Source organism: Sorghum bicolor, chromosome 10 (genome assembly GCF_000003195.3).
Source record: "Sorghum bicolor cultivar BTx623 chromosome 10, Sorghum_bicolor_NCBIv3, whole genome shotgun sequence".
NCBI lineage: Eukaryota > Viridiplantae > Streptophyta > Magnoliopsida > Poales > Poaceae > Sorghum > Sorghum bicolor.
Window position 1 is genome coordinate 8668043 of NC_012879.2, and position 71086 is coordinate 8739128.

The 71086-nt window shown below is 45.5% G+C and overlaps 6 protein-coding genes and 1 pseudogene across 7 annotated transcripts in view; 3 read left to right on the forward strand and 4 right to left on the reverse strand.

Moving 5' to 3' along the window:
* LOC8057890 (probable transcription factor GLK1) lies at positions 16799 to 19413 on the forward strand. Its single transcript, XM_002436720.2, has 6 exons — positions 16799 to 17658; positions 17813 to 17953; positions 18161 to 18529; positions 18628 to 18687; positions 18795 to 18902; positions 19000 to 19413. Exons 1-6 carry the CDS (start codon positions 17086 to 17088, stop codon positions 19147 to 19149), a joined length of 1401 nt encoding a protein of 466 aa, XP_002436765.1. The 5' UTR covers positions 16799 to 17085; the 3' UTR covers positions 19150 to 19413.
* LOC8057891 (protein ALTERED XYLOGLUCAN 4-like) lies at positions 27664 to 29714 on the forward strand. Of its 2 annotated transcripts, none has more exons than XM_021449062.1 (2): positions 27664 to 28314; positions 28450 to 29714. In XM_021449062.1, exons 1-2 carry the CDS (start codon positions 27927 to 27929, stop codon positions 29520 to 29522), a joined length of 1461 nt encoding a protein of 486 aa, XP_021304737.1. In that variant the 5' UTR covers positions 27664 to 27926; the 3' UTR covers positions 29523 to 29714. The 2 variants fall into 2 exon arrangements, with proteins under 2 accessions (XP_021304737.1, XP_002436766.1); XM_002436721.2 differs by having other exon boundaries at positions 27674 to 28314; positions 28441 to 29714.
* On the reverse strand, positions 29580 to 31016 carry LOC8057892 (protein ALTERED XYLOGLUCAN 4). Its single transcript, XM_002438076.2, has 2 exons — positions 30837 to 31016; positions 29580 to 30713 (listed from the first exon to the last, which is right to left on the reverse strand). Exon 2 carries the CDS (start codon positions 30625 to 30627, stop codon positions 29611 to 29613), a length of 1017 nt encoding a protein of 338 aa, XP_002438121.2. The 5' UTR covers positions 30628 to 30713; positions 30837 to 31016; the 3' UTR covers positions 29580 to 29610.
* Positions 39984 to 41023, reverse strand: LOC110431076 (annotated as a pseudogene).
* On the reverse strand, positions 48209 to 49970 carry LOC8065542 (protein ALTERED XYLOGLUCAN 4). The gene is made up of 2 exons (XM_002438078.2): positions 49649 to 49970; positions 48209 to 49559 (listed from the first exon to the last, which is right to left on the reverse strand). Exons 1-2 carry the CDS (start codon positions 49873 to 49875, stop codon positions 48422 to 48424), a joined length of 1365 nt encoding a protein of 454 aa, XP_002438123.1. The 5' UTR covers positions 49876 to 49970; the 3' UTR covers positions 48209 to 48421.
* On the reverse strand, positions 58171 to 59612 carry LOC8057893 (protein ALTERED XYLOGLUCAN 4). The gene is made up of 2 exons (XM_002438080.1): positions 59377 to 59612; positions 58171 to 59293 (listed from the first exon to the last, which is right to left on the reverse strand). Exons 1-2 carry the CDS (start codon positions 59610 to 59612, stop codon positions 58171 to 58173), a joined length of 1359 nt encoding a protein of 452 aa, XP_002438125.1.
* LOC8065545 (protein ALTERED XYLOGLUCAN 4) overlaps positions 69373 to 71086 on the forward strand; it is a 1903-nt gene continuing 189 nt past the window's right edge. Inside the window, exons 1-2 of the mRNA XM_002436723.2 lie at positions 69373 to 69770; positions 70094 to 71086. The exon at positions 70094 to 71086 is cut by the window's right edge and continues 189 nt beyond it. Coding sequence (XP_002436768.2) covers positions 69383 to 69770; positions 70094 to 71086 — 1381 coding nt within the window. The 5' untranslated portion in view covers positions 69373 to 69382. The remainder of the gene's footprint in view (positions 69771 to 70093) is intronic.

A 71086-nucleotide genomic window follows, 5' to 3' on the forward strand; every position in this document is an offset into this window, starting at 1 on the left:
GTAAATGCTGGAATATGAGTAAAAACTTGTGTTTGATTGATTGATAGATTCTTCATTACAAGGCCCTAGGGTCTACATTTATACCTTGCTCAAAGAGCTACAATCAGACACGACTAGGACTCAAATTCCAAATTAAACGGAATCCATATACAAAACAAATTTAAATAACTAAGGAAAACATAAACCTATCCCTTTATAACCGATCGGGACACCACCACAGATCAATCGGCAATCTCCACGCTTTCCTTCAGAGTCATCGGCAGACCTCCTGTTATGGCCATCAGCAACCACTAATACCGATCATCGGCACGAACACGTCACCACCTCTGGACTTAGTCACATTCAACTATCTCTTCATCGGCAACCACCCTCATCGGCAACTTCCCTGGAGACTAGTTACCGTTACTCCATCTGCCGATCTATACTTTACCGATCCCCGGGTACGTGTCCAAAAACGTTGTCAACACATGCCCCCCAATTTCGGAGTATAAAATCATTAACGCTCTGAAATTCTCTGTAGTAATGATGCCTTTCTGCAATTAATTCTCCTAATTTGGTAACCGTTCGTCAAATCCTAACAACCTTGGCCTGATTCCCTTGCATATTCCTCGAATTCCTCAACCTCCCGAACCGAATCTCCCACTTTATACGCCCATCGGCAATATTACCGTTAGAGGGAACTGCCGATGGACCGACCAGGAGATCCTGTACAGTGAAATATCTCTGAAATCATGACCGCTTGCTGTCAAATCACCTGCGCAATCCCTTGATTACCGTGCGAACAGTTACCATATCCACCTGAGCACCCTCGGATTTCACGGATGCGGCGAAGAGATAAGTCATATTTGCCCCTATCCGTTTTATCCTATAAATACTTCCTTCTCCGGTACTCCTTCTCCATCTTGTCATTCTACAGCCCAAAATCCACTCTCACGGCGGCGACACCATCCGAGGTTTCCAAGAACCTCAACGAAGGCTTTCCTCACCAATCCCCCAAGTCTTCAACCCTCTTTCTTGCGAGAAAATGGCCATCAACTTCATCGTGCCTGAGGTCAGTTCACTACCCTTCTTTTCCGCACCTCTACTGTACTCCTGTTCATCCGCGATTTCTTTTACTGAATACTTCTTTTTCTTCTTGTTCTTTCTTTTATTCTCAAAACTTTTAGGATTTGGCCGATAAGATCATAATCCCTACCGATCAACCCCGTCTCCAATGCCTTGGTCCGTTAGGAAACCCAGATCCCACTGATATAATAAACGCAGAGACAAACAGAGTTCCCTTTAGAGCCGAAAACTTCTCCCTAGATCTATGAAAAGATGCCTTCCGTTCCTGGCCCAGTCCTACCAAGGGATGGAAGGATTGGTTCCTCAGAGTCAGCCACTCGAATGAGGTTCAATGGGGCGAGCGGAAATTGGACCAGTGCATTAGGTTGTCCCTTGCCGATATGGAGAGGAATGAGTCACTGCTGATCGCTGCTTCATACTTTTGGTCAGACACACTCAATGCTTTTGTGTTTAGCCATGGCCCTGCTTCTCCTACACTTGCCGATGTACTTATGCTCACTGGCTTAGATATATCCACTGTCGATAACAGCCACTTGTTCGACACCAAACCCAGTGCTAAGGTAGAAACTCGTGCTATCGGCGGTTGGTCCGGATACATTCAGAAGTACCGAAGAACAAGACCTGTCAATGCAAAGGAACAGACCACTTTTCTGAATATGTGGCTAGATAAATTTGTATTCTGTGGCCGATCGGCAGGACCAACTTCTGTTTACTTATTGGCAGCAGAAAGACTAGTCGATGGCGGCCGATTTCCTCTTGGCCGATACTTGCTCGGCTCGGTTTATCACCTCCTCCACCAAGTAGCCAGGAAACTTTTGCTCGGCCAACCCATTGGCAACTTAGGGGGTCCTTGGTGGTTTATCAACATGTGGCTTAATCTCCACATGCACAAGCGCCTCGAATTCGACCTCTTTGCATAGCGCTTCCCCAGGGACATAGCCGAGGATTATGAACTGGATGAGGAAGAATCGGCAACTCGTTCCCCTCTGAATTTTGGCGAAGCTGCCATAGTCTTGCCTGGCACTGGTGGTAACAAAGACTAGGTTAGCCGATTCTTTCAAACTCTGTATGAGGGTCTGACCAGAGAACAGCGGGCATGGATGCCTTATGAAGATCCAGACACCAGATTCCCCTTGACTTTCCACCCCTTCAATGATGCTCTCAACAAGGACCGTGACGTGATGATGGCAATTATCACCCCAAGAGCCATACCAGTGAACTTCTTTGGCAGCGGGAAAGCCTCTAATCTGACCTATGAATTTTATAACCCATCAGCACTAGCTCGCCAACTGGCTTTCGGCCAACTGCCGATTGCACTTTGCTACGCCGATGTGATAAAGCCAAGGGAGACCATCACCAGTAATCTGGAATGGATCAGGATAGCTCAACTTCCACCAAACGCCGATACAGATGTCGATCTATCGGCTTGGATCCCAGCTCTCTTCATTACTCAAGCATACAAACAGTGGTGGGAAGAGTGAAAAGAGCACCTGTTCTACAGATCGGCTCTCACATACCGTGGCATGATCAACCCCAAATACAAAGTCCCTGATAATACTGTAAGTACTTCAAACCGATGCTTCAATCCTTTAACTTTCATTTTCCATCGGTAGCTTACTTTCTGTGTTGTATACAGGTCGATGATACGCCACCATTAGTCAGAGGAGTGGCAGGCCGATTGAACTCCTTCCATCGGGCCCGATCTCTTTGATCGGCAACAACGCTCCAACCTTGGCTGCTATAATGCATTGGGGTGTGCGCCTTAAGAAAGTCACCACCAAACGAATGAAAACATCCCCATCGGTAGCTGCCACTGCTTTGGCACAAGCCTTCAAGGTAAAATCTCCAATTTTTTAACTTATACCGATTCTATTCTTATACTTACACATTTTTCAGGACACATCGGCTAGCATGGGAACTTCATCGGTAACTTTATTAGTTTAATTAGAACTTCATCAATACCCTGTTACACTTGTACTCACAAAACTTTCATTGTTGTATCAGCACACTGGCAAATCGGCAAAGACCAGAAGTACGACTGCCGATGCCCCCCAGTCCAGCCAACCAAAGAGAAAAGGTTCCAAGAGTACCAGATCACAAGCGAAGCGCCAGAGAACAGCAACGCCTCCCCCTCCTCCGAGGTCACCGATCCCGGTGGAATCATCCCCCTCTTCTCCAGAAGCTTAGACACAACAAGCACCATCTCCTCCTCAGCTACAAGAAGAACTCCAAACAGAAGAACTCTAGCCAGAAGAACCTCAGCCAGAAGAAACATCGGCTGATGTGCACGAGTAGACCACCGATCCAGCAAGCTTAATCATAGCATCGGTAGTCTCCTCGATTCAAACAAGTACTGCGCCTCCTCAAGGTAGCATACTCTCCATTTATTGCCGATGACCCTACTTTGCCACTTTATAATTATCTTTGTCAATCTTTCAGCTGACATAGTTCCATCGACAACTCTAGCCGATCAGCCTGTGGTTCCATCGGCCTCAACTAGTCAGAGGCGAGAGATAGCTCTGAAACAAGTAAATTACCTGACCTCCATTTTTATCATTACCAGTACTTGATCATAAAATAACTTATATTTATCTTCCTTTTTAGGAACAGGATTCTCCCGACAGCTTGTTCTCCTTCGCCATCGAAATCTCTGAGGATGAAGGCGAGGAAGCAAGTTCTTCTGGAGCGGTTGGAATCTCATCGGCAGAGATTAGAGCAAAGTTGGAAGATTTGTCGGCCCTCCTTCATCAAGACACGTCCCAATTGGTTGATGACTCCGATCCGGCCAAGGCCCTGTTCAAGACTCTCAGAGGCCAAATTCCTGCCGATGCCGAGGAGATCCTCTTCAAGGCCGCTCACTTGGAGAGTCGACAGCTTCAGTACCAAAAGGCTGTTCAGCGCCTTGCCGATAGAGCTACTCACGCCCAACTCTCAGAAGAGATGATGAAAGTAAAGCTCCTTGCCGATGAAAAGTATAAGAGCATCGGCATTCTGAAATCCTCAGGAGACGTGCTGAAGCAAAAGATCTCTGATCTATCGGCAAAGAGAGAAGCCCTGTTGGCAGAACTCAAACAAGTGGAAGAAGCTCTGTCCCAAGCTCAATAGGAAGAAAGCCAGCTGCCTGAAGCAATCAAGACCCTTGAACAGGAGCGAAACATCCAAGCTCGCAAGGCACTACAGATAAAGAAGAAACTGCAGCCAGTGGAGGGCTCTGCCGATGAAGACATGAAGGAGATAGAAGAAGCCGACCAGATTCGTCAGCGCGCCATATCAACGATCCAGGCTCTGCTGGACATATAAACTCTTCATCGTCGGCATATCTTGTCCTTTTCTTTTAAGAACTCCCGATTATTTTGGTCTAGCCGATAGGACTGTTATCGGCCCCGTTTAAAACATTGAGTCCGGCCCCAGATACACTTTGATCCAGCCGATAGGAATGTTATCGACACTTAAACTTTCATGCATCAATCCATATGCTAGGATAATATTTCTTTAAATATTTGCCATTCAATGCTCTGGGAAATTCAACTCCTTCGAGAGTTTCTAAAATATAAGCATTGCCAGGAGCAGACCAATTTATCCGATAAGGACCTTCCCAATTAGGAGACCACTTTCCAAATTTTGAACTTTTAGTCCCGATTGGTAAGATCAACTTCCATACCAAGTCTCCATCGGCAAACTCCTTAGCCTTTACCTTCTTATCATACCATCTGGCAACTCTCTTTTTATTTTCTTCTATACTCATCAAAGCTTTCAACCGATGCCCTGCTAAGTCATCCAACTCGTCCTTCACCAAAGTAGCATAGTCGTCGGCAGTCAGTTGATCTTCAAAAGATAATCGCCTAGATCCAGTTTTAATCTCCCATGGCAGCAAAGCATCATGTCCATACACCAACTGATAAGGCGAAACGTTGGTCGACCCATGACAAGCCATCCGATACGACCATAAAGCTTCATTCAACAATGTATGCCACCTCCTAGGATTTTCCTCAGTCTTTCGTTTGATAAGTTTAATAATTCCTTTGTTAGATGCCTCGGCCTGTCCATTAGCTTGAGCATAATAAGGAGAATAATTCAACACTTTAATCCCCATATCGATTGCAAATTCATCAAACTCTCCCGATGTAAACATAGTACCCTGATCGGTAGTAATCGTTTGAGGAATACCAAATCGGTAAATAATATGCTCTTTCACAAAATCAATCATATTGGCCGACGTGACTTTCTTCAAAGGAATAGCTTCAACCCACTTGGTGAAATAATCAGTAGCAACCAAGATGAATTTATGTCCTTTGCTAGATGGTGGATAAATCTGGCCGATCAAGTCAATAGCCCATCCCCGGAACGGCCAAGGTTTGATAATAGGATTCATGGCCGATGCGGGTGCTCTTTGAACATTGCCAAATCTCTGACATCCTTGACATCCTTTGAAATATTTAAAACAATCCTCAAGTATGGTTGGCCAATAATACCCATTTCTCCTAATCATCCATTTCATCTTAAAAGCCGACTGATGCGCTCCACACACTCCTTCATGGATTTCTCCCATCAAACTTTTAGCCTCATCATCACCTAAGCATTTGAGAAGAACTCCATCGATTGTCCGATAATACAACTCATCCTCGAGGAGCACATACTTGGTAGCTTGAAATCGAACACGTCTCTCAACCCTCTTAGATGAATCCTTTAAATAATCAATGATTTCTTTTCTCCAATCATCGGCACTAATTGCAGATATTGTATTTAATATGGGCTGATATTCCGAGGCATGCTGAGCCAACCGATTAGCCTCCTCATTACGCAATCGAGGAACATGCTCTAATCGGAAATCTTTGAATTCCTTTAACAGTCGCATACTCTTTTCATAATACGTTATTAAAAGCTCACTTCGGCATTCATAACTTCCAGCTAATTGATTTATAACCAGCATAGAATTCCCGAAGATTTCAACGGCATCAGCATGAACTTCTTTTAACAACTCCAACCCCTTGATTAAAGCTTGATACTCGGCTTGATTATTTGTTGACGTAGCAACAATCGACAAAGAGAACTCATACTTCCTTCCCTGAGGGGAAATTAACACTATGCCGATTCCTGCCCCCCGGTCACAAGTGGATCCATCAAAGAAGAGCGTCCAAGGTACAATTTCCAAAGTCTCCACTGCACCGCGATGTTGAGTCACAAAATTGGCCATAATCTGCCCTTTAACCGCCTTAGCCGATTCGTACCGCAGATCAAATTCCGACAGTGCCAAGATCCACTTACCGATTCTGCCACTCATAATCGGCATAGATAGCATATATCGGACCACGTCATCTTTGCATATAACAGTGCATTCAGCCGATAACAAATAGTGCCTCAACTTAATACATGAGAAATATAGGCATAAACATAACTTTTCAATGGCCGAATACCTGGTCTCAGCATCAATCAATCTTCTGCTTAAATAGTAAATTACACGCTCCTTCCCTTCAAATTCTTGAATTAAAGCCGAACCGGTGACCATCCCATCGGTAGACAAATATAATCTGAAAGACTTTCCTTGCTGAGGTGGAATCAAAACTAGAGGATTTATCAAGTAATTCTTGATTTCATCTAAAGCCAATTGTTGCTCTTTCCCCCATATGAACTCTTGATCGGCTTTCAATTTAAGCAAAGGACTGAAAGCACGAACTTTACCACACAAATTAGATATAAACCTCCTGATAAAATTTACCTTGCCGATCAAGGATTGGAGCTCAGTTTTGTTTGTAGGGGCAACAATTTTGTCGATAGCATCAATAGATCGTCTACTAATTTCAATTCCTCTCTGATGCACCATGAAACCAAGAAACTGCCCTGCCGATACACCAAATGCACACTTATTAGGATTCATCTTTAAACCATGTTTCCTTGTGCATTCCAACACCTTTCGTAAATCGGCAAGATGCTTTGTGAAATCTCCAGACTTAACCACCACATCATCAATATAAATTTCCACCAGCTTGCTGATGAACTCATGAAAGATAAAATTCATAGCCCTCTGATAAGTAGCACCAACATTTTTCAAACCAAAGGTCATGACTATCCATTCAAACAACCCAACATGACCAGGACACCTAAATGCAGTCTTTGGAATATCTTCTTCAGCCATGAATATCTGATTATATCCTGTATTGCCATCCATAAAGCTTATGATCGATGCCCAGCCGCAGCATCAACTAGTAGATCGGCAACTGGCATTGGGTAACCATCCATCGGCGTAGCTTTATTGAGATTCCTGAAATCAATGCAAACCCAAAGCTTCCCATTTTTCTTGTAAACTGGAACAACATTGGAAATCCACTCGGCATACCAACACTGCCGAATAAATTTAGCCTCGATAAGTTTGGTTATTTCGGCCTTAATATCAGGAAGAATATTAGGATTACATCGGCGAGCTGGCTGTTGATATGGCCGAAATCCAGACTTGATGGGTAACCGATGTTCAACAATCGATCGGTCTAAACCAAGCATCTCAGTATAATCCCAAGCAAAGCAATCTTTATATTCCTTTAACAAATCGGTTAACTCCTGCTTACACTCAGAATTTAACTTAGCACTAATAAAAGTAGGTCTAGGCTTATCACCACTACCTATAACTACCTCTACCAAATCATCGGCCGATGTGAACCCCTGGCCTAATTTTCCATCATCGGTGAACCTATCCATTAAAACTCCTCATCAGAACCTACTGCTTGGATCGGTGGAATTTCATAATCAGCGACTTTGAGGAAATCCTTTTCCCAAATTTCTCCCGAGATACACCTAGTCCTTTCATAAGTGTCCGCCTCTGCCGATGCAATGACATAAGAAGAATCTCCCGGGACAATCTCAATCTTGTCACCTACCCACTGAACCAAGCATTGGTGCATTGTAGACGGGATGCAACAATTGGCATGAATCCAGTCTCTCCCTAGCAGCAAATTATAAGCACCTTTTCCACTGATCACGAAGAAAGTTGTCGGCAAGGTTTTGCTGCCGATGGTCAACTCGACGCATATTGCCCCCTTAACTGGAGACACATTTCCTTCAAAGTCTTTTAGCATCATATCGGTCTTGGTCAAATCTTGATCTCCCTTCCTAAGCTTCCGATAGACTGCATACGGCATGATGTTAATAGCAGCCCCACCATCAATTAATATCTTGGTCATTGGCTGCCCATCAACCCTTCCTTTGACAAACAGAGCTTTAAGATGCTGTCTTTCATTGTCGGCAGGTTTTTCAAAGATAGCCGTCATTGGATCCATAGCCAGCTGAGCTATCTGGTCAGAAAAATCCAGCTCCTCATCATCACTAGATGGCACGAGGAACTCCATCGGCAACATAAATACCATGTTAACATCTGCCGATGGCCCTTTTCCCTTAGGATCCGGTTGCTGCTGATCTCTAGACTGGCCAGAATTCTCGCCTTTGTTTAGCTCTTCTCGTCTTTCGCGCTGCAACCTCCTTTTCTAAGTCCTAGTCAATCCCTCTGGACACCATGGAGGAAGTTGTGGCTGCTTGCCGATGGGCGACGTCTTTCCCTTGACTCCATCTGATAAGTATTAGCGTCCCTACAAAATATGAACTCATCGGGAACTCGTGCATTGGCCATTTCTTCAAGTTCTTCCTGGTTCCTGGGAAAATATTCAACACGATCACCAAGCCTATCGTGTACACTGAGTCTGCCCCCCAACCGATCATGAACTGACGCTCTCCCCCTAATCGGCCCATTAAATCGCCGATCATCATCTTGATAGCGCCGATCGGATCTGTCATATCGATCATAACCATTGCATTCAGGGCAATCTCTAACAGTGGGTAATTTAATGTTCTGCTCCCAGCAATAGATAAAGAACGGGCAGTTCCAATGATTCTTGTGCCGATTCCATTCCTGTCGGCGTCTTTCTTCTTCCTGACGATAATCCTCCTGCTGGCGCCGATACTGATCCTCACGTTGCCGCCAAGTCTCCCGATGCCTTCTATGAGTTATCACAATGCCAGATCGGGGAGGCCTTTCTGAGCTATTTTCTTCCTGGATCAAACCCTTTCCTTTGGCATCAACAGCAGTAATTGGATGCTGAGGATCTACCGGTGCACTCCTTTCAGCTGCTTCCGACGTCAAGACCTTGGTCTTTCCCTTAGCATCCAACATATTTGTTGGGAAAAGATGTTGATTGATTTTCATCGGCTTCTGAGCTTTGGAATTATCAAACTTGATTCTCCCAAATTCTATTGCCGATTGCAGCTGTTGCCTAAAAACCTTGCACTCATTGGTGCTGTGAGAGGTTGCATTGTGCCACTTGCAGTATTTCATCTTTAATTCTTCGGCCGATGGAATAACATGATTTGGCGACAATTTGATCTGCCTTTCCTGAAGTAGAAAGTCAAATATCCTATCGGCCTTAGTAATATCAAATGCAAACTTTTCTGGCTCCTTATGCCCAAAAGGGCAAGACATTGGCTTTTTGTTCTTCACCCACTCTGCTAAGCCGATGACTGGCTCCTCATCAGAATCTGAGCTTGCTGCTTCATCGACAAATGATATATTTTTGTTCCATGCTCTGTTGGGTTCAAAAGGCTTAATATCTTGGTCAGAAATCCTTTGCACCAGGTGACTCAGACTTTCGAACTCCTGAGAAGCGTACTTGTCTCTGATATGTGGCAACAGCCCCGGAAAAGCCAAATCGGCAAGCTGGCGATCATCCAGGACCAGGCTATAACTTTATTCTTGACTTCCTGTAACCTCTGCACAAAGCTTTTGACCGATTCATCATTGCGCTGCTTCAACCTGACTAAATCGGTAATTTTCTTCTCATGAACTCCAGAGAAGAAGTATTTGTGGAACTGCTTCTCTAGATCGGCCCAAGTGATCACCGAGTTGGGAGGTAACGAAATAAACCAGGTAAAAGCCGATCCAGACAAAGATGATGAAAATAGACGAACCCTCAATTCATCTCTGTTAGCAGCTTCCCCACATTGAATGATGAACCTGTTGACATGCTCCATAGTTGATGTATCATCCTGCCTAGAAAACTTAGTGAAATCTGGTACCTTGTACCGTTTTGGAAGTGGAATTAAATCATATGCAGGAGGATACGGTGTCCGATAAGAGTAAGTGTTGACTTTGGATTTTATCCCAAATTGGTCTCTCATTACTTCAGCTATCTTATCGGCCCAATAAGCATCGGCATCATACCGATGAGGCGGTTGTGGATCTGGCACCTGCTGATATGCTTCCACGTGTCGCTGAGGTGCACGATCTGCATGGAACATTGGGTTAACCATCTGACCACCAATCTGCTGACCAAGATTCATCGGCTGGTTAACCAACCCTTGATTCTGAAACCCAGGTTGGATTTGTCCTTGTTGAAACCCTACAGCCTGATGATTCTGCTGAGGCATCTGTGGAAAGACTAGCTGCCCTGTCCATCCACTATTAGCATTCATCGGCATAGGCCCTGCCGATGACTGGTAATTGGGCACCATCATTGAATTGACATACCCTGGTTGTGTCATAAACCTCTATTGCGTCGGCATTGAATCTGCCGATGCGTTAGGCATCTGGAACGTTGGAACTTGAGAATTCCCAGTGTGAGGTCTTGCAGTAGTAGTTGTAGTATACCGGGGACTCTGATTCATCGGTAGATTTGGAGGTGCCGATGCCATAGGAGCCTTGCCTGTCAAGTCAGCCACTTGAAATGTTCCAGGAGTCTTCAACATCATCTCAGGGGGCATCCCATAACCCCACCAATTAGGAGGAACCGATTCCGACATTGCTGATGCCAATAGATCTGTGGCAAGCTTGATTTGCTCATCTGACATTGATGGATTGGTTGTCATCCGCGTAGACTGCACATTAGTGAGCCCTAATGTGCTTGGAGAGGCAGTAGTTTCTGTGCCCGCAGCGGCCGTAGCAGCCGATGGAGCTGTAACCACTGGTGATCCTGGCTGATGATAGGCAGGGCCCACATAATTTGGTGGCAATTGTCCTTCCTTGAAAGTTCTAGCCTCGGTATTGAAAACCGTGTTGGACAACACACCAGCTTGATTAATCAAGGCACGGTTGATAGCATTGTCAACCATGTCTTGAAGTTTACCGGGATTGGCTTGAAAAGCAATCTGCCGAGGTGCCGGCAATGCTTTCTTCTGGATCACCTCGCCGCTCCTGTTGATGCTGAAGGATTTCAAACATTGCTGCTTATAGTCCTCCATAGCTTTTGCAATAGCTTGCTTCTGCACATCTCTGAGATTGGCTTCCGTCACAGGGATGACGTTCTCTAGATCGAACTCGGTATTGGCCATGTCGATCTTGATCTTGAATCTAGTCCCACTGGGCGTGCCAAAAGATGTGTTGATGCAAAAGCTGATCTGCAAACACAAAGGGCTAATACCCGATTCAAACGTTAAGGCGTGCCAGCCGATTTGACCTTACAATCGACAAAGGTGGTAACTCGACCACTTTGGTCCCGACAACAGCGATGCGCCCAGATGTCACGACCAAGAGGTGATCATGCGGAACTTGAGAACACGCCGAGCTTGAGTCGATGAATTCCTAAGAACTCGTAGTAAAAAAAGAAAATATGACGAAGTCGCTGAAAAAGTAAATGCTGGAATATGAGTAAAAACTTGTGTTTGATTGATTGATAGATTCTTCATTACAAGGCCCTAGGGTCTACATTTATACCCTGCTCAAAGAGCTACAATCAGACACGACTAGGACTCAAATTCCAAATTAAACGGAATCCGTATACAAAACAAATTTAAATAACTAAGGAAAACATAAACCTATCCCTTTGTAACCGATCGGGACACCACCACAGATCAATCGGCAATCTCCACGCTTTCCTTCATAGTCATCGGCAGACCTCCTGTTATGGCCATCGACAACCACTAATACTGATCATCGGCACAAACACGTCACCACCTCTGGACTTAGTCACATTCAACTATCTCTTCATCGGCAACCACCCTCATCGGCAACTTCCCTGCAGACTAGTTACCGTTACTCCATCTGCCGATCTATACTTTACCGATCCCCGGGTACGTGTCCAAAAACGGTGTCAACAGATAGGTACAACCCGCAAGAAAGGGCAGGATAAATGTGATATGTGCCTAGGTTATGCACACCATTTTGTTGATTTTGTGAGTTACATATGCTTTGTATGTGGGCTGAAAACTATGGTTTGTGTGATGAAAATTGTAGCTTGTGTGATGACAAACTGATACCCAACTAATTTTTTGTGTGATCACTCATGTTAAGCTCTTAATGCTATGTTAATTTGTCGGCCATGTGCTGTTTATAAATTATGACCATGTCCTGTACTTATTTGTCCCAGCATATGTTAATGTTGAACACGGAATTATATGTGCTATGTTTATGTGATTGAATTCCCAACTTGTGTTTCATGCATGTGTGATTTTTTTTCATGCCACATATAGTCCCAACTCATTGTTGGATGAGCGTTGCTCAACATCATGTAGTGGCACGTAACTATATATGTAAGGAAATGATCAAAAGTTCTGTGCAATGGCATCTAAGAAAATATTAAAATATTTTGTGCAATGTCATTTAAGGAAAGAAGCCAAAATTTGGGACTTGCGAGCGCCAAACTTGTCTTTTTTGTGTCAATGTCCCAACTAATTAGTGTTACTGTGTTATACATGGATTGAATGATAGAGGGAAATGAAAAAAATCATTAAGAGGCACAGAGAGAAAAGAACAATTTAGGTAGCATTGAGGGAATATAATTTGCAGTGCCATTGAGACAATTTACTCTTGTTATTTTCAGGAGTTTCCATTTGTTACTGTTTTATAATGAAACATGAACCAATTTCTATAGACTTTGCCTTGATGGCCTAAATGCATATATAATTAATTGTAGATAGTAAAGAAACATTTATATTTTATTCCATTGATATAAAAGAAAGAGCAAAACACTTAAATTGAGCTATATGTGTAGTTATCAAGCACACTCTATAAAATAATATCCCATGAGACTGAGCAACGTAAATTCTATAACGAAACATATCCTAATCCTATATTATAGAATTGATGCGATGAATATGTACAAAATATATAGACTCTATCACTACTGGAGACGGTTCGGCAAATACTTAAATACACTCGCCAAGCATGGGATAGGCCACACGACCAAAAAATTAAACGACAAAGGCTGCTTTGCTAAGTGTCTTTTGTCGGTTACTCAGCAGAGGCTTTGCCGAGTGCCAAATTAAGCCCTCGGTAAAGAAAAATGATTGTGATGGCAGTTTTCCGTTGATGTCGGCTTTACAGAGCAGTAAAGTTTCTTTTAAAAAAATTGTGCCGAGTGCCCTGATCTGGCTCTCAGCAAAGGTCTCAAAATCTTTGTTTCCAAAAACTCTTGGCCAAGTGCCCACTAGGCAGGCACTCCGCAAAGACTCAATTTTTTTCTTAGAAAAAATGCCGAGTGCCACTTGAGCAGGCTCTCTCGACAAAGATTTTTTTAAAAAATAAAAAACCTTTGCCAAGTGCCTTAGCCCTGGCACTCAGCAAAGCTAGCTGGCATTGTGCTCGGTCCCCATGTTTGCTGAGTGCCAGGGTCAAGACACTCGACAAAGCAGTCATATAGGTCACTTTGTTTCCAGCTTTGCTACGTGTCTTAGCGGTGGCACTCGACAAAGCCCCTATGGCAAGTGCAACACTCGGTAAAGCGACTCAAAATATTTTATTTTTGCATTCCATCATGATAAACAAAAAGATATCATATATATATATATATATATATATATATATATATATATATCACATCCATGCAAATATATATCACATACTTGTCACATCCATCATATACATTACATCCATCACAGTATATGTCATATATCACAATATGTCCATCATCCAAACAAGTCCATCACAATTCTCCAAATATCAAAAGTGCATCATCCAGAAATGCAAATACAAGTGCGTCTCACAATCATCATCTCTAAGCTGGCCACGTGGTGAAGGAAAAGCTTGCTCATTCATAGGCGCATGAGCTAGATTATTCGAACCCGCTGATTGAGACTGCACAAAGGAGAAGAGATTGCATATGTGAGACAATATTACTTGAATAGCTAATCTAGGACAATATGCAAAGTTCAAGCGAACACAATAAGCATTCATACTCATAGGAGTAACTGCATATGGCCGGGCTTGAGCTCGTGCTCCGTGCTCGGATCTAGGAGAGGGAACAGAGGATGAGTCGATGATGGCGTCACCAAGCCATAGCCACCCATGCTTCTTGCCTTATTCCACCCTCATGATGACCTCTGCATCAAGGTTCTTGGATCGTACTCTAACCCATGGACCAACCTTGCCACCGACATGTCCTCACGGATGAGGGTGTGGACGCTCGTGATGGTGTACACCTTGCGCAGGTCCTCTGTTTGTAGGAGCCATTGAAAGTTGCCTTGCCCTTGTGAGCCGTAGCCCATGCCCCATGCCATCAATGAGGAGCACTGCGAGAAAGACAACAAGATGATTAGAAATAAGGCAAAATTGAGCGATCGAATAGATATATGAATTTATGTACACATGCTTGTCGATATCTGGCGAGGCTGTGGGTGCCTTGATGGTGTGCTACACTCGGGAGCAAGATGATTAGAAATCATCAAACACCGCTCGCAAGCAGCGTTATGCATCTCAACCCACTCTGGGGCACACCACTTGTCCACAATCATCGCCCGACAATAGGGATATGCGTGGCACCACCAGGGAATCATCTGCACATCATCATGTATTTGACATATAAGATATCACATGTGGAGATGTCCTGGTTTCTAAGCATCATATGTGACAACTTCCACGGAACCTTCTCAAATTTGTATCACAGCTCCACATAATATCATGGTATCTCCACAAGTTTCATGATTTTTGGACTTTGTTTGCTTTTTATAGAATATAAAAATACTTCGCCTGCAAGTTTATTTGTGGTCATGTTTCGTGAACAAGATGTTTGAAATTTTAGGTATCAAAGGACACAATCTCAAACTACACTCGATAACATAAATATGGTTTTTTGAATTATTAAATTCTATTATTCAATGCACGTGCAGTTCAAATTTGTATTCTTTGAAAAAAATCAATCAAATGATATAAACTAACTAAATATAGCAAAAAGCCACAAAAATGTGCTAAATTTGAACATGGAGTATCTGGTACTGTAGGAGGGCTGCACAAAAAAATTGGAGGGGCCAAAAGTGAAAAAACATAATTTTGCCGAGTGTCAGGGCCTGACACTCGACAAAGACTGGTCTTTGCCAAGTGCTAACTGACACTCAGGAAAGAGTAAGGGAGTGTTTGGTTGGGGTTGTTAAAGTTTAACAAGTACAGTAGTATTTTTGTTTTATTTGACAATTATATCCAACCATAGACTAATTAGTCTTAAAAGATTCATCTCACAAATTATTCTCTAGCCATGTTTTTAGTTTCTTAAATAGTCTACATTTAGTACTTCATGCATGTGTCCAAACGTTCGATGTGATAGGCGGTAAACTTTACTGGCTCAAACCAAACAGACCCTAAGTTTGGCGAGTGCTAAACGGCTAGCGCACTCAGCAAAGAGTGACGACGGGTGATGGCCGTTACCTGGTGCCCCTCTTTGCCGAGAGCCGGACACTCGGCAAAGTGGTCCTTTGTTGAGTGTCAAACATTGCCAAGTACCAGACACTCGGCAAAGCCTTTTCTGCCGAGTGCGATAATCGGCAAAATAGCTCTTTGCCGAATGTCTAGTAGTTAGCTCTCAACAAAGACTTTGGCACTCTGTAAAATAGCTCTTTACTGAATGCCTCCTTTTAGGGCCAAATGTTCTCCATAGACACACACATTATGCATTTTCCTATATGTCAACATCACGCTGACAAATATTTCAAATATATCATGGGGAAAATCTTAACGAATTCTATATGTGGATATCAGGACTGTTAATTAACGTCCAATGCTAATTAACAAATTCTATCCTCTATCAGATATAGCATATTTAGTTGACTGTATATATATGTAACTATCATCAGCATTATTAGTTTACAATTGATTGGAGAAGTTAGGGCTTTTTCTAGAAACAGTGCATTGTTGACCTTCTTCTATAGACCCACACGTGCACTTCATTCAAAATCAGTCTGGCTATTAGTGGATCAATAATAATACATTTATTCAATGGATTCATGCTTAATTAAGCTTTCAATATATTGTGCCTGATCGATCCAGATGTGCCATCCTTTTCCACTGCTAGCTCAACTTCCAAAAGTTAACAGTTTGTAGATAAGAAGTGCTGGATTTACAGGGTTTTCATTTGCTGCTGCCCTGGTCGGCTTGTCACCTCATATATCCAAAAGTTAACAATTTGAACGCGTTTCTAAACTTATTAATTAAAAATGTTCATGAGCAGGGACCGAGCATGCAGCAGCCAGAGCCAGCAGGCCGGAGCAGGACAGTCGTCTCCAGCCGATATACATGCAGCCGCTGTCATCTTTTGTTCTCTTCTTGTCGCCTCTCTCTCACGAGATCGAGTCCACCACCTCTCTCCCAGTGTTGCATTGCATCACACCCCAGCCGAAAAGAAAACAAACTGGCTCCAAAAAACACTCGTCCACACACAGGCATACGCTTGCTACGAGACCGCAATAATTCGCAGAAGCCACCAAGCTGCACTTGCGCTCGCGGACAAGGCCACCCATCAAAACGATTCAGAGAAATCTCTGCGAGCTTTGTGGTCGAGATGCCTTCTCCCTTCGCCGTTCGGTTCGCCCCCAAATACTCCCCAGAGAGGCCATCGCACACCAAATGGTCAGTACTAGTCCTTCCTAGCTAGCTCAACAGAAACAGCAGTGCAAAGACAGGTTACAACAACCTACCCTAACAGGCCATTCGTTCCTTTCCTTCCAGTGCACTGTATTCGTGAGCTAGCTACCTCTGAGCTCCAACTCCAAGTGTACCTAGTGTGGCTAGCTAGCTAGCTACTGGCTAGACACTTGAGAAGCTTGCAGTGTCGCCGGCCGGTGATGTGTGCCGATGTGGAGGAGTGCGGTGGAGCCGCCGCCGGCATCAAGGAGATGGAGGAGATCGCCGTCGGGCCTGTGTCGGACCTGGATTTCGACTTCACGGTCGACGACATAGACTTCGGCGACTTCTTCCTCAGGCTAGACGACGACGACCGAGATGCGCTGCCGGACCTCGAGGTCGACCCTGCCGAGATCTTCATCACCGATTTTGAGGCAATCGCCACCGGCGCCGGCCATGGCGGCGTCATGGACCAGGAGGTGCCCAGTGTCCTGCCCTTAGCAGATGCGGTGCACATAGGCGCCGTGGATGTGGATGTGGATCCATGCTGTCCCGGTGTCCTTGGTGGCGAGGAGGACAACGTCACAACGTGCGAAGATGTGGAAGAAGGGAAAGGAGAGTGCAACGACGACCATGCCGAAGGCGAGGAGGTAGTCGCCGGTAATGGTGACTCCGGTGAGGGCGGCTGTGGAACCGTTCTGGGCGAAAAGTCACCGTCTTCGACGACATCGCAGGAGGCTGAGAGCCGTCACAAGTCGTCCAACAAGCACTCCCATGGGAAGAAGAAAGCAAAGGTACACTACTACGCATGCATGTGTATTAGCTAGCAATTGCAAGCCCTAATATAAAGCAAACAAAGCGATAAGCTAGCTAGGTTCATAGGTCTCGTCTCGTCTCGTCTCGTGACACTATATATATATATGTATGTGCTGACATGTTTTTACACAGGTGGATTGGACGCCGGATCTTCACCGGAGATTCGTTCAAGCAGTAGAACAGTTGGGCATTGACAAGGCAGTGCCGTCCAGGATACTCGAGATCATGGGGATCGACTCCCTCACGCGCCATAACATTGCCAGTCATTTGCAGGTCCGTGCCGCCCGTGAAGCTTAGTAGCGTCACTGGATCCTCTCCATATCCATACACTATTACTGCATTGATCCAACGTTTTTTTTTACTCTGCCTGTGGAATTATTGTTACACCATGTTCTTGGCCTCGTAGGCTCGTATATATGTAGCTATCAATATTTCCTTTGTGTTATACTAATGATCGATTTGCTATTTAAATTGAAGCAGAAGTACCGTTCTCACAGGAAGCACATGCTTGCAAGGGAGGTGGAGGCCGCGACCTGGACGCACCGGCGACAGATGTACGCTGCCGGAGGAGCCCCCAATGGCGTGAAGAGGCCCGATTCCAACGCGTGGACCGTGCCGACCATCGGCTTCCCTCCGCCGCCGCCGCCGCCGCCGCCTCCTCCTCCTCCTTCTCCTCATCCGATGCAGCACTTCGGAAGGCCGCTGCATGTCTGGGGCCATCCGACGCCAACGGTGGAGTCACCCCGGGTGCCAATGTGGCCTCGGCATCTCGTCCCCCGCACCCCGCCGCCGCCGTGGGCTCCTCCGCCGCCATCTGACCCGGCGTTCTGGCACCATGCTTACATGAGGGTATGTACGCGTTACTTTCGGATGCATCTCATACGTTAGCTTCATAATAAGGGAGCTAGATTAGCTAGTGTTCTGACGGCCGGATTTCGTTTTATCAGGGGCCTGCACACATGCCGGGCCAGGTGACTCCCTGCGTGGCAGTGCCAATGCCAGCTGCGGTAATGGTTCATGTTCATCAACAATGCTCAAAAAATGGAAATTGGCATATCATAGTCAAAGATATTATTGTTCTCTAATAAGAGCTTTGTGATGTCCTGATTTTCAGCGTTTCCCTGCTCCACCCGTGAGGGGTGCTTTGCCATGTCCACCTCCAATGTACAGACCTCTCGTTCCTCCAACACTCGATACGCAGTTTCAGCTACAGACACAGCCAGTAAGCGTAGCTGTATTCACATGTTTCAGACAATACTCATATTTCTGCATGCGGCACTCTCAACTCGGCCCTTCCTTTTCTTTTTGTATTTTTTCAGTCAAGTGAGAGCATAGATGCAGCAATAGGTGATGTTTTAACGAAACCGTGGCTGCCACTGCCCCTGGGACTGAAGCCCCCTTCAGTAGACAGTGTCATGGGCGAGCTGCAGAGGCAAGGTGTGGCAAATGTGCCACCAGCTTGTGGATGATCCCCGGGGCTCCATAGCTAGCTGCTTGTCCCTGCAGTCCAACAAAAAGAATTTGTCGACATGCCTTTTCTGTTTCAAATTTTCATGAACCATTTATGGACCACTCTCTCTTAGTTAACTTGTTCAGGGTCAGAGAGCAAAACAGTACATCCTTTCAGGTTTGAGGGAAATCAACCTGAGTACATCCAAGTACAATGTGCCATGACGGAATAATGAAGTCTTGGCCTTGGCCCGAATAATCAGTAGCTGCCATCTCAGATTTCAGGCTTCTTGGTCAACAATATATGTGAAATGCTACAGGTTAAATTAAATAACACTAGACGAGAGAGCTCTAGACCCGGTTCCTAATAATAACTAGCTTTAGAATCGGTTTATAAATAAGGGTGGTACTTACACTACTATAAAAACAATTTTTAGAGACATCCTTTTTTTTAGATACGATTGCTATTTTTGCCATACCTACTAAAAATAGAGAAAAGGATCCCAACTTACTAACCGTCTCTAAAAACATATTTGCAAAGACATCCAACCACCTATAAAAATATGACGCTATTTCTAAAGCTATAGGCCCAACACTTTATTAGTGTTAGTGTCGACCACCATCCTCTCACTCTTTCCTTTATCAGTTTTGTGTCACCAACTAGTAAATTTAGCATCGCTCATGGAGTTCATTGAGCAAGAGCTCGGTCAGCATGGGCTCTCGGCTAGATGCGATCGTTGCTGATGTGTCCATTACATCGTTGTTGTGCCAAAGAATAATACATGTGATAGATTGAGATTCCTACATAACTTGGTTCACCACCATCTTAGAGTGCCCACGGACATAGGCCCTCAGGTACCAAGCAAAATGGTCATGTAGAGCCCATGAACTAGGGCTTCATACTCGGTGATATTGTTGTGTGGCCTTGAAGTGCAACTAGGGCACGTACCACAATCAGTCCCCTTTTGGGAGCTGAGGATTACACTAGCACTTGTGTTGTCTAACATCAACAACCCATCGAAGTACATCGTCCTATACTTGAACCGACATTGGTGGGGTCTGTGTCTCAGTCTACTCGGCCAAACAGTTGCCTAAACATGAGACTTTATGCTGGCATGGGGGACATAATTGTCCTTGTTGGTGAATGGTGATAAACTCGCTGACAGGCATAGGCGGACCCAGGGCCCGGCGACCCTGGGCACCTGCCCGGGCTGGCACGATGTACTTAGGTGTATATGCATGTTATACTAAGCTTATACGAGTATTAGCTAGACAATAAATTACGTAGGTTTATACGGAAAAGCACCAAGATGCAGCAAATCATCCCGTAGGAGGCAGCCCGACTCATAAATTGGCAGTCATTGCACTGAGTGGTTGTGCTATCTTTTCTCTTTGTAGAAATATATTTATACAAACATATTATCACTTATCAATGGCCATATTTCGTCCGGGCTCTAGAAAGTCTCTAGGTCCGCCACTGCTGACAGGGAAGAGCTTCACCACTGAGTTGGAGTGTTGGTCGTGGTAGTGGAGTAGCTTCTGCACCTACGGGTGGTCTTGGAGTTGAACAACACCTCACTGACAAAGTAAAATTTCCTATATATACGGCCTCGGAGAAGAATGTCACAACCTCAAAGATGGGCGGCGCGGCCAAGGCGTGTGCGAGGAGCCGAGCAGGGCTGGCGTGTCTAGGACTCATCGTGTGGGCCTCCTGAGTCATTGCTCGCCGCGAGCTGAAGGCGCAACTCGTCACGGCTATAGAACGCCGAGCGAAGCTCGTCCTGCCAGTCGTGCCCAAGCCATGGGCCTATGCTCGACACGGCCGCCTGCATAAGTGCCTATTCACGTGCTGCTCAGGTCACGGTCATTGCCTCATTGGTGAAGGGCGGTGCGTGTGTGGTGAACGGATAAGGCTCTAGAGCATTCGTTGTTGATCAACGAGATAGGGCTCCATTTTTCTCCTTGTTTTTCAAATTAATTGACAAAGCATGTGGGCCCACTGAGCACCCAAACTCAAACTCAAATCCAAACCCTACCATAGCCAAAAAATCGGTTGGGCTTTCAAATTTCATTTTCTATTCCATAACCCTCCTCTCCATATACCATACTCCAGGGGCAAAGCAGACTTTTCTCTTGGGACTTAATACTGTTAGTCTAAACTGTCATAAATGTCGAATAGGAAAGAAAAACTCGAGTAGGAGACATATAGGAAAGAATTTCAGTTTCGATGTCAAATAGGAGAGCAACATTATTTTTGGTGTCAAATAGGAAATTTTCTCATAAGTATATTAGTAGTCGCACCTTGAGGACATGGCCTAGCTCATCATGCTCAATGATGCAGTAGGTGAGACATTGGGGGAAATTCGAGTGACACTCGTGGAAGGGAAGAAGCCGTGACGGTGAAGAAGCTGTAGCGGGGAAGAAACTATGCTAAAGCTATGCGTTCTACACCACACTGGAGTGGCGTGCAATGGGGAAGAAAGATGTAGCATGCGGCACGAAGAGAAGGGAGGCGATATTTTCTAGGCCATTCGGTAGGTTTTGTGTTGTGGTTTGTGCTGGGCTTGGGTTACTCGAACCCGTACGATGGATGAATTTCCATCTGACGACCGAGCATTGGCGTTACTGTTACTACAATTAAATATCTATTACTATAAAAGAATTTTGGTTACAAGAAGAGCACATATGCCAAGGTACACCATGGAGAAGATTCCCAATAAACTTGGGTCTTTCTCTAGAAGACTTCCCTCACTCTCTCCCTATTTGCATAATAGTACAAGAGCAGAGCTTCACCTAAGCTACTAAAGAGTAGTTTACTCCTTTGTGTCATGAATGAGAGTGAGGGGTTAGGGGGTATTTATAGCAATTCTGGGTGGGTCCATGGATCCATGTGAAGCATCTTTGAAAGCCCTAGTTTGGTTTTGGATAATTGATGAAACCCTAGTACTAACCTCTATACTAAGTGTGTGTAGACTTAATGAGGTTGGTACATGTCAAGTGATGGAGCAAGGGAAGATCATGGTGATAATGGTGATGACCACAAGATGATCTAATGCTCAACTTAGAAAAGAAGAAAGAGAAAAACAAAACCCTATGGAGATCAAGGCAAAGGTATTGCTTAGGGTTTTGGTTTTGGTGATCAAGACACCATAGAGGGTGTGATCACATTTAGGATAGATAGCCTTACTATAAAGAGGGGAATTCTTCGCCTAAACGATTATCAAGTGCCACCAGGTGTTATTGTTCATGTAAATGCATTTAGAACCTAGTAAGCTAACTTAACTCCTTCAATGAAAATGATTATAAAAATGCTAACATACTTGCACATATTGGTACACACATGGTTATAGATGGCCATCGGGCCGTGCCGGCCCGGCCCGATGGCCCGGTGTGTCATGTCGTGCCTGCTCCGGGCCGCGCCGTGCCGTCGTGCCGGCCGGGCCGTGCCATCACCATGCCTCGTGCCGGGGGTATGGCCTAAGGCACGGCCCGTGGGCCGTCGGGCTGGCCCGAAGGCACAGCGGGCCACCGGGCCAAGGTCGTGTCAGGCCAGTAGCAGGCCTATATTTTCTTTTTTTATTTAGAATTAGCAGGCTACATTTATTAACAGGCCAATCAAGATGGATGGATGGGCCAACAAACCTATATTTTCTTTTTTAGAATTAAAAAGCTATATTTTTTACTGGGCCATTAAGCACCGGGCCGTCGGACCATGCCTGAGACGTGCCACGGGCCACGGTGGCGGCCCAGGCACGGCCCGGTGCCTCGGGCCGTGCCGTGCCGTGCCCGATAGTTGTCGGGCCGTGCCGTGCCCGGACCGGGCCAAAATGTCAGGCCGCGGGCCGGGCCAACGGGCCACGGGCTGCATGGCCAACTATACACATGGTGATGTTGGCACACTTTAAGAAGGAGGTGAAGAAAATGATTGTAAAAATGCTAACACACCTGTACATGTTGGCGCTTTTGAGAAAATAAAACACATATTTTCTATTACGCCGGTGGAAAGTTTGGAGAAGTCGCGGGAGTGTTTTTCACTGAAAAACACCAGATGGTGGACGCTGAGGCATTGGACGCTAGCGCAACGTTCGATGTATAGTGGCTGAGTAGCGCTAGGGAAAGTGTGCGTCGGACCGTCTAACGGGTGAGCGTCGGACGCGGGCCGAACACTGTTCCCGCGTTCGGTGAGGTGGTGACGTCAGCGAGCGCGAGAGCGAGCCTCTCTGGCTGTGAGCGTCGGACGCCAAGGAGCATCTGGTGTGGACGCGTTGGGCGCGTCCAACGCCCCTGCGTGTTTGTAGGGCTCCCTGAATAGCGTCCGGTGAGGAGGGGTGCGTCCGGTGTGTTGCACCTGACACGTCCGATGTTTAAACCTGTGAACTCAAATATTTAAGTGACCATTAGAGATCAATGCACGAGATTCAAAACCAAGACATGACTGTCATCTAAGCGTCGGATGTTGGGTTCCAGCGTCCGATGGCTAACCGTCTGCGCGTCCGGCGCCCCTGATTTCTGGACAGTGAGAGAGTCAACGACTCTATTTATTGAGGGGGCTTATAAATAGTTGTTGGCTGGCTTGGGGCTCACCCTCTTGGTATTCTTGACTACTTGACATTCTTGTGATCCTAAGAAAACACCTCTCACTCATCTCCTTCATAGATTAACCATCTTTGTGAGATTGGGAGTGATTCAAGTGAATTTGCTTGAGTGATTGCATCTAGTGACACTTGGAGATCGATTTAGCTATGGTTGTGTTGTTACTCTTGGTGGTTGCCGCCACCTAGACGGCTTGGTGCAGCGTAGGAGGATTGGCATGAGTTGGTGATTGTTCGTGGCCATCTCCCGGTGATTGTGAGGGGTTTGTGCTTTCTCCGGTAGAGAGCCAAAAGGTAACTCTAGTGGATTGCTCGTGTCATTGAGTTACCTCACTTGTGGGTAGGTTCTTGCGCTGTCCTAGTGAGGATGAGGTTCGTACTACACCTCTTAGCCGCCGAACCACCAAGTGTTGGTCAACACAACGGGGACGTAGCGTGCCGGCAAGCACGTGAACCTCGGGAGAAAAATCGGTGTCTCAATTGCGTTTGATTGACATTCTCCCGGTGCTTGATCGTTCATATATTGATGATTGGTTCATCCCCTACATGGTGGTATAAATATCTCTTTCTCTCCATTTACTTACTGCAAAGTAGTGTAACTAGTTTAGTTACTAGTCTTGCTTGTGTAGTTAAGCTCACTAGTGTAACTTGTAGAGACTTAGTTCTTGTGTGCCTAGTGATTATAGCAACTAGAATTTTTGGTTAGGTGGCTTGCAAACACCCCTTTAGAGCTAGAGTAAAAAGATTTGCTTTGTTATTTACTAACCTCTTGCTCTAGTGAATTTTTAGATTAGGCTATTCACCCCCTCTTCATGGCTTTTGGATCAAACTAACCTTGGATTGATGGTGGAGATCAAGTAAGAGTGTGCTTCCTGCGTGGGAGCATGCGGAGAGGCGGTGGGTGGAGATGCACCTTTTAGCGACTAGGGGGTTGGCTGACCTCCTATGAATGTGTACCCACCCCTTCTAGTAGGGTGTTGCGTCTTGAGTGGGTATTTGTTGATATTTACATCTTGACACATCAGTTTCTTGAGTTGTGGATCCTTCAATCCATGTGTTCCCATCTCTAGCCATTCAATGAAAACACACTTATGATCCAAGGGTTGATATTGCTTACAGGATTGTTTGGGAGGGTTGCCATGGCTTGAGAGGGGCCTATGGGCCCAATCCACCCAGAGTCCTTCAACATGTTCCTACAAGGAAATATGGCATGTACATGGGGAAACCATGTTATTTGTACATAAATCACTGCAGCTTTGCTTGTTATCTTCTAGGAATGATATTTTGTTGATGATTTTGACTATGCAAATATATGGTGAAATTACTGTCAACACACTTCTTTTCATAAGTGATGTAGGCACCGTGTAGGCTATTTTGGGAGTGCTTGGCAAGTGCACTTTGGTTCCCTGGCATGTTACAGAGTTTGCATGTAAAGACATCTCAGTTGGTGCAGAGGAGGTCAACAACTGCACTTTGCTATTTGTTGGACAATGTGTTTTCGACCCACACCGTCTTTGAGGAATCCTCAGGGGTTGAAATTTATCGCGTTGGTGTCCTCCACTGGCCACTGTGAGTCACAAGCACCCTCAATTGTTGCCGATAGAGGCGATGATGCTAGAAGACATATGACTTTCCATAAGCAAGATATTTTGGTCTTTAAAAATCATGTTCAATAATAGAAGTTTTAATGTAGCCATGTCTTAGTTATTGTTATTCAAGAACCAAGAATTATAAGGGCACTCACAATGCAGACTCTATCATAGAGTCTAAAGTTATTTATTACCTCGAACAATGTGGACTTGGAGTCTAAATAAGACTTGGAGTCTTATTTTTTCTATCTCTTTCTTCAATAAATATGCTGCCACATCAGCAAAATACCATAAATAATATGTAATTAAGTGTCTTGGACTCTGTGATAGAGTCTTGCATTGTGAGTGCCCTAACAAAGCATGGATCATAATTAGATATATCAGGATATGTAATCTATGGCTCATCCATTGACAAAATATTTTGTGGCCAATGTTGTGATTAAGGATGAAAACGGAACGGAAATATCTCGAAGCGAACCGAACCGCTTTCTATATTTGATCCGATCGAATTCATATTTTCTTGTCCGACTTTATCGTTTTCGCTTTCGTATTTTAGATGTTTCGTATTTCAAATGTAAAAGTAGAAAACGGTTTTGATATTTTTCGACCGTTTTCTACTTTTCTACTTTTAATTTGAAATATTTCGAATTCAAAATTTGGTTTAAACCGAATTTAGTCAACTGTAGGGTCACACAGCCTAATTACAGACTACTCACCCTGCATCTGCGTTCTTTCTACTGGTGGCTAGTTGCGTTCCTGCTAGCTATTAATTGCTTATTCTAGACTTGTATTTATGTGTGGGCTATTGTATTAAATACCTAAGACCAAGGATCATGTACTTTTTAATTATTATATGCACTTAAACTTGATCGTGTATATACTTAGTCATGCACTTGGTACTACATATTGGTATTTCGTATTAGGTTTTCGTATATCGACCGTGTTCGACATAAATCCGATCGAATTGGATCGTTTTCGAAAGTCTCGATATTTCGTAAGTTCGTGTTCGTTTTCGTGTCCGACTTTACTGTTTTTGTTTTCATTTTCGTATTTCAAATATAAAAGTAGAAAACAATTTAGGAGTTTTTCGACCGTTTCCGACCGTTTTCATCCTTAGTTGTGATGTCCAATAAGAAGGTATATTCTAGATATGTACTCTGTGGTTCTTCCTGGATTTCCGGCAAAGGTAGCAAGGCCTTAGACTATCTCCAACAAGATAGCCATAAGGTGACTCATACCCAAAATGCCTTCTGCACAGTGTTTTATGGCAAGTGAACAACCTCCAACGGACAACGTAAACCCAGGACGCATTTTGGGTTGGAGGGATCACCGGATGCAAATTTGCGTTCTCCCTCTGTCTCTTTGCGTCTCCACGCAGCGGGGCCCACCACCACGCGCGGGACGACCAGAGTTGGCTCAGTGCGGGGCCCACCACCACGCGCAGGACGACCAGAGCTTGGCCCACCACCAAGCGAGAGCGAGCTGCAGCGGCGTGGTGGAGATGGAGATACGTGACCCTTTTTGCCTCCTTTGTTGGAAGAGGTAAGTTTTAGGTGGTTGATTTTTTCACTGTGGGAAACCCAAACCATGAAATGAGTGGTGTATTTGGGTCATATTTGTTGGAGATAGCCTTAAGAGGGTCTCCATGCTTCCGGCAACGGTAGTGAGGGCTCCATCCCCGACCGCCTAGGTGTTAGATCCACCCTTATTCTTCTTTTGACACAATATTTGAAGATCAATGTCATGACCACCAGTAATAATACTGATGCATATACTACTATCTTTGTCCTAAAAAAGATGCGATTCAAGGTCGTGTCAAAGTCAAACTATCTTAAATTTAATTAAGCTTGTATGAAATTATATCAACATATATGTATGACTCCAAATAGGAATACTACTAGAGAAAACGTTTCACAATATTTATTACAAAGCAAATTTATATAAATTGAGCTCAGCAATGCACAACATCCAGATTGACCTCATGTTCATGTTCAGACTGTGGTTTGTTAGTTTTTTCCGTTCGCATTGTTTACCAAATTTGATTGCACTAGTTGGGTGATCCTTTTCCCCGGTACATCCAATAGATAATCTGACAGGTGAGACCTTTGCCCACGAAGCCATCGTGTCGTGTGTCACAACCAGCCGTCTGGATCTAGCTAAATGCGTAGGCCAACCGACCTCACCCATCAACACCCTGTTTCGGTGTCTCGCACTGCAATAGGTTCAGACTTCCACGCTGATGAGCTCACACGCGGTCGGTCACGCCGCAGCAAGCGACACATTTCTTTTTGCATAATACTGGGATGCGAAAACCGTGGCAACTTCAATTCATTCGTGCTCTGAGATGGCGTGTTAACCACGAACGTTAAGGAACCCAGACAGCTAGTTATCTGTAAAAACTAGCCATGTGTGGTGTGCAGTTTGGTGAGCTACTAGCGCGACTGCCACACCCAAGTCACCAACCTCGTCAGAGTTCGGCTTACCAGAAGTGACTTCCAGCAACAGCCGAAACAACCACTAATAATATAGCGGAAGCGAAAACGCCCACACATCCTTCAAATCTAAAGCTGGTATGCTTCGAAAATCCAGTTCCGGCTTGTGATCGAGCAGAGCAGCATGATGCCACTTCCTACCTCTCCTTCCTCGAGCCCAAGGCTGCTGCGCAGCAGCAGCAGCGAGTGGCACGCCGTGGTGCAGAGGAACGTCAGATCCTCGCTGCTGCTGCTCCTGGTGCTCTCCACCATCTTCGTCTTCTCCGTCCTCTACTCGTCGCACGGCTTCGGCGTCGGAACGACGGCTGACCAGGCGCTCACGCAGAGGCAGAGCACCCATCATGGAGCCATCGATCGTTTTGTGCCCGGGCAGGAGGAAGCCGATGAACCGATAGCAGTCCCTGCCGAGAACAATGAGGCGTCAGAACAGAACCTAGCTTCAGACATCTCGTTGCCATCAGCAAACACGTCAACAGCTCCCGCAGTTCCTGCATCAAGCAGATCAGATCAAAGTAAGTTCAGTTTGACAGTGAACTGTTTTGGCATTTCTTCCAAGCTATACAAAATGTTGCATTACCTGTGACAGTACTAGGACATACAGTTGTATTTGCTTGAATGTCTGATGGTGGCATGCTTAGGTTCGGCAGGAGCGGCGCATGTTGAGCAGAAATGCGACATGTCTATGGGGAAATGGGTGAGGGAGCCACGGGGTCCAGTCTACACAAACCTGACGTGCCCGACGCTGCCGGACTTCAAGAACTGCCAGAAGTACGGCAAGGACCCGGGGCACCTCTTCTGGCGGTGGCAGCCGGACGGCTGCGACCTGCCGCGGTTCGCGCCGGAGCGGTTCCTCGACGTCGCCCGCGGGAAGACGCTCGCGTTCATCGGCGACTCCCTGGCGCGCAACCAGATGGAGTCGCTGCTCTGCCTGGTCTCGCAGGCCGAGACGCCGACGGACGTGTACCGCGACGCGTTCGACAAGTTCCGGACGTGGCACTTCCCGGAGCACAACTTCACGCTCATGGCGATGTGGACGGAGTTCTACGCGCACGCCGTGCCGGTGCTCGGCGCCGACGGCAAGCCGACGCCCTCCTTCGACATCCACCTTGACAGGCTCAACGCCAACTGGACGGCTCGCCTGCCGGGGCTGGACTACGCCGTCATCTCCGGCGGCAACTGGTTCTTCCGCGTCAACTACCTCTGGGAGGACGGTCGCCGGATCGGCTGCGTCAACTGCCGGGAGCCCGGACTCACGGACCTCGGCATCGTCTACGCCGTCCGCCGCGTCGTCAGGGCGGCGCTCGAGGCTGTCGCCGGGTGCCGGGACTGCAAGGACGGACTCGTCACGTTCCTGCGCACCTACACGCCCGACCACTTCGAGCACGGCTCCTGGTTCAGCGGCGGCTACTGCAACAGGACGCGGCCGCTGGAGGAAAGCGAGATCAGCTTGGCGAGCATCGGGTGGGAGCTGAGGAGGGTGCAGAGCCAGGAGGTGACGAGGGTGAGGGAGACGACCGGGAAGACGACGAGCTTTGAGCTGCTGGACGTGACCAAGGCGATGATGCTGCGCGCCGACGGCCACCCCGGCGGGCACTACGACAAGCGGTGGGTCAGGAACGCCAGCGACTGCCTGCACTGGTGCCTGCCCGGCCCTGTCGACATGTGGAACGGCATGCTGCTCCAGAGGCTCGCACACATCTCGCCGCAGCCGCTGCTGTAAAGGGATCACATTGGCATGTTTTCTTCGAGCCTACACACTGAAATATTTATTGTTCTAAAAAGAACGTGTTTAGTATGTTCTTTGCCATTCAGACGCCGGCCACAATCATCTTGGCCAGTATGTCGTTGAACGTGTCGACCAGCCCCGGCGCGCACCAGTGCAGGCAGTCGTTGGCCACGGTCTCCGGCACGGGGCGCCAGTCGTAGGCGTGTGCGAAGAGGTATGGCCCGGGATGCCCGTCGGGACGCATGGTCGCCATCTTCGTCACGTCGAGCACCTCGAACCGCACACCGCCCCACCGCCGCGTCGTCTTCGCTGCCGCCGCCGCCACCTCCTCCAGGACGACCTTCCTCAGCTCGGCGTCCGCGGTCGCCACCTCTGCCTCGCCGTCCTCGTACGGCTTCGTGCGCGAGCATGCGTCGCGGTGGTTCCAGCCGTACTTACTGTCAAAGTGAGCCGGCGCGATGGTCGCCACCACCACGAGCTTGTCGCCGCCGGTGCCGGTCGTCGACGACGACTTGGCATCGATGTACTTGAGCGTCCTCCGGACCACCTTGCGGTACACGCCGAGGTATCCTATGTCGGTCTTGTTGACGTCCGGACGGGAGTACACGCCGACGACCTCCCCGTCCTCGTAGTACAACGCCGGGCGCGGGAACCAGTGCCCCGCCGAGATCACCACGACGTCCATGGCGGCGACGTCCGCCGTCCACGGCTCGGTGAGCGCGTCGAGGACCACGGTTTGCTGCGTCATGGCGTAGTCCTCCGGGCGGCCCTCGGCGCGCACGAGCAACGGCGACCAGTACGTGCTGACGTTGACGGCGTGCGGCGGCGGGAAGACCCACCGCCAGAACTTGCGCCCCAGCCGCTCCTCGTACCGGTGCACCGTCTCCGGCCGCGCCACGGAGGAGAGGAAGCACACCAGGGCCTCCGCCTGGTTCCGCGCCGTGGAGTCGCCGACGAAGGCCAGGTGCTTGCCCCGCACCAGCCGGAGGAACTCCGCCGGGTTCAGCGCCGAGAGATTGCACCCCGTGGGTTGCCACCGCCAGTGCAGGTAGCCCTTGTCCGGCTTGCCGTTGACCACGCACTTCTCCGTGCTCTTCATGTCGCAGCTCTCGCTGTCGTACCGTGGGCCGGTGACGCTGTCATCCCACACCCACTTACCGTCGCTATAGTCGCATAGCAACCATGCTGGCGATGCAAGAGAATAAAATCGATCAAGAATGCAGTTAGATTGCAGCTAGCCTTGCATGCAGAGCAACATGCAGTAATATAAACACACGCATATATGTTCAAAATAAGCGAAAAAATTACCTTGAGGAGGTGGTAGAGAAGAGTTCTTAGCTGTTTGATGTGTCTTCAACTGGACGAAGGTATCGGTGTAAGAGATGAAAGACGTTGGAGGGGAGTAGAAGATGAAATAGACTAGTGTCAAGGTGAAGAGGGCAAACAGAAAACAACCCAGAAGCTTGCTAGAGAGGGAACAGCGTCCATGATCTGCTAGCTCTTGTGTGGTTGCACCCATGTCTGATGAAGCTCTCGCTATAGTGAACGGATGCGCTTATATGTGCATCAAAGTGTACTGTAAAAGCTGCAAGATTCTAGGTAAGGGACAAACAGCGTGTAATAATACTGTTATTAGAAAGCTGTAGCACTATTGGCAGGAACGGTGACAGTGGTATAGACAAGCACCAGTGTATACGTATGTAATACGGTATATTGAACTGCAGACCATCAACTGGCTGGGAAATTAAAAACCTTTAGGCCTTGTTTGGATGTTGTCGGATTCACCTCAATCCACATGTGTTGGAGTGGATTGGGGTGGAATTTAGTTCAAGTTCCACTCCAATCCACCCCAACACATGTGGATTGATGCGAATCCGACTACATCCAAACAAGGCCTTATCTATGTAAGACGTGGGGAGCGCAATTTATTATAAAAAAATAAGGCATTTGTTCTCAACTCATCATTTGGACAATAAGTCAAAAGTCTAATACTGGGGATGTGGGTTACACGTTGTTACAAAACAGAGCAGAAAACATGCTAATCAAAGAAAAGAATACACCTAATCTAAGGTGTAGACACTTTCCTCCAGGAAAACTAAGGACGTGCAAATGATAAGTTCATCGTAAGTCACCACGGATAGAGATTACAAGTATATCTGTATATGGATATTACATTAAGGGAACGTATCGGATGAAAACTATAACCTTCGTGAAAACCTGTGCAAATCATAATAAAAAAAATTGTCTAAATTCATAAAAAAAATCACACATATAGATGATGATATATAACCTTATAAAATATCTTGTCCAAACTCGAATTCGTTTGTAAGATATAAAAATAATAAATTTCTAACAGATCCTACGGATAACTTTCTGGCTTGAAATTTGTTATTTATATCTCACAGACGAATTCGAATTTGGACAAGATATTTTACAAGATTGTATATAATCATATCATCTACATGTGTGATTTTTTTTGGTGAATTTAGATAAATTTTTTGCTGTGGTTTGCATGGGTTTTTATGAAGTACATTCCCTTGCATTAATTAGAAAATGAACAGAGAGAGCATATATAAAGATAAGTAACTTTCGTTGGCTGTAAGTATGCTAAACATGAATTTTCGATACTTATATACCCTAATATTTTTATCATGGTGGTTAGTTTTTTTATGGAGTTATTCTCCTAAGCATCTAGATTTAATTTGTATTGTGCTTTGAAAAAAAGAACTGCACACGTTGGTGGACTAGAAGTTCCTACGAATATCTTTGTAACCAAATACAAAGAGGATCTTTGGGAAGGAAGTGGTAGATGATCTGGGTTATCCAACGATAACATTTAGAGCAAATCATGCAGGCTTATACTCCCCCCATTACAAATTACTCTCTCCATATAGGATTTAGAAATCATTTTGAACAAGCTTTGGGTCAAATATTGAAAATATAAATTATAATAACTTTAAAATTATTAAGTTTGCAAATATGAAAATTATATGAATAGATTTCTTTTGAAAAATACTTTCATAAAAGTATACATATATTATTTTTTCCTAAATATTTCTATAACAATAAGTGGTCCAATTTGTGTTTTTGAAACCGTATTGTTGTCCTAAACGACTTCTAAATCCTATATGGAGGGAGTATAAGTCATTTGAATTTTCTTAAAGAGTCAAAATATCTTAAGATCGACTAAATTTATATAATAATTCAATAATATTTATTATACCAAATAAGTATTATTATTTTCTTCATTGATTATATTTACATAGTACATACCTATTTGATATTATAAACTTTTTATTTCTCTCTATAATTTTGGTTAAACTTAAGATGCTTAGACTCTCTAAGAAAATTAGAATGACTTATAATTTAAATAAAGAGAGTATTAAATAAATTGTAGGCTAGCTAGACTAGTTAATTCTTTTCGACATTTCCTGGCCAGTGTTCTGGAGTGCTATCGGTTGCTTACTGGCTAAACCTTTAGGCCAAGTACATTGGTATTGTCTCGTATATAGGCCTTGTTTACATTCAAAAAGTATTTAGATTTTGACACCGTAACATTTTTGTTTTTATTTGACAAACATTGTCCAATCATGGAATAACTAGGCTTAAAAGATTTGTCTCGCGATTTACAGGCAAAATGTATAATTAGTTTTTGTGTTCATCTATGTTTAATGCTCCATGCATGAGTCATAAGATTTGATGTGATGGAGAATCTTGAAAATTTTTTGGTTTTGGGGTGAACTAAACAAGGCCTATTCTCATGCAGTATCATATAGTTGTGAGATGACTTCAGGGGTAACACGTACAATAAGTTTTCTCATAGTACTAGGGTCCTTAACTTGTGTAAACAACAAAGTAATGTGTATGAGTTGCATGACAACAACCACTTGTACAATGATGTATAAGTTGGTCTCATAGTTCTAAATTTTAGCTTATGAGATGGTTGCTTCTTGAAACAACCACCTCTTTCTCTTACCTTCCTCTGTCTCCTCCATGTCATCAAAAAAAATCCAATGTGGCACCGCATGGGACAACCTATGAGATTGCTTAAGTGTACCAATGTACTTGCCTTAAGGTGGAGTTTGGTTTGGGAGCAGGAAAGAAATGAGGTTGGATGTCTCATCTTGTCCTAGTGTTTGGCTGAGACAACTTCGTTGAGGACGGGAATGCTTGTTGTGAGTGGACGAGGTCGGAGCTAAGGCAATGGGCGGGTGGGGTCAGAAGCCGAGGACATGGGTGTGTGAGGCTGAGGTCGTGGGTGGGGTTGGAGCCGAAGACAACTTTAGTACATGTGCTAAAACTATGAGGGCCTAGCATGGTCAGAGTGTCTTCATTGCCCTAGGACCTAACACAACATGATACTTTGAGTCTTAAAAGGGAAACAAATCCACTTGCCACAAAGGTCATTCCATTAGGGCACTCACAACCAAGAAACTAGGATTGTTTCTATGTTCATTGACCGATGTACTAACTATGCAAAATGATCATGCGACATTGGAAATTAAAGAAGAGAGAGAACGAAGTGGTTTCTTAGACAAGAAGCTATATCTAAAGAGGAACTAAGATATGATAAAGAGATGTGATATATAGATGATGAAGGGAGAAGACATATGCTGGACAAAGAAATATTTTGAAGAAACCATCCATTAAAAATATGGTTTCTATGCACAATATCTACATGATTTGGCAAGAATATAAACCATCTTATAGTTTTTTGTTTAGGACTGCCTTATCAACAACATGATAAATTTGGACGGCGCATACAACAAAATTCTAGGTAGTTGTGATATCCTCAATTTTTGGTATAGATACTTGTATAAATTTAATGGAAACATACTCCCTCTATGTCCTGAAATACACAATATAAAAAATTCAAAATATGTCTTGAATTATAAGGTATCCAGGAGGAGGGCAGGTTGATCCGCTATGTAAACTGTGTGTTTGTCAGCAAGAATCGCACACACACACACACATGGTGGTAAAATGCACTTTTACTAAAGAGCTGCGGAGATTGGTGGAGACATGGTTTCAACAAGGATTGATCCTGAACCAGGACACGAACAATATCAAAATGGAAGCTACTGACTCAAGGTCAACCAACAAATTGCCAAAGGATGAAACGGCAGAGCACCTGCCAACTTTCACCCAAAAAAAAACAAAATCCTCACCATAGGTTATTTAAATCAAACGTCATCGCCATCACCTATCCCAGCGAAAAGCTAAGGGAATTGGTGACAATAATTAACATCCAAAAGCAGCAATCGAGATTCGAGACACTAGCAATCCAAAGATCAAAGAGCCTACCATCTTTTACAGTCCAATTTTCTACAATCCGAATTTTAGAATCTAGCTTCTACAATCTGAAGAGGATCCAAACCGGGACTAATAATTCAGTCCCCATTATTGCCGTTTGGGATCGAGAAATGCAAGCAAAACTAGCTAGGGTTTGTAAGTGGTCCATTCCGCTTCCATCAACCTCAATGATCTAGGATTATATCTCGTATAGGAGGTTTAGGAGGGGAATGCGCAGGAGTTGCTCACCTGGTGGTAGCTGGTCGGCTGGGGCGTCAGCAGGCAGAGCCGCAGAGGTGCTCTTCCTCCATGGAAGGCTGGCCGTGCGGCGGATGTGCTCGATCCCCTTGGGGCGCTAGCGCTACTATTCGGCGGCGATACCCGTCTGCGGGCAAGCGGCGGTGGTGGTTTCCACCGGGAGCAGCGACGCGCGCGGAAAGGATCACGACTTCACGGCGATCGCGATCGGGGGCGTCGGGAGATTTGAATCTGCTTTGTGTTGTAGCGAGTTTTACGCAATATCATTTTCAGCGTCTTTTTTGGCTGAAAGGATATATTCGGACAAAATTTATTCCAACAAAAAATGAAAGAAAGGATATATTCTAACAATTTTTTAAAATACATATGTTAAGAGTTGAAGGCCGTGTGATGCTATAGTAAATATGTGCTAATAATAGATTAATTAGGTTCAATAGTCTCACTAATTAGCCACAACTTATGCAATTAAATTTATAATTAGCTCATGTTTAGCTCTTCTAATTAACATCTAAACATCTGATGTGACATGGACAAGTTTAGTCATGGGATCCAAACATCATTTAAACTTGAGTCCCCATATTTGCGTTATTTCGGTCCAACTTAATTAGTCAATATCTCAACTCAACAATCATTTAAAAGGCTCCACGTATTAATGTTTACATTAGACTTCTTCTAGAGCAAGTGATAATGTGACTGAAAGTATAATTTTCCATTGGCACCAACACGATGGGCCGGCCTGAGTATGACACGACAAAACACGGTCCAAACATGGTCCGGCCCAGATCATATAGTGCAAGGGTTGAAGAGGTGGAGATGAGTTTGGATTGCTTTTTGAGAAAATAAAATACATATTTACTATTGCATCGAAGAAAAGTTTTGGAGAAGTTGTGGGAGCACCAGAAGCTGGCTACGGAGGTGTCGGATGCTAATCCAACATCGGTGCGTTATGGCTTTGTGTCGCTCTTCTGAATAGTGCGTCGGAGCGTTTGAGGGTAACGCATCGGACACTAATCGATCAATATTTAAGCGTCCAGTGCGTTGTGACATCAGCAACTATCATGAGCGAGTTTCAGGCTCTGTGCGTCGGACACTGAGGTGCGTCCGATGCAGCACCGTCGGACGTGTCAGACGCGTCCTCAACGGTTTCTGAATCTTAATGAGTAGCGTTCAGTGCATAACACTTGATGCATCTGACGCTTTGAAAGCCCTAGTTTGGTTTTGGATAATTGATGAAACCCTAGTACTAACCTCTATGCTAAGTGTGTGTAGACTTAATGAGGTTGGTACATGCCAAGTGATGGAGCAAGAGATGATCATGGTGATGATGGTGATGACCACAAGGTGATCAAGTGCTCAACTTGGAAAAGAAGAAAGAGAAAAACAAAACCCTATGGAGATCAAGGCAAAGGTATTGCTTAGGGTTTTGGTTTTGGTGATCAAGACACCATAGAGGGCGTGATCACATTTAGGATAGATAGCCGTACTATAAAGAGGGGAATTCTTTGGCTAAGCGGTTATCGAGTGCCACTAGGTGTCATTGTTCATGTGCATGCATTTAGAACCTAGTGAGCTAACTTAACTCCTTCGAAGAAAATGGTTGTGAAAATGCTAACACACGTGCACAAGTTGGCTTACACTTTGTGGTGTTGGCACACTTTGAGAAGGAGGTGGAGTTTGAAAGGTAGAGAGAGGATGGGGTCCTCTCTCCCTCCCGCCGAGCTTGCGAGGCGGGATTCGGCGCTTTTCGAGAAAATGAAGTGCATATTTTCTATTGCGCCGGTGGGATATTTGGAGAAGTCGCGGGGGTGTTTCTCGCTGAGAAAACACTCACCGGACGCTGGCTTCTGGAGCACCGGACGCTGCGTCTGAGCGTCCGGTGTAGACAGTGCCTGGCCCAGCTAGGGTAAGGCACCGGACGATAGGCACCGGACGCTGGCTTGAGCGTCCGGTGGTTAGCGTCCGGTGTGCGGGCGTTTTGCGACCCTCTCTGCGCATGGGTCCGGTGAGCACCGGACGCTAAGGGTGCGTCCGGTGGCTTGCGTCCGGTGACCCTGCAAGTTTGCGAAGCTCTCTGCGCATGAGTCCGGTGTGCACCTGACTGTCCGGTGCTCACTTGCTCAGCGTCCGGTGCACTGCAGGTGACCGTTAGATTCTGACACGAGCGTGACACGTGGCTGACGTTGGAGCACCGGACGCTGGTGTTGAGCGTCCGGTGCCCCTTTAAGAGCGTCCGGTGACCCCGCAGTTTGCCCAGTGAAAGAGCCAACGGCTCTATTTGTTTGAGGGGCTATATATTCGTGTTTGGCTGGCTTGGGGCTCACTCTCTTGGCATTCTAACATACTTGACATCCTTGTGAGACTAAGCAAACACCTCCCACTCATCTCCTTCATAGATTATACATCTTTGTGAGATTGGGAGTGATTCCAAGTGCATTTGCTTGAGTGATTGCATCTAGTGGCACTTGGGGATCGTTCTAGCTGCGGTTTTCTTGTTACTCTTGGTGGTTGCCGCCACCTAGACGGCTTGGAGCAGCGGAGGAGGATTGGCACGAGTTGGTGATTGTTTGTGGCCATCTCCCGGTGATTGTGAGGGGTCTTGTACCTTCCCCGACGGAGAGCCGAAAGGTAACTCTAGTGGATTGCTCGTGTCATTGAGCTACCTCACTTGTGGGTAGGTTCTTGTGGTGTCCTAGTGAGGACGAGGTTCGTGCTACACCTCTTAGCCACTGAACCACCAAGTGTTGGTCGACACAACGGGGACGTAGCGTGCCGGCAAGCACGTGAACCTCAGGAGAAAAATTGGTGTCTCAATTGTGTTTAATTGGCTTTCTCCCGGTGCTTGATTGTTTATTTTGGTGATTGGTTCATCCCCTACACGGCGGTATAGATATCTCTTCTTATCTTTACTTACCGCAAACTAGTGTAATTAGTTTAGTTGCTTACTTTGCCTTGTGTAGCTTAGTTCTCTAGTGTAACTTGTAGAGACTTAGTCCTTGTGTGCACAGAGATCATAGCAACTAGAATTGTTGGGTAGGTGGCTTACAAACACCCCTTTAGAGCTAGAGCAAAAAGCTTCGCTTTGTTATTTACTAACCTTTTGCTCTAGTGAGTTTGTAGAATTTTTAAATAGGCTATTCACCCCCCCTCTAGCCATATTAGGACCTTTCACGCTTGTTAACTATGAACTTTAATGTTTAAGTGACCGTTGGAGATCAACGCGTCACATTTGACTAAGAACACGTGACAGTGATCTGGCGGTGCAGTTAGGGCAACGTCAGACGCTGAGCAGCGTCCGATGCCTAGCGTTGGTGCGTCTGACGCCCCCGACAGAGGGAAGTTCTAGAGGGTAACGACTCTATTTGTTGGGACCTCTATAAATACGTTGTGGCTGGATCTTGAGTGTTTCTCTTGGCACTTTGACATACTTGACATTCTTATGAGCCTAAGAAAACACCTCTCACTCATCTCCTTCACTAATTCATCATCATAGTGAGATTGGGAGAGATTCTAAGTGCATTTGCATGAGTGATTGTATCTAGTTGCACTTGAGGATCGTTGTGACTGTGAAGTTCTTGTTACTCTTAGTGGTTGCTGCCACCTAGACAGCTTTAAGCAGCGGAGAAGCATTGACACCAGTTGGTGATTGTTTGTGACCATCTCCCAGTGATTGTGAGGGGTGTTGTGCCTTCTTCGACGGAGAGCCAAAGGCAACTTTAGTGGATTGCGCGTGTTATTGAGATACTTCACTTGTGGGTATGTTCTTGTGGTGTCCTAGTGAGAACGAGGTTCGTGTTATAGCTCTTAGCTGCCGAACCACCAAGTGGTGGTCGACACAACGGGGGACTAGCGTGCCAGCAAGCACGTGAACTAGCGACCCGATTATATGAATTTTGCTCTCTCTCTCTCTCTCCAATAACTATTTTGCCACACTAACAAAATACTTAGGTGATAGTACAATTAATATCCATAATATTTACAAAAACTATGGTGGTTTCTACATAAAACCATCTCATAGTTTCTATACATATTAGATCAACAATGCATTGCTATTGAAAACTATCCCACGCAGCGCATGGTGGCTATAGTTGGGTCCGTAAGGGCAGTCCCAATGGGCGGTTTCTAGTTGTTGTTTCCAAGAGAGAAAGAAGGTCATTAATATCAAGTAGAAACCACTCTTCCCATTCCATAGTTTCCATAGAAAAATTAATACGAGGGATACACTAAATACAACATCCAAAAGAGCTGGATCAACTGTGGCAATAATTCTATAACAACACACGCTGCCACAAGAAGACGTTGCTACCCCAATTTTACACCCCACGGCATGTTCCAGAAGACAAGAACACAAGCTATTAAAGAAATGGCAAGGAAAACACTTCCCAGAATCATACATTTCCAGAAACCATATTGTAGAAATAAAGATAATAATAATAATAATAGGATACCACAATATTCATAACAGATGGCCATCAGTCGATTGCACATCATCTATGGTACCAGCAAACATATTGCCCAACGAGTACAGTAGTCCAGGAATAAAGATAACAGATAGCACATATAGTTGATAAACAAAGAACTAAAGTTCATGCATTGCATATAGCAAAATAATAATAAAATGGCATCATCCAGAAGAAGCCACTTTTGCAATAGGTCTTGCAGCAGTCCAGAAGCAAAATAACACGAACTCCAGAAGCCATCAAGCTGCACAGGACTTCAGTAACCATCATCTGCAAGACAAAACAGTAAACAAATGAATTTCACCAATTATTCAGTAATATTTGCACACAAAGATGAACTAGCATGAGCCATTATTATTCAGTAATATTTGCACAACAAGAACCATCATTTGCAGGACAAACAGTAAACAAATGACTTAGCAATATTTGTCATAAAAAAGATATGTACCTAATTATTTTGCCTATATGAATTTCCAAACTTTTGCCAAATATGTTCAATCAAATCAGATTGAAGTTGTCTGTGCGCTTGGCGTTCATGTAATGTGGTATTTCTGTGAAGCATGTCTTCAAGCTCTGGGTTTTCTCCATGACTGATAGTAGCTTCTTCAACAATATATGTGTTGCCTTCCTCATTCAAATCAAGGGGAACCTGCTCTATATCCTTCTCATCTTCAATTATCATGTTGTGGAGAATTATACAAGCAATCATGATATTTTGAAGATCTCCTTGTTCAAAGAGACGCGCTGGTCGACGCAAAATACAAAAGCGAGACTGTAAAATGCCAAAAGCACATTCAACATCCTTCCTTGCCCCTTCTTGCTTCTCCGCCCAAAGTTTATGTTTATCTAATTGTGGTTTACGTATAGACTTCACAAAAACAGGCCACTCTGGATATATGCCATCAGCTAGGTAATAGCCAAGATCATATTCTTTTCCATTGATAGAATACTTCACCTTAGGATCTTCTCCTCTCAAATGCTAAGCACATTGATATCATTGTTGGATCCAGCAACACCAAAGAAGGCATGCCATATCCAACGATCATGAGAAGCTACTGCCTCTAGAATGATTGTAGGAACACCATGATCACCACGAGTATACATCCCCTTCCATCCATAAGGACATTTTTCCCACTGCCAATGCATACAATCAATACTCCCCAGCATGCCAGGGAACCCACGACGCTCACCAATCTCCATTAAGCGCTCAATATCTTGTACTGTTGGTCGCCTCAAATATTCAGCCCCAAAAACAACAATCACTCCCTCCACAAATCTTTTCAAGCACTCTAATGCAGTACTCTCACCAATCTTAATATATTCATCAAGCTGATCTGTAGGGCTCCCATATGCTAACTGCCTTATAGCAGCGGTACACTTTTGAATTAGCGATAGCCCAGGGCGATTAAGAGCATCATATCTCAAGGTGAAGAATGGAGACCACTCACCGAGGACATCGACAATGCGCAGGAACAGGGGCCTTCTCATCCTAAACCTTCTACGAAAGATTGTAGAATTGTAGACTGGATTCTCTGAAAAGTAGTCATCCATAAGCTGCTGATTGGCTTCTTCACGAGGCCTTGCCACATATCTCTTTGGACCACTGTTGTGTCTCCTCCTCCCTTCTTCTAGTGCTTCAATATCACTCTTCAATTCTGCAAACATTGCATCTTGAAGGTCTTCTAATATCTCTTGCTCGGCTTCAAACTCTTCAAATGTGTACAAGTCTTCTGGTTCCATGCTGCCGTCCTCATCATGAGGTTCACCATCAGATGGTGCTTGATGAGCCATTAGGAAAGAGAACTACAGAGGGCAGAGGAAAGAGGGCAGAGGAAAGAGAACTACAGAGACCTTGTATATATACACACTAGAGGGCGTGGGTGTGTGTTCCAGTTTTAGTTTCACATGCAGATTTCAGTTTCACATAGCTTTCATAGCAAATACATGCAGATTTCAGTTTCACAGACACTTTACTGCTTTCACACAGCTTTCATAGCAAATAAATACATGCAGATTTCAGTTTCACAGGCACTTTACTGCTTTCACACAGAAGTTGGAGTGTTCCCATGCAGTTTTTAGTTTCACACATAAAATTTCAGTTTCACATAGAAGTTGGAGTGTTCCCTGTAGGTTTCAAATAAATACTAGCAGATTATTATATCAAATACTAGCAGATTATAGTAGCAGAAATAGTAGCAAATTATTATATCAAATATGATTTATATTAGCAGAAATGCAGCTATCATATACATACCTTAATACGTAGCAAATAAGGCCAACCTCATACACTCCAATGCTTTCTCCCTCTCAGCCAAAGCTTGAGCATTCATATTTGTTGTTGGTGCTAACAATAGCTCTCTGTAAGTATCAAGCATTTTACACTTGAGTTGCTTTTCTGCTTCCTTATCATTCAACCTAGCAGCTTCAATCTTACTATGTGCCATAATTTGTTGCGTCTCTGCCATCTTGTCACGGTCCTTCCTAGCCAATGTGCTTACTTCAATGAACTTGTCCATCTTGTCACTAATCGAAGTGTAAGCTTGAGGTACCTTCTTTTTCCCATGGAGCTCATCCCTAGCCTTCTTATGACCCATAGGACGAATATTAGGATCATCTTCCAAATGAACCACTTCAGCTGGCTTATGGGATGCATGCTTCTTTTCCTTTTCCATTTCTCTTTTAACATAAGCAGACCACTTTCTTTCATTCCCACAACCTTCCAAAAGTGCTTCAGATGAAAATCTTTATCTTGATGGTCTTTAGCATACATCTTTTCAGCCATGTCCATCAATTGGTCATCACTATAACCACTTCTGTATACTCGAGTGGTACTCACCCAGCAACCATGGAATTCCATTGTTGGTTTCTTCATACGATCCCAACGGATCTTTAGTTGGTTCCGATTTCTCCTACGGGAAACCTCTGTGCCGTTGTTATATTCTTCAGTTACATCTGCCCAATATTGATCTCCATTCCTATCGGTACCATCAACTGGGTCCTTTGATTTTCGCAGCCAAGCAGAAGCCTACATTCACAGAACAACACTCAAAGTTTAACCAAGCAGTTGTATATGTAAACTTCAAGCTCAAAGTTCACAAAACTAAGAAAAGTTGCTTACCAATCTAACGTCCTCATCTTTCGTATAGTTCAATCGCCTCTCAGTCCTCTCATCTTCATCATTGGTTGCATCTGCATCTACATTGATTGTTTCTTTGTCTTGTGCATTGCTTTCCACTGGTAGGGTTCTTTTCAGATTTAGAGCAGTTGGAGAAATTGTAGTTCTGGTTCTTGTATTGCCAACTAAATGGAAATTTTCTTGATTATTGTTTAAGTTCAGCAAATTGGTAAACCCTCCTTGTGGGTATATCCTAGAAAAATAAAAAAGAAATGTTTAATTCATTAACAACTTAATTACAGCATGAAAAAGAAAATTAAAGGCAAACTGGATTGCTTGAAAAAAATATGAAGTGAAGCATCTCAGTTATAACAACTTAAAAAAATGAAGCATGGCAAGCTAACAGGAGGTTTAAAGAATGAAGCTGCAGCAACCTAACACATGCAGGAAGTGAAGCATCTCAGTTATAAGCACTTTGCCTGAAATGATTAAAGTTGCATTTGCTTTAACAAAAGAAAACTCATGATATACTCTAATTTTTCTTCTTTGTTCCGTGGGCAATCAGAAATCAGAGCTTCAATTTCAGGAACAAGAACCAGGAACAAGAGCTTCAAATTTGCTCTATCAATATTCAAAGAATATGAAGGCTATAGTTATACACATGAAAAGGAGATCCTGGTTTCTGCATCTAAATTACTCACTTTTCTATAACATTTGGAAATCGGTATAGGAATATCCTGACATCTAGAACATTGTAGCAGCAACATGGAGTATTATTGACATCAACAACCATCACTGAAACACTACAAGTGAAAACATACCCTTCACTGGAGCCCATCGGAGAAGAACTTGTCCACCACGCAGGAAAACCAGTGGCTTGAAGACTTGGAAGCTGTGGAGATGCCGGAGCAGCCATGCCAGTGGGATTACAATTGACTGGAGAAACAGGGACCGAAGCAGATCGGGCAGCGGACGACCTTCCTTGCCTTTCCTGGAACTTGCGGACGGCGGCCGAAGAGGATTCATGTCAAGAGATTAGGGATGGATTGGGGGCGGAGGATGCTAGGGTTTACAATTGAGGCCTTGGGGGTGAGCTTTTTGTGCGCGCGCGGGGGGAGCTGCGCGGCCGCGGCCTGGCGGGAGCGAGTGGGGCGCTGGCGGGAGCGGTGCGGCGCGCGGGAGAGGGCGGCGCGCGAGAGCGAGTGCGACTGCGGCGCGCGGGAGAGGGCGGCGCGCGGGAGCGAATGCGACTGCGTCGCGCGGGAGAGGGCGGCGCGCGGAAGCGGTGCGGCGCGCGGGAGAGGGCGACCACGCGGGAGCGGCGCGCGGAGCATGAGATCCGGCATTGATGAGCTCGACACCAGTAGTTTCTCCCCAATGCGAATTCGGCCGCGTCTAGGAGCCTCGTGCCAAGCGTCGACGTCGTTTCGTGATGGAGAAACGGTTTCTTTGTTTTTCCTTCTCTCTCTCCATTTATTCTAGTGCTATGTCAGCAAAATGATGAGGTGGCAAGCTAATTAATAGAGATTAATTAATTCCCCATTGGGACTGCCCTAATAAATTGTCTACATTCACTTCATGTCTTCATCCTCTCGCTCATGTCCTTTTCTCTCTCTCCCTCCCAACCTGTGACACCTCTGTTGCGGAGGTTGTCCCTCCCTAGCACGAGCGGACACTCAGATTCGCGAACCATCCCTGATTGCCGCACAGGAGTGGATCAGATGCTAGTGCACCATCCTGCACCAACGTCAAGTAGAACCTAATCGGTGACCACCTGAGATGGTGAGAGCAAGGTCAATAATAAAACCAAGTGTTTAGCTATATATAAATCAAGTTATAAGAGTGAAGCTATGCAATAATTAGTCTTTTATTTGTCTACAAAGTTTCTTTATTATTTTATATTTTTATTCTCTTTTCTATTTCTCCTTACATGCATTTATATTGAAACCATTAGTGTCTATAATTCTATGTCTAGCTTCAATACTTGTATGAGAGCCAAGTTCTCTTTTTTCTTCTTTTTTCGCTTTTCCACATCAACAAAAATATTAGTCAGCTTGACCATAAATCAATTGTTATACGTTCGCAAAAAAAAAAAAATCAATTGTTATACTTGCTCTGACACGAAATAGCCTGTGTCCGACTGTCAGCCCGCTGGATCCGTTTCCTGGCCGGCAAGGCCCGGAACACGGTAATGAGGTCAAGCATGACGGTGAAGAAGGTGCCACAGACGATGAGAATTTAGCGCTCGGAGGGCGTTGATGTCCGCTGCGATGGAGGCACCCACGCCGGCTTCCGCGGTGGCAGCGGGCACTCAGCTGGCGGCCGCAGCCTTCTCCCCTTCGACGTTGGTGTCGTGAGAGTTCAACCATATACTATGTGTCAGAAGCACAATGGCATTGCAGAATAGTCAAACCAGGCTAAAACAGACCACGATCGCTTGGACACGCTAGGACGGAGTACATGTACCGACACGTCACACGTGCATAGAGAAGTACTACTTGCATCGAAAATTACTTTTTATCTTTTCTTTTAAGGAAAAGTAATGAAGATCCTCCAAATGTATCAAGTAGTGACTGACATTCTTATGCTCTACCTCTGCCTTTTTTATTTTTTTGCAAAACGAAGACATAAATACTCATATAGTCAGTGGCAAAGGTAGAGCAAATTACAAAAAGATACACTTAGCTTATGAGTGCATATACATAAGTTATACGGGTGTATATATGGTAAAATTTTAATTAAATCTATTGTTTTTTTAATTTTTTTTGGGGGTGTGGGGAGGGGGGGGTATTTGCACCCCTAGAAACAACGCGGCTTCCCCCTGCCTACAGTCATATATGCAAAAACATACAATCACCCCTGTATATGTCAACGCATGTTGTACCCTTAGAGCACATCTATGATACTGGTACTGTGTATAAGTTGTTACAAGTGCCTTGCTAATTTGTTATCGATGGCACATCATTTATCACTGAAAAAATAATTACCATAAGGCCATATATACGAGCACTTGTATTGACTTAAACCAAGGCATGCAAGCAATTTCCACTACAAGGGAGTTTAACCAGATAGATTATATGCTCGGTTCACTGCTCTAGCTCTACGTTAATTGAATGATTTGGATTTTGGAATCTAATTACCTCCTAGATTTTGTATCATTTAGTTACCTACGCGTGGTGAGCCTGGAGATTTGGAGGAATATGGCTTGTGGGTTAACACACGTGCGTGGCTCATGTCATGACTACAATTGGATTTAAGTACACTGTACATCCCAGGTCAAAAATGGCACGGTGCAGAGATCAGAGTCTAGAAGACTAGAGCGTCGTCCTTACTTCACTACAATCTATGAATAAATTAAATGCTAGTTGAACCGTTGAACGATGTGATGCATGGAGATCTATGCGCGGAAAGAATATGTATTCAGCGAAACTGAGATCCATGATCCCTCGACGGACCCGTCCACCTAATTATATAAAATCAACTCTTCCAAGAATCTCAAGAAGTCATCAGTCTCCAAATTGTTGTAATCAACTTCGACTCCTCGAGCATATTTGATGGAAAGAGAACGTACGTGTAAAGAAGATTTGTGCCACTAAAGAGTAAGTATCGTATATAAGTTAAAACAAAATTAGCTGTGTCCTTTTTTATATCTTTTTTTATTGATCAGAATAGATTGTAAATATATTATCTAATATATTTTTTAATTATAGATCCCTCATATTGTCATCTTCTATATTCCTGATTTCTTGCCACCTAGGAATATAGATCGGGATTGACTCTCTAGAGTGTGCACAATATATATAAAAAAAATGTTATAGCATCTCAAGAGTTTTTCTAAGATTTACTCACTAAATCATCATTTGTAGAGTTATTTGAGTAAAAATTGTTTTCTACATCTTTACCCTTTAATAGGTTTTCAATATCTTGTGCGCACTCTAAAGAGTTATTCTTATTCTCTATCTTTGACTAGCGAGAAATTCAAATAGAGGATGTCTATATTTGAAGTTCCAATTAAAGAGGTTAACTCCAAGATCTTCCTAAAATTCACCAAAACAACGTGCTGAGGATATATGGACATCTTCAAAGCCAACCCCATTGTAAACGTCAGTACGGCATCAATATCGGAGATCAGCAGCAACTTCAACGGTGATGTTAGTGTAAGAGCAACTCTAAGAGCTTGACTAAAATTAGTAGCTAAATTTTATTGTTTAGCTACTTTATAAAATAGAAAACTTTTTAACAAAGAAGAAATCCACAACAGTCTTGCTATTTTACAAAATCAGATAGCCAGCATCAGTGGTTGGCTATATATTATTTTCGAGACGAGGCATCTTCCCCTATTTCCATTGAAAAAATAACAAAAATAACGTTCATACAGAGAGTTTGTAGAGCCGACAATAAACTAGAGTGAAGTTTACATGGATAAAAACTAAAGACCACGACAGGTAAAGCAACTACGACTTACCAACAGACAACTATGGCGGCACAAAAGAGCCAATAAGGCTAACAAATGGTTCAAACTCAGGAAACATCACACAATAAACAGTCCCATGATCAACAGAAACACCATTTTGTCCATATGCCACCTCAATTGCTTTGTTCATCAGGCTTGTCATCTTGATCCTTCGGCTTGGTATCTTCCAGTGAGCGGTACCTCTGCCCTTTCGCCTCTTTACCCACCAGCTACAAGGCAATTTTTAGCATTGTATTTGCCCCAGCAACTAACTGATCCTTATCATCATCCAAAGACAAACTTGCCCAATATTCTATAAGCGAACAAGCATAACATATAATAGATATTGGACTTGTAACAGTCTTGCAAATAGCCGCAATGCCTAAATCATGAAACATGGTTGGCTATATATGGCTACCAAAAATCAAGGAATAACTAATTTTCTATTTTACAAACCAGATAGCATATTTGTTGGAGCTTATTTTTTCTATGTAAATTTTAAAATAACCTTCACAACAAAAATAACCAAACTCTTGGAGTTACTCTAAAACTTATCTTTCTGATAACATATTGTGAAATACATTGCCAGCGGTTAAGAGACATTACGCTCCACATAGACACAAGGTAGCAGAACTATCTTTATTCTCTGAATTGATCATTGCAATTTAACATGTATATAAGTGGAGTTCGGTAAGAACCTATATATAGTAAAGAAAAGGATTAAAATTTATTCACCTTTCCTTACACAGGTTAAAGTATATATACTTCCTTTCTACTAAAAGGCTCGATACGTGGTGTTTCATTTTGCACTGCATCTGGGTGCATTTTTCAGTCCCTTATTGTCTCAGTCAAATGAAATGGTTCATTTGTGGTGGCCCAAATATGGTTCATGCATAAACTTTTAGGTCAATTCATCAGATCCCCGTCCCCTATTCATAATCCGTGCAGCGAGTCTTGCAAGAATCTCAACTTGCCTGTCTTGCAATCACTGAAGTTAATTAATGATCAAGGGTCAACTTGTTGCAGTCAATCTCGAACAAGCTGCTCCAAATTAGCATAGTAGCATAAGCCAAATTTCAGCGAAACAAACAGATGCAAAAGATGGTAAAGTCATTAAATTATCTCGTATCGTACCGTAATGGAAATTTCGGTTTAATACTTTCGAGAGTTCCCTTTCAAGTACACGTATACATAATTGAACACAAGAATTTGACCAAAAGTTGCTTCCCGCCTTCCCCACGATCCAAATAATACCAGGCAATATCCAGATTTAGTGTGCAACAATCCTATCCGTGATCTAGCTACTTTTACTATAATTTCACCGCTTCTTCCTGAGGATCTGCTGCAGTATCTCGTTGAATGTGTCGACCGGCCCCGGCAGGCAGAAATGGAGGCAGTCGGAGTACATCCCCTCCGTGGACTTACCGTTGGCGAACGGGTGGTCGTGCATGTACAGTCCCGGGTGTCCGTCCGGCCGCTTCGACGCCAGCTTGGACACGTCCAGCACCTCGATCCTCGTGGCGCTGCCGTTGCCGTTCCTCGCCCTGGCGGCGTTGGCCTCGTCGTAGACGATGTCCCGCACCTCCCTGTACAGCCACTCCATGTCGTTCTCCCCTTCCTTGTACGGCTCCGTCTTGGCGCACGCCGTGGGGTCGTTGGTCGCCTTCCCTTCGAAGTGCGACGGCGAGAACGTGGCCAGCACCACGGTCCGCTGCCGCTCGCCGGCGGCGGCGCCGGCGGGGCTGCTGCTGCTGCTCAGCCGCTCCACCGCGGTCCGGTACGCCACGTGCAGCGGCCACGCGTAGCCGATGCCGGCCGTGTAGTTCATCTCCGGGGGGGCGTTGTGGGCGCCGATCACCTCGCTGCCGTTGTAGTAGATGGCGCCGTTCAGCAGCCAGTGCGCGGCGGCGAGCACCGCGACGTCGATGTCGTAGGCGTCGGCCGCCCACCGGTCGCCGGGCTGGTCGAGGTGCACGTGGTTGTAAGGGACGCGCTCGTCCTCGGCCTTGCCCGTGGCCCTGACGAGGAACGGGTACCAGTAGAAGGACACCCTGACGTCGTAGTCCGGGAACGCGTACCGCCAGAAGTTGTGCTTGCGAGGCCCGGGGCCGGCGTCCCGGTACAGGAGGCGGTGCGGGACGGCGGCGCTGAGGAGGCAGATGAGGGACTGCGCCTGGTTCCGAGCCATGGAGTCGCCGACGAACGCCACGTGCTTGCCGCGCACGGAGGAGAGGAACGCGCGCGCGTCGAACGCCGGCAGCGGGCACCCGTCCGCCGGCTGCCACCGCCAGTCGAGGTACCCAGTGTCCGGCCGCCCGTTGCGGATGCAGTCGTGGCTCTCCTTCACGTTGCACTCGGTAGCGTTGTACCGCCGGGCGTGGCCCGGCGCCCACACCCAGTTCCCCACCGCGTAGTTGCAGCTCCTCTCGGTATCTTCTGCTGATGGAGGACCTGGACTGCAAGTGACAGATCGTGCAAACATATATAACACAACATATAACCAGCATGAATGTGAAGATCTGAGCGTTAATAAGATCTCACTTACACTGTTGAGACGAAGGAGTAGGTGTTGTTGATGTAGTTGAGCAGAGGAGAGAGCGCCGCTCGTTGAGTGCCTTCGGGGGAGCAGCAGAGGAGGTGGAGGAGAGCCAAGGAGAGGAAACCACAGGTGAGCCAAGCGCAGGTAGGTTTGGACAGGAAATAGCCATGATTTTTGCTCGACGACGGCTTGTGGCTGTGAGGGTCTAGTGGCTGCAGGTATGCTCCTCCCATTTCTCACTAGTAATTAGCCACTGAGCTAACTAGCATCAGCAAGGTGGTGGCTTCTTATTAACGGGTTCCATTGCATCGTTCCGTGTACTTATATTAGGAGATTTAACCTTGGAAACGATGGTTCGTCTGAACTTCTATGTACCATTAAGTATTATCTAGTAGATGACCTAAGCAAATTAAACAAATTAAGTAAGCGCTAGGTCTGTCGGTGTGACGGTGTGGGCTTGTATGACCTTGTTCAAATTAATTAAGTACTACTAGTATACGTATACTGATCAGTAAGTAGCTTTAATAAGTGGTCTACGTTGGAGCTTTGTAGTCGTCTCTAAACTAAGATTTTTTGGGCTATATCTGTAAACTGTGAATCGTAGAAATTACTGTGAGTTATGTGTTGTGGAAAATTAAATTGTTTGGTTGAGATAATATATATGAAACCTACATCTACTACTGGAAAAGTTAACTGTGGCGGGCTTTTTGCATTTACCGTGACAGTTTTTGTAACCGCCTCGGACGTAAGGTCACGGTTAATCAAGGCTTAACCGAGCGATTCTCCTAACCGAATCCCTTAACCATAGCGGATGACATAAGACAACCGTCTCGATTAATATATATTAATTGTGGCTGCATTTATAGGATCGCCACGGTTAAAGGATTTATAGTCCAGACTTAATTGACGCGGGCAATGTTAAGCAACCGCAATGGTTAATGACCTATTAAGTGAGGCGGTTATTATAAGCAACCGCTATGATTAATAGCTATTAACTGTGGTGGTTAGCTTACACTGCCCACCACGGTTAATGAGTAACCGTGGTGGTTGTCCGGCCGGCCTAAAATAACCGTGGCGGGCAAAAATGACGCTTGTCTCGGAGCCCTTATGTGAAATGTTGTGCAAAAAATGAAATGTGTAGTAGTGATCACCTTTAAGCCTTGAAACATCTATATTTCTACCCATTTGGAAACACCGAATGTCAAAAGTAGGGTCCAAGGTCCATGGTGCTATGAAAATTGTACTACATGAAAGTTGTTGCTTCTATAATGTAGCTTCAGTTATAACCCTTTGGTTGGCATTCTACTTTTTAGCAGCCAAAAAACTTTTTTTCAAAAACTGGACCAAAGAATACAACCTAAGAGTCCAACGGCTAGTGCATGCTATTGTTAAATCATCTACAACCCATTAAATAACATATCCTGTAATGTTGGCTATTGATATATGCTAGTACATCGTTAACATCATATTCTCTCACAAAGTTTCTTAGACGAGATGTGCATCTACTGGTTGTTGGTTGTAAGCACACAACTGCTTCTCTTCTCTCTTCATTCTCTTATCCCAGCAAAAGTACTCCAAGAAACTTGTGTGTGAGTATATGTGGCACCTCATACAATTCACTTAGATCGCCTTAGACCAAGTACACTAGACCAAGTACACTAATGATGATCTTACAGTCGAGCTAATTAGCATTTTCCCAATGTGAAGAAGAAAGAGGAGAAATTGGCTCTTACGCAAGTGACAAGTTAGAGAGGAAAGCATATGTTGTGGTGGACTCAGATAACAAATGAATATGAAAAAGAATAGGAAAGAGAATGTGAGACATGAGTAAAAAGTAATATCATATAATAATTTAAAATAAAAGATAATGGAAAATAAATATGAGAAAATAGTTTAAAAGTAACATCATATGAGAAAGAATATGACTCAGATAAATAGAAAATAATTGTTGTATAATTTGGTTCTTGTAACTTGACTTATATATATTAAGTACTTGGTTTTATTATTGAGCTTGCTCTTATTATACATGCTTTGATACATAGGTCTGCTCGAGTAAATGCTGGTTGTTGCGAGGAGCTCTAAATGGTTTAGATCACAACCACGACATGAGATTGTGTTAGACTACCCTATATAAACAGCCTATCAGTCAACGCCGAAACGCATTTATCTGAGCTAGGCTTTTGCCTCTTTCCGTTGTTGCATTACCGTCGTAGCTTCTCCATCTCGAGTGCATGCATGTATCAACGGTTGGGAGAGAGCAGGTCTTTAGAACTCTTGTCCTTACGATCCTTAATCGTGAGAGGACAAATAAAGTTTTTGGGAAACACTCTTCCGGCAACTACTCACAACCTCTACGATAGGTTTTCTTCTATCTAATAAGTCAGACGACGGCGCCTACCATCGTGTCTATCGCTAACTGCTTCGAGCTCTTCCTTCACCACTCATCGACGACTTCGTACTACAAGCAGGAATGGTGTCTCCTGCAAACAAAAGATACACACGTCGTATTCTGATATGTTACTTCGGCATTCTTGTTGTTTTGATCACAATGGTACTCGCCTTGTTGTTGTTCATACTGTACTATTCAACTAATATGATAGGGTTTTATATGTAGTATCTAAGATCGTTATGATTTATATTTTTGTTTAATCTCTAAATTGTCTACTCTCTTGACATTTTTTGTACTTCGAATGCTTTCTTCCATACAATAATCTTAGGGGACTTTCTAAATAAAAGAAATTAAGGAGGTACTTTAGATCATACGGACCCTTAAAGTACATCCCAGGTCTAGTGGTGTCCTGCAAAGTTAAGCTGGTTATTTTACTGAAATCTGTGACTAAATAAATACTTGCTAGCTCAATCTTCAATGCTATTCAGCTTCAAACTCACAAACTGTGCAGCTAAATTCTCCAAGCACATCAATTTGTGTCCCTCGAAATTATGAAACAAAATCACTATTCAACAATTTACCAATTATGATCTAAATCGGGCGGCCCTGATGGACGCACTATTCATCCACGACAACGACATATGATACAATTATGGTCCTGTTTAGTTTCCAAACATTTTTAAAATTTTTTTAAGATTCCTTGTAACATCGAATTTTTAGATACATGTATGAAGCATCAAATATAAATAAAAAATAACTAATTATATAGTTTACCTATAATTTATGAGACGAATCTTTTGAGCCTAGTTAGTTTATGATTGGAGCATTAAATATAAATAAAAAATAATTAATTATACAGTTACCTATAATTTGCGAGACGAATCTTTTAAACTTAGTTAGTCTATGGTTGAATAATAATTATCAAATACAAATGAAAGTGCTAAACTAGTCAAATCTAAAAAATTTCACCGGCTCAACAAGGCCGTACAAAGCGTGGCAGAATAACAGAGGGTCTTAAGCTTGGTTTTCACCGCCTGTTCCTCAGGATCTGCAGTAATATCTCGCTGAAGGTGTCGACAGGCCCGGGCAGGCAGAAAATGGAGGCAATCGGAGTCGCGGGTCATGTACACACGCCGGGTTGCCGGTCTAGCCGCCGGCTTCGTCACGTCCAGCACCTCGATCCTTGTTGTCGCGCTACCCCTCCTCGCCTTGCGGTCTCCGCTCCATCCTACACGATGTCCCTAACCTCGGCCTCCCAAAATATTTTATAAAAATTTTCAATTGTCATATCGAATCTTACAGCGTATACATGAAGCATTAAATATAGATAAAAAAATTAATTACACAATTTAACTGTAATTTACGAGACGAATCTTTTAATCTTAGTTAATTTATAATTAGATAATATTTGTCAAATACAAACAAAAGTGTTGTCCATTTTGTAAAATATTTTGAAACTAAACAAGGCCTCTGTCGATCGGGCTGCCGTCGAAGTGTTCCGGCGAGAACGTGGCTAGCACCAAGGTCCGCAGACGGGGGCAGTCGTCCCCTGCGGCGGAGCTCAGCCGCTCCACTGCCGTCCAGTACACCATCTTGAGCGGCCACGCGTAGCCAGTGCCAGTGTCATTCATCTCCGCGGGGGCGTTGTGGGCGCCTATCACCTCGCTGACGTTGTAGTAGATGGCTCCATTCAGCAGCCAGTGGCCTGCAGCGACCACGGCCACGTCGATCGTGTCTGCGTCGGCGCCACAGCGGTCGCCGGGCTGGTCCAGGTGCACGTGGTTGTAGGGCACGCTCTCGTCCTCCGGCTTGCCCGTTGCCCTGACGAAGGACACCGTACCGGCAGAAGTTCTGCTTCTGCTTCTGCTGCCGGCCCTGGCCCTCGTCGTCCCGCTGCAGGAGCTGGCTCGGGAACGCGGAGCTGAGGAGGCAGACGAGGGACTGCGCCTGGTTCTGCGCCATGGAGTCGCCGATGAAGCTAGGGCGCGCATCGCCGAGAGGAACGCCCCGGCGTCGATCGCCGGCAGCGCGCACGATGACCCCGCCGGCTGCCACCGCCAGTCGAGGTAGCCCGTGTCGGGCCGCCCGTTGCGGATGCAGTCGTGGCTCTCCTTCACGTCCCACTGCGTGGTGTTGTACTGGCGCGCATGGCCCGGCGCCCACACCCACTGCCCCTCCGAGTAGTTGCAGCGCTTTGCTGCCTCCGACGAGACGTATGAGTAGGTGTTGTTGATGTAATTGAGCAGAGGAGAGACGAACGCCGCTCGTTTCGTTGATTGCCGGCGGGGCTGCAGCAAAGGAGGTGAGAGCCAACGAGAGGAAGCCGCAGGCGAGCCAAGCGCAGACGGGTTTGGACAGGAAACAACCAGGGTTTTTTTGGCTTTTGTGCTCGATGATGACGACGTCTTCTGGCTGTGGGGATCCGGAGGCTGGTACCGGTGCGCTCGTATCTCTCTACATCTACATATATAATGTGTGTTTGGTTCGTTGGTTCATTGTAGCCTGGCCAGGAATCTTAGCCAGGGCACCACAAGTCTGTTTTCAGGGAGCCACTCACGTTTGTTTGGTTGATTGCAGGATGAGCGCGTGTTTGGTTTGTTGTGCAAAGGGCATAGAGTCACCTCTTCCTTCAACTGGTAAGTCTACCTCCTCTCAGTTATTTCATCAAACACCTGGAGCTCGTTCGTTTGCCATTGCTAACACCAATTTTCACTCTCCGTTTCAAATCACCGAGCAGAGGAAACCAAACCGGAAACAGAGAGAGCTACCTCTCGCAGACAAGGCCAGTTAAATATACTAAAAATCAGGAAAATGGAGAGGAAAATTAGAAACTTTTCTGCTCAAGAAGAAACACACGAAGCTAGCTCTAGATCCAGACGGCGGCGGCGCCGACTCGGCTCCAGCAACACCGCTCGGCCTCCTGCAGCACCTCCGGCTGGGCGTCCACCTGCAGCACCTCCAGCAACACTCGGCCTCCTGCAGCACCTCTCGGCCTCCTACAGCACCTCTCGGCGACGCCCGGCGCGGTCACGGTGCTCGGCGAGGCCGCGTCGGCGGAGGACGTGGCGGTGAACGAGCGCGACTACATCGAGCCCGTCCGGTCGCCGCTGCTCTCGCACATCTGCACGGCGCCCGTGTCGTCGGCCCCATCTCCATCGGCAACGGGGTCATCTTCCTCAGAGGCGGTGGCGGCCGGCGGCTGGCGCCTCCGAGCTTCACCAACGGCTGCGCCTTCGAGCCTCGCCTACTCTCCTCTCCAGCAGCCATCCTTGCGCCGCGCTCCTCCGCCCCTCTCGCCGGTATCCATTGCGCCGCGCTCCTCCGCCCCTCTCCTTGCGCCGCGGTCTTTCTGTCGTGGGTGAACGGAAGGAGGGTGAGGAGATGCGAAACGAGGACTTGGCCAAGCCTGGCTTGTGGGAAACGGCCACCCCTCGCGTTTCCAGCAGGCCTGGCTTAGGGGTGGTCGGTGGCCTCCTTGGGCCAGGCTTAGAGGCCTAAACAGGCATCCAAATAAGTCAAGGGTGGCTCTGAGAAGCCTGGTTGGGGCTAAGCCACTCAACCAAACAGGCCTATAGTGCGCCGAGCTCATTGAACTTTGGCAATGGCTGTTGAAACTTTGGCGTGGAGTAAATACTCAACTCGCGTAGATCTGCATCCGTCTCGTCCCTCGTTGAGCAATTAATTTCGTCATAGATATGTCTAGCCAACAACATAGTGTTTTGAAAGATCCCGGCACTTGATTTTTGCTCATGCATTTACAATGTTTTCTAACTATATTTACATTGTCTTATTAAAATATTTATACTAATTTCTTCGGTGTAATCTATTGGACAGAGTAATGTAATTTGGGGGTAACACAACTTTTATTTCTATGGATTGCAGATTTTAGACAAATATATGTCAAGTTGTTCAGAAAAGTTTATAAATTATTTCTATATAATGCATATATCAGAGAAATATATGTCAAATTGTTCATAAATGTCAATGTCAGAGAAGCTCCCGATACTCTATCCAAGTGACTTCGATGGGAAACTGGCGTCAACTACATGGCCCGCACACACCGGCTCTGTGCAGCCATCCTCGGCACGAATGACAGCCTAGTCTTCGTGGCCTCCCTCATAATCGGCGTTGGCACCGACAACGCGATGCACAAGGCCATGTTGGTGTACCGTATGTAGTCGACTACCCGTGTGTTCGGATTGCGGGTTGAAGTGGGATATTCTAGGTTGGATCCTAATGGTACGGTCTGCTTTTTGGTTGATGATCCATGTGGGTTTAGGTCGGACCTAGTAGGAAATATACCTTCAGATGCGGTTGGAGCGGTCCCCTCAATTTGAACGGATGAGCTCGACCTAGATCGACAACTCATCCCCTCCCTTCCTTCGTCGTGACCTTGTGGGCCCAGCTGATCCGCTCCTTCGGCGTCTGGATCTAGGCGAGCAGCGGCCGTGGCAGACGAGCTTGGGCTCAGGGCGGTGGCGGACATGGCAGGCTAGCTCGAGCTTGGGTCGGTGGCGGCCATGGAAGACGAGCTCGGGCTCGAGGCGATGGCGGCCATGGCGAGCGAGCTCAGAGCTCCGGGCAGTGAAGGCCATGGTGGGTGCACTCGGAGCTCGAGACGGTGGCGGCCATGGTGAGCATGGACTCGTGGGGTTGGCGGCAGTCGGTGATGTGCTTGTGGACACAGGCTCGGGCAAGTGGCGGTGCAGGCTTGGGGCAGTGACGGCCATGGTAGGCTCAGCGATGTGTTTTGGCGAGGCCCAGGGAAGAGGATAACATGATGGGAAGAAATGTGAACGGTGTCAAATTGTCATCCATTCTATCTCTCTCAACTCTTCCGACCAAACACAAGATGAGTTCATCTCATCTTAGAAAACTAGGTCGAGCCCAACCCAACCGACCTGGTCGCCAAACCAAATGAATCGAAGGATTTTTGGTGCTACCCCGTACATACTAGGTACCTATACTCTATTGTAACCAGACGTAGACATAGTGATGGATCCATCGGTGGGGCTAGGGGGGCTCTAGCCCCCCCCTACCGCTACTGGACTAGTGGAGTTCCTAGTATTTTTCTTCTAATTTTAAGCACAAATGTATAAGTTATGGTGGGCTAAGACCTTTATTTTTTATGAGATGTTTTCTGAATTTTATCCCTAATTAATGTTTTCAATATAAAACTACTTCGAGCTATTATATTTTTTCTATTATGATGGGTTATAGTAGAGCTAAGTCAATGTAACACTTTTGTTTAGCTCCTCTAAATTTTCTGGCTTCGTCCCTGCGTAGACGCAGCGGCAGACGGCCCTTCGGGCAGCAGAAGGCAGTGGTCAGTGCCAAATCTACAGCAAAAAATGGCTATATCTGTTCCTATTAGAGCAAGTATAATAAAAAGCTGTTAGTAGGTTGTATGCTGAGATGGAAGAGAAAATGAAAAAGAGAAAAAAAAATGAGTTGTAAGTTTACAGCTCAAGAACAAAGAGATTTTATGAGCGAAAGAGGTAGGTTGTAAATGAACAAACAACTACATGAGCTGTCTGACAGTGAGCTGTAAGTATCTATACAACCGGTTAAAGGCTGTACTGTATAATCAAAATGGAGAGCAAGATCTATTCGTCCAGCTACCTCACCACAAGAAACTCAAAAACATGAGAGATTGATAACCGTACTGCTGATCAATTTACGATTCAGCGTCAAATACTGCTGACAGTCAGAAACTCTCAAATAAGCAAGTTGCTACGATTGTGAGATGCAGTAGGTGCCAATACAATAGTGTTGATTAAACCATCTTCTATTCTAGCAAAATTTAGCATAGTTTGGGCATGTTTAGTAGGGCTTATCTCCGGTTGCTCCGAAGGAGAAGCCGTTTTTTTAATAAAAAAAGAAGAGATGCCATAGCCATTTTAAGGAGCCAAGACAGCTCTGGCTATTCGGAAGAAGCTCCTACCTGTTCACTTAACCTTTTATCAACCGAATCGGCCACGGATGGAACAAGTTACGAAGGGGGGAAACAAAAAGGTGCAACAGTACTATGCACACTCTGCAGCATGCATGTATCAACAAATTAAAAAAAAAAAGGTGCATAATCTACACATCTAAGTAGCTAGTGTCGGCGATGTGAATCTCCCATGCATGCATGATTTCACCGCTTGTTCCTGAGGATCTGCTGCAGTATCTCGTTGAAGGTATCGACGGGTCCAGGCAAGCAGAAGTGGACGCAGTCGGACGACATCCACGGCTGCGGGCCGCCGTGCGCGAACGGGTCGCGGTGCATGTAAAGCCCGGGGTGGCCGTCCGGCCTCATGACCGCCAGCTTCGTCACGTCCAGCACCTCCACCCTTGCCCCTGCGCCGCCGCCTGCTGCTTCACCACCAGCGCCATTCCTCGCCCTCGCCGCCTCGACCTCCTCGTAGACGAGCCCGACCAGCTCCATGTCGAGGTGGCGCGGCTCCTTCTCCCCCTCCTTGTACGGCTCCTTCCTCGGGCACATCGTGGTGAGGGTGTTGCCTTCGAAGTGGCCCGGCGAGAAGGTGGCGATCACCACGGTCCGTGGCGCCCGGCCGCCGCCGGAGCTCGTCGTCATCAGCCGGTCCAACGCCATCCGGTACGCCACCTTCATCGGCCAGGCGTAGCCGATGTCCTCCGACGGGTCCAGCTCCCGGTGCGCGTGGTGCCCGATCCGCGCGCTGCCGTTGTAGTAGATGGCGCCGTTCAGCGGCCAGTGCGCGATGGAGAGCACCACGACGTCCATGCCGTCGGCGTCGGCGACCCACCGGTCGTCGAGCGCGTCGAGGTGCACGTGGTTCATGTTCTGCGGCAGGCTGTCGTTCAGCGCCTTGCCCGTGGCCCTGGCGATGAAGGGCGCCCAGTAGAAGGACACCGTCACGTCATGCGCCGGGAACGCGTACCGCCACAGGTTGAACTTGCGCGGGTAGTCCGGGTCCCGGTACACGACGCGGTGCGGGACGCCGGCGCCGCCCACCAGGAGGCAGACCAGGGACTGCGCCTGGTTCCGCGCCATGGAGTCGCCCACGAAGGCCACGTGCTTGCCGCGCACGGACGACAGGAACGCCGCGGCGTCGAACGCCGGCAGCCGGCACCCCGCCGCCGCCGGCTGCCACCGCCAGTCCAGGTACCCCGTGTCCGGCCGCCCGTTGCGGATGCAGTTCTGGCTGTCCTTCACGTCGCACTCCGTGCCGTTGTACCGCCGGCCGTGGCCCGGCGCATACACCCATCTCCCCTCCGTGTAGTTGCAGCTCTCCGGCCTGCATTGTCCAAAGATTAGCAACAAATAAACCATGCATGCATTGAAGATCTAAGTGGTGAATGCAATGCAGCTTTTACGTACCCAGATGAGACGAAGTTGTAGGTGTCGTCGACGTACTGGAGCAGTGGAGACAAGACGGCTTCTTGGGTGCCGGGGGGAGTGCAGCAGAGGACGTGGAGGAGAGCCATGGCGACGAAGCCGCAGACAAGCCAAGCGCAGACGGGTCTGGGCACGAAATACCCATGGTTGCCCTCTCTGGAAGAAGACGATGTCTTCATCTGCTTGTGGGGATGCAGTGGCTCGTGCGCTCCCCTCATCTCGAGCAACCTAGATAGCTGCTAGCTGCCTAGCTCACCACCGGCCAGTTCGATGTACATATAGGATTCAGTGCGTACGTTGACATCGGTCGTCGGATCAATTTACGGCCTTCGTTACGTACGTATGTGGAACACCTGAGTATCTCGTTCCAAGTTAAATAATCAAGTGTTTGTCTTTGAGATTGAGAGATTGTAAACAGTCAGTAGCTGGTAAGGATTCGCGAATCTATACTACTGTATATGTGAAGCTCGGGATGGCTGTAATGTTTGGATTCATTATCTACTAATAGTTAGCTGACTAAAGACACTCATAATGCAAGATTTTATCATAGAGTTCAAGACAATTAATTACATATTATCTATAGTATTTTGCTTATGTGGCAGCTTATTTATTGCAGAAAGAGATAGAAAAAATAAGACTTAATGTCTTATTTACACTAGTACAAAGGTACTATACAGGCGGTTCGCAACCCCTTTCTACAGGCGGATTGACGAACCGCCTACGTTGTTGGCCTGTGGAAATAAACTTTTCCACAGGCGGGTAACTGAGAGTAGAAATCTTTTTATAGAAAATACAAAATTGACTTTTAAAAATAGAAAAAAAAAGATTTAATTACAGCCCAGTCGAGCTTTCGCGGCTAGTGGGATTCAAACCTGAGACTTTGCCCTTGCAAGTAACCTCCTCTACCACTCCACCTATCACTCACTTTTATTTATATTAGAGTTTAGTGAGCATATATTGATTATTTGAGGCCCTAAACGGATTCCAATGGAAAAGTTATCAACTATAAAGTTTTATAACTTTTCAAGATCTATAACTTTTATATTGGTAGTTTCTCCATCTGAGGTCATTTACAAAATTTGAATTTCAAATTTGAGAAATTCAAACGTAGTTTTTGACGACAAGATGATTTCAAATGAAAAAATTATCAACTACAAAGTTTCATAACTTTTCGAGATCTACAACTTTTAGTTTGATGGATTTTTCAAACGAGGTCATTTGAAAAACTCAAAAAATTCAATTTCAAATTATTTCTAGAGGCGGATTTCTTAAAAAACCGCCTGTAGAAATATTATTTTTACAGGCGGTTTCTTAGGAGAACCGTCTGTAGAAATACATGATTTCTACAGACGGTTTTGTTAGGAAAATCGTCTGTGAAAATTGATTTTCACATACGGTTTTTAAGTTGAGCCCGCCAATTTATTTTTATAGGCGTTCTTTAATTAAAACCGCCTGTAAAAATTAAATTCCACCGCCAGCTTAGAGCTTCTTTATACTAGTGTTAGACTCTAAATCCACATTGTTCGAGGTAATAAATAACTTTAGACTTTTTGATAGAGTCTGCATTGTGAGTGCCCTAATAGCTCATATCTCATATTAGCTACTTTTATTAGTTAGCTATTAGCTGGAGGATGTTTGGATGAACAGCTAATGAAAAATGCTACTAAGATAAGTATTAGTTGTTATTATCTGATTTGGTCAACTAGTGAGATAGTTATTATATCAAAGGTTTAGGTAACAATTAGCTATATGTTTTATTAGCTGTACCTGTTTGGATCTAAAATAGATAACTATTAGCATATAGCTGTTATCTATAGGGCTCTAATAGGGCCCAGGTAGAATCACGGGATAGCTCGAGATGGCTGCAAATCTGAATGGAATTTCTAGTACGATGTTTCAAACAGATTTGACTTCATTCCTAACGAGAGGATTGTTCAGATGGTGAGATGGGTGCATTGCTGGCTGCTGCTTCAAAAGGAAAGTAGTAAACATTATTCATTGCAGTTAAGAAACAAGCAGACGCAGCCTGTTGTGGCGTAAAGCCAGCAAAACGTGTATGAAAGGAAGGATAAATGGCCATATTTTGTAGTAGAAATAGAGTAACCATATTTTTGCATTGCCTTAATGTTTTGGGTTTCACTGGTAGCTCCATGGAATTTAATACTCAAAGTTAGCTAAAATCAATTTCCAGAACGGTTGCTTGCTCCAACTCTAAGGGCTTCTGGAAATGGATGGTTTAACAAGTAGTATGATATTTATAGTTCTGGAGTGCACAATTAAATAAAATAATTATTGATAGCTCCAATTCATTATAAAATCAAATTTCTACAAACACAACTAGAGTCGATCCATAAGTGGTTATGGTCCAACTCTAAGGGCCTTTGGAGATGGATGGTTTTCACAAGAAGCAAAGCAGACGTCTCTAAAAATGTATCTTTTCTTTATTTTAGAGATGATCTTTTAATCAGATTTTTCTCAAAATTGATCTCTAGAGGCGGTTACATAAGTTGGCTGCCTTTAAGGATCAGTCTAAAATTGCACAAAAGTTGAAAAAAATATAAATGGTTAATTTGTGCATACATTCATACAACAAACATAATTTTCTAAGAAACCCCCCTACTTTTCTTTACCCACATTTAATTATAGGTCACATATCGAGCTTTGAACCGCCCGATGGAAACACATTTTGAAGGATTTTTTTTATTGTAAACCATCTATAGAAATGAATCGATTTTCAAAGGTATTTCACATGGGGAACCACTCTGTGAAGCATTTCAAGAGGTGGTTCTTTATGTGATCTACTTCTGGAAAGTTTGTTTTTGTTGTATCCTTTTAATTGAGTTAGGCAGTGAAATTTTATGGATGGATATATCATTCCCAACTATATGTATATACTAAAATTTATAAAATATTTACAAACTTTTTAGTATCTATACCATACTAATCACATCTTTGACTTATATTTCACCGATGAAATGTGGCAATGGTATATCCCTCCACAAAATTTCATTTCTAAAACCAACTTAATGCAAAATATAAAAGACATTTTTTATGCATTTTCACAACTAGATTATATAAGGAACTGTTTCTAAAAATAACATTACACAAGCCCTTCCTTATGTGAATCACCCATATAGTTTTCATAAGGTTTAGAAGGAAATGATAACTTCTTGCCATCAGCAACGATTTTATAGAGGGATCATTTCGAAGGGTCACATAATGACAGGTCATGGGTTAGATTCCTAGGATGTGCATGAGATGCGATCACATGGGTTGGCTCATGAAAATTTTTTGTTTTGGTTATTGTAGCATTTTTGTTTGTATTTGACAAAATTTATCCAATTATAAACTAATTAGGCTCAAAAGATTTGTCTCATAAATTACAAACAAACTATGTAATTAGATTTTATTTTTATTTATATTTAATGCTTCATGCATGCGTTTAAATATTCGATGTGATGAGAAATCTTAAAAAAATTTGGAAACTGAATAAGGCCCTAGTTGCAAAGTTGTATTTTGAGAACCTATTGTAAACAACCGGAAGCTAAAATTTGTAACAATAAATGGCTATATGCTTAATTATACAGGAACAAATTTTATTTTTCTAATAAAAAAGAAGAGACATGGAACACTGTAGGATATGATGACTATCGAGTTGCTCTGCTTTATAATTATAATGGTTTCTGCGTGAATTGACCACCTATATCAATTTCATAATTCATCTGTACAAGACAGTATCGTTAATTCGTGATTCTTCTTCTTTTTTAGGTGAATTCGTCTCTTTTTTTAGCAACGTGAATTCGTGATTCGGATTCGTGAACAGCTGGGGGAAAAAACATGCATGAAAAGTTCGCGGGCTCTCGGCCTAAATTCCACTCAATGAGAAGGCTCAGGCCCAGCTTGTTAGCCCAGCTGGCCTCCGGTTCCATCAGAATAGCGCGTTCCATTGCCTGCGACTGTGGGCCACATCGTCGGAATAACAGACGCGCGCGCAATGGGCTCCCCGAAAAGCTCTGCAGCCCCGGAGGCCCAGACCCCCCCGGTGACCACGTTGCGCTGCGCTTCTCGCAGTCTCGCTTGGCTAGGGCACGCTGCAATTGACGACGCCACGATGAAGATGCCGCCACGTGCCACGACGGCCGCCCGCTGAAACTAGACAGCCTGAACAGGGTTTTTGTTAAGCTTGTTTTTAGCAAGTTATGTTTGGTTGCATGCACTATCTAAACTTAGTTAGCAATAGTTTGTTTGATTAGCTGGTTTAGCTATGATAAATCTACCTCCTTTTTTGCAATTAACTTCACCACCTCTCAGTCTCAGGCATTTCGTTGAGCACATGATCTGCACACACGCAGAGGGGCGCGCGGAGCTCTGTAGGGTCTGTTTGGTTTCTTGGCTTAATTAGAGCCAGGCTAAGATTGGAGCCGGGCTATATTGGACCTGTCCCCAGTAAGTCAACAGGGTTTGTTTGGTTGGTTTGCTCAACTGGCCTGGTTTCCCTAAGAGTTTGTTTGGTTGCTTGTTCAGCTTTGCATAGAATCGATTACCACCTTTGAAGCATTTTATCGAACAAATGGGCCTCACCTCTGCTTGCCACACCACACCTCTGCCCTGCCCTCACCTCTGCCCGCCGCCGTTGCCGCAGCGGGCCGCGCAGCCCTGCTGCCGCTCTAGAGCTCCGCACTGAGGTCCGACACCGGTGCGCGCGCGCCGAGGAGGCGAGGAAGGACACGAGAGGTGCGCCGAGAGGTGCGCACGAGATCTAGGGAGGACGGATCGGGAGCGTGCGCACCTGTAGAAGTCGACGGACTTGAGCTTGCTTGAGGAGATCATGGCTGTCGATGACCCTGAGATCTGCGGCGGGCGCCGGGGTTCGGAGAGAGGGATCTGGGAGGAGGATGGAGGTGAGATTTTTGTGAGGGTTTCAATTCGCCGTCGTCTCGGTGCTGGGGAGGGGGATCTCACCGGCGCGCGCGCACCGGCCTCGTGTCCTTCCCTCGTGTCCTTCCTCGCCTCCGCACTGAGCTTGCCGGCCTGAGGAGAAGCGGAGCGGAGGAGGCGACCAGAGCGGAGCGGAGCGGAGGAGCAGAGCGGAGCAAAGCGCAAGCGAGCTGGCCGAAGCCTGGCTCCAAAAAAACGGACCCCCCATCTGTTTTCTGGGAGCCTGGCTAAGGCCTGTACGGCGGCCAGCAGGAGCCTGGCTAAAACCCAAAACCAGGAAACCAAACAGCCCAACATTAACCCAACATTAACCCCAGCTGGCCTGTCTAAGAGTTAGCCTGGCAACCCCTAGTGGCCAATGCAAGAAGCACGGCGGAGTGACCCAACCCAACAACTTCTAAGAGAGTCCGGTGCGATGGTGGGCACGTCGTAATGCGCAAGAGATGTTCCTCCTCTAGAACTACATCCTCTTAGGTACCGACTCCAGCTACATATAACAATAAAGAAATTTTGTAGACAAATAAGAGACTAGTTATTGTATAGCTTGGCTCTTATAACTTACTTTATAGTCAAGTATTTAGCTCTATTATTGACCATGCTCTAAGAATACCGGCAATATGATTAAAGTCAACTGCTATCTTCAAGTGAACTTGCATTGTCTAATAATGCTAGTATATACTTCCTCCATCCCAAATTGTAAGTTATTCCAAAAATCTTGGAGAGTCAAACTTTTATAAGTTTAACCAAATTTATATGATAAAATAATTATTATTATGATACTAACTAAGTATCATTAGATTCTTCCTTAATTACATTTTCATAGTATACTTACTTTACGTTACAAATCTTAGTATTTTTCTCTATAATTTTGGTCAAACGTGAAAATGCTTTGACTATCCAAGATTCTTGAATTGACTTATAATTTGGGATGGAGGGAGTAGCTTTTATTCTGTTCGAAATTTCGTTGGATTACAAATTCATTTTTAACGGGAGTAGTATATGTACGGACGGCCCAGCTACACTAGGACCATGGTCCATGTCCATGCCACCATTGGCGTCGGTAAAAAGACTGGGAGGTTATCATCTCCAGACACTAATCGCCCCTCTTCTGTGGTTATTACCCCCGTACCCCTCGGTCGCCCCCCCCTCCTGCGGTAGTTATCGCTTTCGCGCCCCTCGGTCGCCCCTCTGTGAGCTCCAATCCGCTAAGAAACCGCGGCAATGTGCCCTTGCCGTCGGCGTCGCCCAGCCCCGCAGCTCCCCACACGAGGCTCCAGGGCACCATCACTGCCCGCGTGGTCGCCCTCTCCGTTGGGCGCACGCCGCGTAGCTGAGAGCAGAGAGAAACCGTGGCCCCTGCCCCTACCCCTGCACCCTTGCCCTCGCCGTCACCATGGCCTAGCTCCCCCACGCCACTCAAATCCACAGCTCACCGTGCGAGGCCCTGGGGCGCCGTCGCCCTCTCCGTTTGGGCGCGCGCTGCACCGACGCCGCGTCGCCCATGTGAGAAGGGAGAAGGACATGGGTGGGATCTACCTTCTTTTAGCTCCTCCATCTCTCGCAGCTCCCTCAACGAAACCCCCACCTATCCCCTAAACCCCAACAACCTTCGCAACAATGGCGGCGCCATCTATCCAGCCCGTGCCACCCGCGGCGGCAGCGGCTTTGAACGCGGACGCGTTCTGCCTAGGGTTCATCAGCGTGGGCACCTGGCCGAGAGCATCGCCTGCGGCATGGCGACGTCGAGCGTCCTCCCAGTCTCTGCCATCCGCATCGTGCCCCACCGCCGCCCCGAGTGCGGCGAGGCCTTCGTGTCCTTTGGCTCGTGCTTGCTCCAAACCAATGCCTAGGTATTACCTTCCATAGAAACTATTGACTCGTTGTTCCAGAAGATTTACTTTTCACGGCCTTACGATTGTAGTTGATGTGGGGAATTTAGCTCTATGTTGACTACTTATGTTTCTCCAGATACACTGCTTGTTAACGATGCGTTGATTTGACAGGACACTGTTTGTTTTAGCTTTAGATTGTATGCCCTAACTCTTGTTGGCTGTGCACCTCACTTTCTCTGTGACAATGGCATTCAAAATGCATAGTGCATGACATGTATTTATCATTTATTTTTACTATACACTATATATTTTGTTTGATTGCTGATTAAGATTCCTCGGAGGGAACTCCCATGAAAGAGGAGGTGGTAAGTGTTTGACCAAGATAGATATGTCTATCATATTTAATGTGACTCCCATGGAAGTAGAACCAAGTCTTTCTCTTGCCATTATTTGTCTTTCCAAATTTTGCAGTTTAGATTTTCTTTCAGCTATTTTGGACAAGTGAAGTAGTTGTCGAGGGATTGGGAGTTTAGGATTGGTAAGTCACTGCATGAATTGAAAGCAAAATTGATCTGAAGTATAGGTACACTGTCATACTCCTGTGCATCTGGTTCTATCATCTGAATTTTTCAGAGTTAAACATGTTTCCGCCCACCTTTTACTCAAGAGGCTTTTCTATTGGAAATGGTTTACTTCATACATCATGCTACTTTCAATTTCTTCATGGATGATATTTCATTTCTGAATCAAAACTGTAATCAGTAGTGAGGCACACAGCTGCCCTTCGTTGTATCAAAACAAAAATAATGTTGTTGGCTAGGACATTGTTGGCCACTTAATGGATAAAAAATCATGTTGACCTAACCTTCCTTTACATTTTTAAATAAGGTACACAACAAGTTTTGAAATTCCTCCAATCTGATTATTGTGTTTTATTCTCTGGAAGTGTACAATTTTGAGTGTTTGTGAAGTGTAGAATTCGTGCTATGCAATTCCAATCAAAATAGGCTTAAATGTTATTTGCTATCAGTCCACTTAGGTTGTTTGTAGGATAGAAGTAAATAGGAGATTGAATCTGATTCCTTCTAAACTGAAAGGAGGTACAGTCCAAGAGATGTGCAATAAGTATACTTTAGGAGTTTGAATACTAGTAACTAGATTGAAGGAATGACAGAAGGGACAGAAATTATTAAATGATTAAATCTTTCATGACATTACAAAGTGCAAATGTCGTCATCATTAAACCCCGGGAGCTGTGGAGCACCGAGGAGCACAACTGTTCGTCGATGCGCTGCTCATGTGAGACACACAACTATTTTTGACTGAATAGACACACAACTATTAGCATTCTGGTTCAGAACTTATATATATCTATGAATAAGTCTAAATTGTGTTTTCCTGTCGATTTTCAGTGATGTGCAGGAAATAGAATTGATGGCTATGAATTTGTTTTTCTAGAAGAAGGTCGAGGAGCATATGGGCACCAAGACAACTAATCTGATTTCTTGTTACATGCATTTAGGGATTCAGTATCTTATCCAAGATCCAAAACTTCAAACACAATGTGTTGCAGATAATTAGGAGCCTTGCCCATAAAGACTTCCTCAAGCTCTAGAAGCTCGGGCTGGCGCCACGTCGCCATGCAACAACAGATGTCAGTGCCTCAGTGGCCGATAGCATGCTAGCAGCGCGGTCGTGACACTATGCTATCGCTGCACGGGCAACCTATGTGTGCGTCGGTCACCATGCCAAGTCTGTCCGAGCCCAATGCTTTTGCTCGCGGTCCCATCGGTTGGAGCAGCCTCGGTGTCCTTCCTACAGCCAACAGTGGCAAGTGACTTCTTTGTTCACTCTTCAGTTTTTAGATGGCGTTCTCACATTGTTGAATCTTGAATGGTGTTCTTCATGTATATAATAATATATATAGATAACGAGTGATCGGAACGTGCCATTTTTCTTTTTTATGCTAGAACCACAAGACCATTTTGAAAAGTTGAACAGGCTAAGTTTCAAAGATATATTGTAACACAGGTTCAATCTAGTGAAATTGCATACTAGGGAATGTACCAGATTATCATTAATAATATATATGTGCTGTTTTAGTTGTGTTCTAATCTTTTCCTTCCTGGTTTTGGGCTGAGATAGCCGTGTTTTGTAATGTGGCTGGTAACCCCAGCGAACCTGTTACGTTGTGCTTTCTTAAAAGCAGAGTTAATTCTCTTTAAAAAAATAATATATATGTGCTTCATTTTGATTCTTTCTCAATTAAAAGGAAAAAGTTAGAGAAGACAAATCAAAAAATGATCTCGCTTGGCTAAAAAGTCATGGCTGAAATTAAATTGAAAGTACTCTTTGTTGATTTATTGTGAGAAAAAAACACTAATAAATAGTTAATAGATTCGGCAGATAAGCTCAAGCAAACAGGCTCAGTCATGTGGTTGCTATTTTGCCAATTAGAGTCTCAGTCTGATAGCTGGTAGATAATATGAGACCCGTAAAATTATACAAATATACATATGGTTATGTTTGATTTTTTGTAGCATCACTTAGTATATTTTATTATAGGCCACCCTGGTCCCTGCCTCTTTCCCTCTCCTCCCTGTAGTCTCGATCTCCGGTAAAGATGTCAATGGGGTCCGCGACCCGCGACCCGATGGGTATTTACTCTATTAGGGTACCAATATGGAGTGAAACCAGTACCCATGGGTACACAAACATAGCAAACCCCTTCACCTATTGGCTACGCGGGTATGGGGGCTACACGTTCTAGTAGCCCCCATACCCATTTACCTATGGGTGAAAAATACCCAGTCCAAAACTAAATAAGCCCACCAGCCACCAGTCCACCGGCAGTCCATACACTGAAACTCTATGTAGTGCTAGCAAAGTACTACTCTCTACTACGTGATTTGTATGGACAATGAACTATTATGGTGTTGTGACTAGTGGTTGCAGCAGAAATTATTATGTTGCTATTTGCTAGGTATATGGTGAGGTGGCTATGTGACGATGCTTGTGAATGACTATGTGACGATGCTTGTAAATTGCTACTACGTGACTGGTGCTTGTGAATCGCTGATGTTTGGCGGGTATGGGTGATCCGCCGGGTCTAATTTACCCACCCGAGTATGGGTCTGGGGAAATTTCCCCACCCATCACTATATATAAAGATACCCATGGTGTTATATTGTTGTCACGGTCTGGCGAGTTCATACCGGATGGGGATTTACCCATGGCCAACACTAATCTCGGGCTCCCACCGCCCTCTGCCTCGGCTTCTTCCATGGTTTGCTCTTAGCCACCAACATCCCGCAGTCATGGTCACCAACTTCCTGCGGAAATATCAGCTCCAGAACCACCACCTCGTACTTCCAAAGAAGCAGTTCGTCACCTACGCCCTCTACGCGCTCATCGCCCTCGCCTTCTTGCACCACCTTATCTTCTACCCCGCACCCGCATCTGAGAAATCAGTGGTGGTGGCGCAGGTACAAGACGAGGTTGCAGCGGGTGTCTCAGCTGCTCGGGTGAATGCGCGTGAGCACCTGCTTCCTCCGCCTCCTCCTCCTCAGCAAGGAGATGAAGTATTGAGGAATCAACGAGCTCAAGGTACACTTAAGTAGGTTTTCCAGTTAATTTCTCACAGTAGTTGTTGCAATGTACTGTGCAAATTTTGTACCTGGATTGATTTGGGCGCTCGATTGGTTGAGTGCTCAAGCAGACTTCCGAGTTTCATGCCAAATTTCTCAAGGAATGCATCTTATGGAACAGCAGTAATTACCATCTTTGACGCGTTCAGTTCTCTCATTTTGGGCATCTATAATTTTTTAGATTATTGTGTAAAATTAGTCCTTGCAACTCATTTTCTAGTTGTTCTTTACCCATTGAAGGTTATTATTATTATTATGAACTAATCTTGCATGTCCTCTTAGGAGTAGTAGCCAAAGAAGTGCCATCGCCGGCGCCGGCGCCGCCGTGCGACTACTCCGACGGCGAGTGGGTGCCGGACGCGCGCTCGCCGCTGTACAATGGCACGAGCTGTGGCACCATCAAGGACGGGCAGAACTGCATGGCGCACGGCCGGCCGGACACCGGCTACCTTTACTGGCGTTGGCGGCCACGGCGCTGCGACCTGCCGGCCTTCTCCCCGGAGGCGTTCTTAAGCTGGCTCCGCAACAAGCACCTGGCCTTCGTCGGCGACTCCCTGGCGCGGAACCAGGCGGAGTCGCTGCTGTGCCTCCTGGCGTCCCGCTCCGCCGCGCCAGAGCTGGTGTACCGGGACGGCGAGGAGAACAGGTTCCGGCGGTTCGTGTTCCGGGAGCACAACGCGACGGTGTCCGTCTTCTGGTCGCCGTTCCTGGTGAAGGTCGCCGAGAAGGCGGAGCGCGCGGGCGGCGTGCGGCACAACAACGTGTTCCTTGACGCGTTCGACGAGCGGTGGATGTCGCAGCTGGGCGCGCTCGACGCGGCCGTGCTGTCGGTGGGGCACTGGTTCCTGCTCCCCGGGATCTACCACGACGGCGGCAGCGTCGTCGGGTGCCACGACTGCGCGGAGCTCAACCACACCGAGACCGACTTCTTCGGCGTGTTCAAGACCGCCATCTACCGGACGCTCGCCGAGGTCACCCGGCGGCACGGCGACGCCGCGGGCAGGAAAGTGGTAGCGCTGACCACGTTCTCGCCGGCGCACTTCGAGGGGGACTGGGACAAGGCCGGCGCCTGCCCCAAGAAGCGGCCGTACAGGAACGGCGAGAAGGAGCTGGGGTACACGGAGTCGGAGATGCGGAGGACCGTGGTGGAGGCGGTGCAGGCCGCGGCCAACGCCGCCGGCGCCGGGTCCGGCCTGCGGTTCACGGCGCTGGACGTGACAACTCTGGCCAACCTGCGGCCGGACGGCCACCCGGGCCCGTACATGCACAAGGACC

Excerpts from the sequence above, each read along its gene's own strand:
- LOC8057890 (XM_002436720.2), top strand. The coding sequence starts at position 17,086 with ATGTGTGCCGATGTGGAGGAGTGCGGTGGAGCCGCCGCCGGCATCAAG. Across the intron at positions 17,659-17,812 it reads ATGGGAAGAAGAAAGCAAAG|GTGGATTGGACGCCGGATCT; the intron begins GTACACTACTAC and ends GTTTTTACACAG. Across the intron at positions 18,903-18,999 it reads TTCAGCTACAGACACAGCCA|TCAAGTGAGAGCATAGATGC; the intron begins GTAAGCGTAGCT and ends GTATTTTTTCAG.
- LOC8057891 (XM_002436721.2), top strand. The coding sequence starts at position 27,927 with ATGATGCCACTTCCTACCTCTCCTTCCTCGAGCCCAAGGCTGCTGCGC. Across the intron at positions 28,315-28,440 it reads ATCAAGCAGATCAGATCAAA|GTTCGGCAGGAGCGGCGCAT; the intron begins GTAAGTTCAGTT and ends TGGCATGCTTAG.
- LOC8057892 (XM_002438076.2), bottom strand. The coding sequence starts at position 30,627 with ATGAAGAGCACGGAGAAGTGCGTGGTCAACGGCAAGCCGGACAAGGGC.
- LOC8065542 (XM_002438078.2), bottom strand. The coding sequence starts at position 49,875 with ATGGGAGGAGCATACCTGCAGCCACTAGACCCTCACAGCCACAAGCCG. Across the intron at positions 49,560-49,648 it reads TACTCCTTCGTCTCAACAGT|TCCAGGTCCTCCATCAGCAG; the intron begins GTAAGTGAGATC and ends TGTCACTTGCAG.
- LOC8057893 (XM_002438080.1), bottom strand. The coding sequence starts at position 59,612 with ATGAGGGGAGCGCACGAGCCACTGCATCCCCACAAGCAGATGAAGACA. Across the intron at positions 59,294-59,376 it reads TACAACTTCGTCTCATCTGG|GCCGGAGAGCTGCAACTACA; the intron begins GTACGTAAAAGC and ends TGGACAATGCAG.